The following is a 72,089-nucleotide window of genomic DNA, read 5'->3' as shown; positions in this document are numbered from 1 at the left end:
TCAAGCGGATTAAGGCGTCCCTGTACATACCAGTTGTGGGAGTATGGGTTCGAGTCACTTCTGGGGTGTGAGTTTTCAGTTGTATATAGTCCTGGGGACCATTCAGGCTTGTTTGCATTTGTGTTCCTCACGTGTGCCCCAAAGAATGAGGTGATTTGATAAAATGCTATGCCCAAGATTACCATCCGAGTGCCGGCGGGGAAGTGGTTCATATAGCCTCGGCTATCACTTCCTTATGTCCGGTCGTGATGGTCAAGCGGATTAAGGCGTCCCTGTACATACCAGTTGTGGGAGTATGGGTTCGAGTCACTTCTGGGGTGTGAGTTTTCAGTTGTATATAGTCCTGGGGACCATTCAGGCTTGTTTGCATTTGTGTTCCTCACGTGTGCCCCAAAGAATGAGGTGATTTGATAAAATGCTATGCCCAAGATTACCATCCGAGTGCCGGCGGGGAAGTGGTTCATATAGCCTCGGCTATCACTTCCTTATGTCCGGTCGTGATGGTCAAGCGGATTAAGGCGTCCCTGTACATACCAGTTGTGGGAGTATGGGTTCGAGTCACTTCTGGGGTGTGAGTTTTCAGTTGTATATAGTCCTGGGGACCATTCAGGCTTGTTTGCATTTGTGTTCCTCACGTGTGCCCCAAAGAATGAGGTGATTTGATAAAATGCTATGCCCAAGATTACCATCCGAGTGCCGGCGGGGAAGTGGTTCATATAGCCTCGGCTATCACTTCCTTATGTCCGGTCGTGATGGTCAAGCGGATTAAGGCGTCCCTGTACATACCAGTTGTGGGAGTATGGGTTCGAGTCACTTCTGGGGTGTGAGTTTTCAGTTATATATATATATATATATATGCGAACAAGCCTGAATGGTCCCCAGGACAATATGCAACTGAAAACTCACACCCCAGAAGTGACTCGAACCCATACTCCCAGGAGCAACGCAACTGGTATGTACAAGACGCCTTAATCCACTTGACCATCACGACCGGACAAAATGAGGTGATAGCCGAGGCTATTTGAACCACCCCACCGCCGGCACTCGGATAGTAATGCTATGCCCAAGATTACTATCCGAGTGCCGGCGGTGGGGTGGTTCAAATAGCCTCGGCTATCACCTCATTTTGTCCGGTCGTGATGGTCAAGTGGATTAAGGCGTCTTGTACATACCAGTTGCGTTGCTCCTGGGAGTATGGGTTCGAGTATATATATATATATATATATATATATATATATATATATATATATATATATATATATATATATATATATATATATATATATATGTTGTACCTAGTAGCCAGAACGCACTTCTCAGCCTACTATGCAACGCCCGATTTGCCTAATAAGCCAAGTTTTCATGAATTAATGTTTTTTCGACTACCTAACCTACCTAACCTAACCTAACCTAACTTTTTCGGCTACTTAACCCAACCTAACCTATAAAGATAGGTTAGGTTAGGTTAGGTAGGGTTGGTTAGGTTTGGTCATATATCTACGTTAATTTTAACTCCAATTGAAAAAAATGACCCCATACATAATGAAATGGGTAGCTTTATCATTTCATAAGAAAAAAATTAGAGAAAATATATTAATTCAGGAAAACTTGGCTTATAAGGCAAATCGGGCCTTGCATAGTAGGCTGAGAAGTGCGTTCTGGCTACTAGGTACGACATATATATATATATATATATATATATATATATATATATATATATATATATATATATATATATATATATATAAAGGGGGTGGTAGGAGAAGTGAACACTCTTTCGTATTCAGAGTTAAATGTCAAGTTTTTCCCTGAGTGCCCTGTGTTCCCTTCTCTGAGGCTGTGGGTCCCTATAATTGCACCAGTGGTGGTACCCCCCTATATATATATATATATATATATATATATATATATATATATATATATATATATATATATATATATATATATATATATATATATGACCCAAGCATGCCAGAACAATGCACCAGAAATTTCCTTAAGAAATATTTATAATAAATGAACTTTTGACTCTGAATATTTGAACTGTAAGACTGAACTTTTGAGTTGGTGAGAAGAACATCTGGTATCAGGAGAAGTTGAGAGACCGTCAAAACATGAGATAAGTCTCCAGTGATCACTGGCGGGAAACACGCCCCCAACCCTCTCTGATAGTGGCAGAAATGTCCATAATTCATGTAAGATGCCCATTGTGAAATCTGACATAATGTTGGCTCTATTTCTAAATATATATATATAACAGTGTCTATTGTATATCGGTGGTTTCTTAAGCCAAATACTAGGGTAAGACAAGAAATAACATCATCTTTTAATGCGAAAATACATGTTCCACAAGTTAAGATATACATGTAATGTATAAAATACATTCATTGATACATACAGTAATACAGTGACACTTTTTATTGCGGTCGTGCCTAAAAGGTTGCTCTCTTTAGAGTCCTGGTCGACCCGGAGCTTGGGTGGCCTGGTCGACCCGGAGCTTGGGTGGCCTGGTCGACCCGGAGCTTGGGTGGCCTGGTCGACCCGGAGCTTGGGGGGCCTGGTCGACCCGGAGCTTCAGTGGCCTGGTCGACCGGGAGCTTGGGTGGCCTGGTCGACTCAGAGCTTGAGTGCCCTGGTCGACCGGGAGCTTGGGTGGCCTGGTCGACTCAGAGCTTGAGTGCCCTGGTCGACCGGGAGCTTGGGTTGCCTGGTCGACTCAGAGCTTGAGTGCCCTGGTCGACCGGGAGCTTGGGTAGCCTGGTCGACTCAGAGCTTGAGTGCCCTGGTCGACCGGGAGCTTGGGTGGCCTGGTCGACTCAGAGCTTGAGTACCCTGGTCGACCGGGAGCTTGGGTGGCCTGGTCGACTCAGAGCTTGAGTGCCCTGGTCGACCAGGAGCTTGGGTTGCCTGGTCGACTCAGAGCTTGAGTGCCCTGGTCGACCGGGAGCTTGGGTAGCCTGGTCGACCCGGAGCTTGAGTGCCCTGGTCGACCGGGAGCTTGGGTTACCTGGTCGACTCAGAGCTTGAGTGCCCTGGTCGACCGGGAGCTTGAGTGCCCTGGTCGACTCAGAGCTTGAGTGCCCTGGTCGACCGGGAGCTTGAGTGCCCTGGTCGACCCGGAACAACCTATGACGGTCCCCAACTCTACTTTAGTCACCCTGCAATCGTCTGGTTTTAAGTCTTAAATATACAAACATATATATCTGGCGCTACAGTACTATGTAGAATGAGATGATGTTGGCTGGTATCCATTCGATGTTGCGTGGGGTCGAAGGTGGTTATTTGTGGTGATTTTTCCGTGTTGGTCCTGAAAATACTACGATGTACTTAAATGAAAACTGGCTGTTGATAGTCGAATCAGGGTGGGTAATACGTGTAGTGGTTCGCCCTCTGTCTAATCGTCCTTTTGTCGTTGTATCTGTCGATTATTTAAGTGTTGTTGGACATTATAACTCTGGAATAATGTGAAAATGATGTGTTCCTTTAATAGAACCTCGTTGTTTGTGCATTGTCAAGCTCCTTGAAATTTTTGTTGTCTTGGCTCTATATTTAGATCGTTGGAGCTGAAACTCCTCCAAGACAGCACGAAATGTTACTGCCGACATTCGTGTCTTTCAAGGTGTTTCTCTTAGTGTCGTTAGAGTACTTCATGAGCATCTTAATAGTCTTCCCGCTTGTGTAATAAATTGTGAGTCTTCTCGCTTCTCCTTCTTACCTGTATGGATCAGGATCCTGTTGATACCGTCCTTCAAGTCTCTTTCCTCCGTTTTGTGAGCCACTGGAAAAAAGTTTCTGTCGAAGAATTTAATAGATGTGAAAGTTGTTCATATTAAGTCCATTTCCTCGACATATCTGTTAGAGTATCCATTGTTTACAAGAATCTCCGTTGATCTTCTGAGTGCGTTGTCGATCATCTTCCAATTTTCAACCTCCCGTGAGAGCAGGGTTGATATATTCGTTGAAAACATTTGTGCTGGCCAGGACACGTGCTATTTGCCTTAAGGCACATTCCTATGATAGGATTGCACATTCCTATGATAGGATTGCACATTCCTATGATAGGATTGCACATTCCTATGATAGGATTGCACATTCCTATGATAGGATTGCACATTCCTATGATAGGATTGCACATTCCTATGATAAGATTGCACATTCCTATGAAAGGATTGCACATTCCTATGATAGGATTGCACATTCCTATGATAGGATTGCACATTCCTATGATAGGATTGCACATTCCTATGATAGGATTGCACATTCCTATGATAGGATTGCACATTCCTATGATAGGATTGCACATTCCTATGATAGGATTGCACATTCCTATGATAGGATTGCACATTCCTATGATAGGATTGCACATTCCTATGATAGGATTGCACATTCCTATGATAGGATTGCACATTCCTATGATAGGATTGCACATTCCTATGATAGGATTGCACATTCCTATGCACATCAATTAGCGCAGACTGCAATGTGAAGCCAACCATTCCTTTACGAGACTGTCATGTCTGGAAAAGGAAGCTTCCCATCACTGTTCACAACAGAAGTGAAATTAACTTCAGTTTACTCTCTATAATCTGTGACTGTTTTTACACTTTTGCTTTAATTGCGATAATTTGTTTCTATTTTGTTTGTTCACATGAATTATGTTGTTCATACAATGGTTAAGGAAACGTTTGTGTGTGTTGGCAGAATTTAATTTTTAATGCAGCTACGATAATACCGTGAATCACAACGGTATTAATTTTAATGTTTTAGTGAAGGCAGCATAATTTATTACCCATTGCTTGCTTAGAAAGACTGTACTGTAAATTTCCCTGATATCCTAAATCGACGGTCTCAGCATTTAAGTTTAAAAGAAAATAGTTTTTACTTCAATCTAAGCTTTATCCTACTTTATCCTAAGCTTAAAAATGAGGTACAGGTTCCATTAATTTATATTTAATGCTATTAAGGTGCCATAGCGAGTAAGCTTAAGTATGTATGCAGACGATGAGTCACAATAACGTGGCTGAAGATATGATAACCAAACTACTCATCAGAAGATGAGGAGACGACGACGCTTCTGTCCGTCCTGGACCATTATCCTGTCGTGTTTGGTGGGGGCGAGGTAGTTGTTGTCGTTGTTTTAGATTGAATACCCACAGAAAGCATGTGATCATGACACACATCCCACCCGGAAAGGCCTAAGCCCACCCAGTAAGGTCACAGCCTAGCCAGTAAGGCCACAGCTCTCCCAGTAAGGCCCCAACCCAGCCAGTAAGGTCACATCGATCCCAGTAAGGTCACAGCTCTCCCAGTAAGGTCACAGCCCTCCCAGTAAGGTCACAGACAACCCAGTAAGGCCACCGCCCACCCAGTAAGGCCACAGCCCAGCCAGTAAGGCCACAGCCCACCCACTAAGGCCACAGCCCACCCAGTAAGGCCACAGCCCACCCAGTAAGGCCACAGCCCACCCAGTAAGGCCACAGCCCACCCAGTAAGGCCACAGCCCACCCAGTAAGGCCACAGCCCACTCAGTAAGGCCACAGCCCACCCAGTAAGGCCACAGCCCACCCAGTAAGGCCACAGCCCACTCAGTAAGGTCACAGCCCACCCAGTAAGGTCACAGCCCACCCAGTAAGGTCACAGCCCTCCCAGTAAGGTCACAGCCCTCCCAGTAAGGTCACAGCCCACCCAGTAAGGTCACAGCCCACCCAGTAAGGTCACAGCCCACCCAGTAAGGTCACAGCCCTCCCAGTAAGGTCACGGCCCTCCCAGTAAGGTCACAGCCCTCCCAGTAAGATCACAGCCCACCCAGTAAGGTCACAGCCCTCCCATTAAGGTCACAGCCCTCCCATTAAGGTCACAGCCCACCCAGTAAGGTCACAGCCCTCCCAGTAAGGTCACAGCCCTCTCAATAAGGTCACAGCCCACCCAGTAAGGTCACAGCCCTCCCAGTAAGGCCACAGCCCACCCAGTAAGATTACAGATCACCCAGTAAGGTCACAGCCCTCCCAGTAAGGTCACAGCCCATCCAGTAAGACCCCAGCCCAGCTAGTAAGGTCACATCCAACCCAGTAAGGTCACAGCCTTCCCAGTAAGGTCAAAGCCCACCCAGTAAGGTCACAACTCTGCACGTAAGGTCACAGCTAGCCCAGTAAGGTCACAGCCCTCACAGTAAGGTCACAGCCCTCACAGTAAGGTCTCAGCCCTCACAGTAGGGTCACAGCCCTCACAATAAGGTCACAGCCCATCCAGTAAGGTCACAACCCTCCCACTAATGTCACAGCCAAGCCAGTAAGGTCACAGCCCTCACAGTAAGGTCATAGCCCTCCCACTAAGGTCACAGCTCAGCCAGTAAGGTCACAGCCCTCACAATAAGGTCACAGCCTAGCCAGTAAGGTCTCAGCCCACCCAGTATGGTCACAGCCCACCCGGTAAGATCACAGTTCTCCCAGTAAGGTCACAGCCTGCCCAGTAAGGTCACAGCCCTCCCAGTAAGGTCACAGCTCTCCTAGTAAAGTCACAGCCCTCCCAGTAAGGTTACAGCCCACCCAGTAAGGTCACAGCTCTCACAGTAAGGTCACATCCAGCCCAGTAAGGTCATAGCCATCCTCACTAAGGTCACAGTCTAGCCAGTAAGGTCACAGCCCTCCCAGCCAGGTCACAGCCCACCCACTAAGATCACAGCCCACCCAGTAAGGTCACAGCCCTCCCAGTAGGGTCACAGCCCTCCCAGTAAGGTCACAGCCCTCCCAGTAAGATCACAGCCCACCCACTAAGGTCACAGCCCTCCCAGTAAGGTCACAGCCCACCCAGTAAGGTCACAGCCCACCCAGCAAGGTCACAGCCCTCCCAGTAAGGTCACAGCCCTCCCAGTAAGGTCACAGCCCTCCCAGTAAGATTACCGCCCACCCATTAAGGTCACAGCCCTCCCATTAAGGTCACAGCCCACCCAGTAAGGTCACAGCGCTCCCAGTAAGGTCACAGCCCTCTCAGTAAGGTCACAGCCCTCTCAGTAAGGTCACAGCCCTCCCAGTAAGGTCACAGCGCTCCCAGTAAGGTCACAGCCCTCCCAGTAAGGCCACAGCCCACCCAGTAAGATTACAGATCACCCAGTAAGGTCACAGCCCTCCCAGTAAGGTCACAACCCATCCAGTAAGACCCCAGCCAGCTAGTAAGGTCACATCCAACCCAGTAAGGTCACCGCCCAGCCAGTAAGGTCACAGCCTTCCCAGTAAGGTCAAAGCTCACCCAGTAAGGTCACAACTCTCCACGTAAGGTCACAACTCTCTACGTAAGGTCACAGCTGCCCAGTAAGGTCACTGCCCTCACAGTAAGGTCACAGCCCTCACAGTAAGGTCACAGCCCTCACAGTAAGGTCACAGCCCTCACAATAAGGTCACAGCCCACCCAGTAAGGTCACAACCCTCCCACTAAAGTCACAGCCCAGCCAGTAAGGTCACAGCCAACACAGTAAGGTCACAGCACTCCCACTAAGGTCACAGCTCAGCCAGTAAGGTCACAGCCCTCACAATAAGGTCACAGCCTAGCCAGTAAGGTCACAGCCCACCCGGTTAGATCACAGTTCTCCAAGTAAGGTCACAGCTTGCCCAGTAAGGTCACAGCCCTCCCAGTAAGGTCACAGCTCTCCCAGTAAAGTCACAGCTCTCCCAGTAAGGTCACAGCCCACCCAGTAAGGTCACAGCCCTCCCAGTAAGGTCACAGCTCTCCCAGTAAAGTCACAGCTCTCCCAGTAAGGTCACAGCCCACCCAGTAAGGTCACAACTCTCTCAGTAAGGTCACAGCTCTCCCAGTAAGGTGACAACTCTCTCAGTAAGGTCACAGCTCTCCTAGTAAGGTCACAACTCTATCAGTAAGGTCACAGCTCTCCCAGTAAGGTCACAACCTACCCAATAAGGTCACAACCAACCCAGTAAGGTCACAGCTCACCCAGTAGGGTCACAGCTCTCCCAGTAAGGTCACAACTCTCTCAGTAAGGTCACAGCTCTCCCAGTAAGGTCACAGCTCTCCCAGTAAGATCACACCTCTCAGTAAGGTCACAGCTCTCCCAGTAAGGTCATAGCTCTCCCAGTAAGGTCACAGCTCTCCCAGTAAGGTCACAGCTCTCCCAGTAAGGTCACAGCTCTCCCAGTAAGGTCACAGCTCTCCCAGTAAGGTCACAGCTCTCCCAGTAAGGTCACAGCTCTCCCAGTAAGGTCACAGCTCTCCCAGTAAGGTCACAGCTCTCCCAGTAAGGTCCCAGCCGTCAAGACAATCTCTGTTAAACATATTTCTCACAAAGTCATATTTCTCACACATGTTTCTCACAAAAACACCTCCTTTAAAAATACTTCTTACAAAATACTTTTTTCACTTCGCTCATCTCTCTCGCACAAAGACATTTCTCACGAAACATATTTTTCTCGAAAAATATTCCATAAATACACATTTCTCACAAAAATAGATCACAAATACATATATCTCACTAAAAATATACCATAAATAAATCCCATTTCGCCTCAACAAGATATTTTTCACTAAACGCTACTCTTAAAACTCATCTAAAAAAAAAAACATTTATCATAAAGAAATATTTCTCAGAGAAATATTTCTCACAAAATATATTTCTCACAAGAAAATATGTATCCCACAAAAAATATCCCCCATATATAAAACATATCTCACAGAAAACATATTTAATATAAAAATCTCGTTTCAACTTGAAACATTTGTTTTTCAATCATAAATTGTCAGTCCATGAGACCTATTTCTTTTCTTAATTATCACAGTTTTACTAATAAATCACCCCATTCCATGACAACAATTATGCATGCAATATATTCTCCAACAAATTGTATACGTTCCTTCATTAGTTCCCGACCATGATGACGTTTCCAATTTTAAACCATATTAACTAAGGTTAATGTGTTCAAAGATATCACATTAACATGATCCGTTGAATAGAAATTCATCTGCAGCCATGTGGGCCACTGAAGCCACCAGCCTGGACACTCCTAGGTGCATGCCTTAAACCGCTGAGCCACGACATGCTGTAATGAAACTTGGGAATGAACTGAATCCACTTGGGGGTATTGAGGGATTGAACTAATACTAAATGAGGTTATACGTGACCGGAGAACACTAAGGTGTGGTGTATGGGTTCGAACTCCAACGCTCACTTCAAGTGCTTCAAAAAATCACGTTAATAACTTGATTTATCAAAGAGAAAATCATTTGGAGGTTTCAGAGGAGGATTTGAACCAGCGACCTGGGCGGTAGCAGTGTACGCTCTAGACCACTCAACCTCGTAACTCTATATAAGACATGTAACCTTGCATACAACCATGTACTCCATCCTCCACACCTCGTCCTTCATCCTCCACTCCTCGTCCTCCCTCCTCCACTCCTTGTCTTCCCTCCTCCACTCCTCGTCCTCCCTCTCCTCCACTCCTTGTCCTCCATCCTCCACTCCTCGTCCTTCCTCCTCCACTCCTTGTCCTCCATCCTCCACTCCTCGTCCTCCCTCCTCCACTCCTTGTCCTCCCTCCTCCACTCCTCGTCCTCCCTCTCCTCCACTCCTTGTCCTCCCTCCTCCACTCCTCGTCCTCCCTCCTCCACTCCTCGTCCTCCCTCTCCTCCACTCCCTGTCCTCCCTCCTCCACTCCTCGTCCTCCCTCCTCCACTCCCTCCTCCACTCCTCGTCCTCCCTCCTCCACTGCTCTGCTCGTCTGCGTCTGCCGACATCTTCGTCAGCAGAGGCAGGAGGAGGAGGGGACCACCGTCGCAATGTTTAGTCTGATGAAAGTTGGAATCAATACTTGGCTGTTTCCCAAAGATCTTTGTTCACGTTCCATGGTCTGCTGTGTATGGTCTGCTGTGTATGGTCTGCTGTGTATGGTCTGCTGTGTATGGTCTGCTGTGTATGGTCTGCTGTGTATGGTCTGTTGTGTATGGTCTGCTGTGTATGGTCTGCTGTGTATGGTCTGCTGTGTATGGTCTGCTGTGTATGGTCTGCTGTGTATGGTCTTCCATGTATGGTCTGCTGTGTATGGTCTGCTGTGTATGGTCTGCTGTGTATGGTCTGCTGTGTATGGTCTGCTGTGTATGGTCTGCTGTGTATGGTCTGTTGTGTATGGTCTGCTGTGTATGGTCTGCTGTGCATGGTCTGCTGTGTATGGTCTGCTGTGTATGGTCTACTGTGTATGGTCTTCCATGTATGGTCTTCTGTGTATGGTCTGCTGTGTATGGTCTGCTGTGTATGGTCTACTGTGTATGGTCTTCTATGTATGGTCTGCTGTGTATGGTCTTCTATGTATGGTCTGCTGTGTATGGTCTACTGTGTATGGTCTACTGTGTATGGTCTTCCGTGTATGGTCTGCTGTGTATGGTCTGCTGTGTATGGTCTGCTGTGTATGGTCTGCTGTGTATGGTCTGCTGTGTATGGTCTACTGTGTATGGTCTGCTGTGTATGGTCTACTGTGTATGGTCTGCTGTGTATGGTCTGCTGTGTATGGTCTGCTGTGTATGTTCTACTGTGTATGGTCTTCTATGTATGGTCTGCTGTGTATGGTCTTCTATGTATGGTCTGCTGTGTATGGTCTGCTGTGTATGGTCTGCTGTTTATGGTCTGCGGTGGTTACGGTGGTCTTCTGTACTCACCTAATTATGCTTACGGGGGTTGAGGTCTGGCTCTTTGTACAGATTCCAGAGCCTACTGGGCTCTATCATATCTACACTTGAAGCTGTGTATGGAGTCAGCCTCCACCACATCACTTCCTAATGCATTCCATCTGTTAACTACTCTGACACTGAAAAAAATATTATAATGTCTCTATGGCTCATTTGGGCACTCAATTTCCACCTGTGTCCCCTAGTGCGTGTTAAATAGTCACGTGTTAAATAGTCTGTCTTTATCTACTCTATCAATTCCTTTGGGAATCTTTTAGGTGGTGATCATGTCCCCCCTCCCTGCTCACCTCACATCCTAACCCAGTGTTCTTCCCCCTCATGAGTCGCCCTGCTCCTCCCTAACCAGCGACCCGGTTTACCTCTTAGACAGTCTTGGCTAGGGAAAAAAATCCTATATTTACCCTCACACTTAACCAAAGAAGATCAGCAAGCTGGCAAATGCATTTACTTAATTATGGCAATGAAATTTAAAAAGCTAATGTCAACAGGATCTTCATGTTCACATTTCACTGTAAGCACTAAACTAATTTCCTCTTTTATATCCTAATTCCTGTAATGACTTCACACTTAAAATTAGTTCCTGTACCCTTCATGTGTGGTACAGGTTCCTGTACCCTTCACGTGTGGTACAGGTTGCTGTAGCCTTCATGTGTGGTACAGGTTGCTGTAGCCTTCATGTGTGGTACAGGTTGCTGTAGCCTTCATGTGTGGTACAGGTTGCTGTAGCCTTCATGTGTGGAACAGGTTCCTGTACCCTTCATGTGTGGTACAGGTTGCTGTAGCCTTCATGTGTGGTACAGGTTGCTGTACCCTTCATGTGTGGTACAGGTTGCTGTACCCTTCACGTGTGGTACAGGTTCCTGTACCTGAGCCTGGTAGTGGGCCTGACGGCTGAGTGGACAGCGCTCGGGACTCATAGTCCTGATGTTCCGGGTTGAATCCCCGGTGAAGACGAAATCAAATAGCCAGAGTTTCTTTCAACCTGATGCCTATGTTCACGAAGCAGTAAATAGGTACCTGGGAGTTAGACAGCTGCTACGGGCTGCTTCCTGGAGGATGTGTAACAAAAAGGAGGCCTGGTCGAGGAACGGGCCGCGGGGACGCTAAGCCCCGAAATCATCTCAACATAACCTCAAGATAACCTGTACGACATTTAAAATTGTTTCGATTCCAGGAGTTACACATTTGGTAAAATGGACGTTGAACTTCTTTTAAAAAAGCACATATTAAGTGTGTGTTTCTTCACGTCAGTGGGCGGCCACTTCCCTCTACTCGTCACTAGGAACAATAACAACACACTAACCTAATCAGACACGCCCGAGCCGAAGCCACCCACCAAACCCAACCAACTGATGTAAAGAAAGCGGAGTGTTGCGAGCCAATAGTAGGTTGTTTCTGCTACGTCGGTTACCAGAGCGTAGTATTAGTAGGCAGTATTTGAGAGGACGGGCTGCTGGAACATCAACTTCTTTAGCTCGCTATCACTATAACAACTTTGATCCCAGTGGGCAGAATATCTAATAGCAACGTCACTTCAACGCCGAACCATCGTTGATTCAGCGTTGAATGGACACTGCTCTTTGAAATTGTTGCCACTGGGTAGAGATTAATTAATCAAGTAAGGGAAAGCGCCAATTAGTCATTGCGACTATATAGCATTGGGAAGGGGTCAGGATAAAGGTTGGGGATGGGACGGGGGGAAGGAATGGTGCCCAACCACTTGTGGACGGTCGGGGATTGAACGCCGACCTGCATGAAGCGAAACCGTCGCTCTACGGTCCACCCCAAGTGGTTATAAGATCTTGCCTTATGACGAGAGGAGGGAGGCTGGAGTCCTCGAACACGAGACCATAATAAGTGAGGCAGTAACAAGGTGTTCTGCCCATGAGCCTCGTAGGGGCCTCGTAGCCTGGTGGATAGCGCGCAGGACTCGTAATTCTGTGGCGCGGGTTCGATTCCCGCACGAGGCAGAAACAAATGGGCAAAGTTTCTTTCACCCTGAATGCCCCTGTTACCTAGCAGTAAATAGGTACCTGGGAGTTAAGTCAGCTGTCACCGGCTGCTTCCTGGGGGTGGAGGCCTGGTCGAGGACCGGGCCGCGGGGACACTAAAGCCCCGAAATCATCTCAAGATAACCTCAAGATAAGATAACCAATCCCACGTCAAGTACTTCCCGCTGCTGCTCAATCACTTCCACTAAACACCTCGAAACATTTTCATTAATTGTCTTAAATAGTTATATCTTATAATTATCGGTAATCTATTACAAATATTCTCCAATTCCTGGCTGAAAATTGTATAGCCTTTATGATAAATCATTTCTCTCTTAACTTGCCTCTCTGGAAAAGCTTAGAGCTTGGGGGAGACATGATAGGGGAACACAAGTGAAAGCTTAGAGCTTGGGGAAGACATGATAGGGGAACACAATGAAAGCTTAGAGCTTGTGGGAAGACATGATAGAGGAACACAAGTGAAAGCTTAGAGCTTGGGGAAGACATGATAGAGGAACAATGAAAGCTTAGAGCTTGTGGGAAGACATGATAGAGGAACACAAGTGAAAGCTTAGAGCTTGTGGGAAGACATGATAGAGGAACACAAGTGAAAGCTTAGAGCTCGGGGGAAGACATGATAGAGGAACACAAGTGAAAGCTTAGAGCTTGTGGGAAGACATGATAGGGGAACACAATGAAAGCTTAGAGCTTGTGGGAAGACATGATAGAGGAACACAAGTGAAAGCTTAGAGCTTGTGGGAAGACATGATAGAGGAACACAAGTGAAAGCTTAGAGCTCGGGGGAAGACATGATAGAGGAACACAAGTGAAAGCTTAGAGCTTGGGGGAGACATGATAGGGGAACACAAGTGAAAGCTTAGAGCTTGGGGAAGACATGATAGAGGAACACAAGTGAAAGCTTAGAGCTTGTGGGAGACATGATAGGGGAACACAAGTGAAAGCTTAGAGCTTGGGGGAGACATGATAGGGGAACACAATGAAAGCTTAGAGCTTCGGGGGAGACATGATAGAGGAACACAAGTGAAAGCTTAGAGCTTGGGGGAGACATGATAGGGGAACACAAGTGAAAGCTTAGAGCTTGGGGGAGACATGATAGGGGAACACAAGTGAAAGCTTAGAGCTTCGGGGGAGACATGATAGAGGAACACAAATGAAAGCTTAGAGCTTGGGGGAAGACATGATAGAGGAACACAAGTGAAAGCTTAGAGCTTGGGGGAGACATGATAGGGGAACACAATGAAAGCTTAGAGCTTCGGGGGAGACATGATAGAGGAACACAAGTGAAAGCTTAGAGCTTGGGGGAAGACATGATAGGGGAACACAAGTGAAAGCTTAGAGCTTGGGGGAAGACATGATAGAGGAACACAAGTGAAAGCTTAGAGCTTGGGGGAAGACATGATAGAGGAACACAAGTGAAAGCTTAGAGCTTGTGGGAAGACATGATAGAGGAACACAAGTGAAAGCTTAGAGCTTCGGGGGAAGACATGATAGAGGAACACAAGTGAAAGCTTAGAGCTTGGGGGAAGACATGATAGAGGAACACAAGTGAAAGCTTAGAGCTTCGGGGGAGACATGATAGAGGAACACAATGAAAGCTTAGAGCTTCGGGGGAAGACATGATAGAGGAACACAAGTGAAAGCTTAGAGCTTGGGGGAAGACATGATAGAGGAACACAAGTGAAAGCTTAGAGCTTCGGGGAAGACATGATAGGGGAACACAAGTGAAAGAAAGAATTAGTAAAGATGTAATATAAAGAAAAATTTCATACGATCAAATCAAGATAGAACTCATAGCAATTAATTCACATTGGATGAGTTTATATTTATAAGAGATACAGAGGGTGGTGGGGGGGGGGGGGCAAGAATTAGTTAGGAATTAGTGCGGCCGGCAACTGTAACAAGGTAGTTGAGGAACTGTAACAAGGTAGTTGAGCAACTGTAACAAGGTAGTTGAGCAACTGTAACAAGGTAGTTGAGCAACTGTAACAAGGTAGTTGAGCTACTGTAACAAGGTAGTTGAGCTACTGTAACAAGGTAGTTGAGCAACTGTAACAAGGTAGTTGAGCTACTGTAACAAGGTAGTTGAGCTACTGTAACAAGGTAGTTGAGCTACTGTAACAAGGTAGTTGAGCTACTGTAACAAGGTAGTTGAGCTACTGTAACAAGGTAGTTGAGGAACATAATTAAGGCCTAAATCTTTTTAATATTTCAAAGAACTTTAGAGAAGAACATGAAGGGAAGAAATTGGGTTGAAGTTGATCAGCCGCGCATGTGCGGGTAGATGCCACTCATCTACCATCTGATGACACACAGTGCCATCTACTCTGATGACAGGTGGTAGGAGTGGTAGATGACACTATGAATGGTAGATTACCCTCAGTAAAGTACGTCTTTACTGAGGGTAATCATTTACAATTTACAGAATATTGGCAAATGCTCTTTAATGTTGTTTGAGATTGAATTCTACGGTGAGAACAGATGTAGTAAGTCATGATGGTAGTGGTGGTGGTTAGTGGCGTTAGTAGGGGGGGGGTGGCATGGTTGAGGTGGTGATAGGTGATGGTAGGTGATAGTAGTGGTGGTAAGTAGTAAAGGTAGTTGTTGGTGATAGCGACAGTGGTGGGTTGTGGTAGATGGCTGTATTGCTGGTGATAGTTTAAGATCACTAAACCTTACCACAAGAATTAATTAATAGAATTAATCTATAACCGCAAGAATTACTTATCTGGGAAAGAGCAGGTGGTGACCAACGAAGATAAGTCCCTCAACCCGATGTCTTACCTGAAAATAACAACATTTACAGTGTTATACTCCAGCGAGAACTTGATTGCTTCTACAGTCATATATTAGGACCAAAATTATTTGTTATATTTTGACCTTAAATTTTCCAAGTCTTAATCTGTATTCATATAAAAAATCTCATAGACTAAGAATCACAGATAATATCACGACATTGATCAATATGAACTGAATCCCTCACTTGTTACAGAGGTAAAAATAACTTTCGAAAATAGAATTATTGAATCTGGCAAGCAAAGTTACACAGATTTCCCAATCAAATCAATACAAGCAGCAATTACCTCTCAGTTATCACCGAACATGTTTCTGCATAGTGACAGAAAAATTTATTATTTCACAGTTATTTTGACATTTCTCTCGGTACACAGTACACATTTTAATGGCGTAAACTGTGCAACAAGATAACAATATGATTTGATTCCTAAATTCTTGGCAATAATGATAACCTGCTACTGTTCGCTGTGCTAATGTTGAAGTCTTTCATGCCGTTGACATCTCTTCTTTATGATGGATATGACTGTATCGCAAGTGAGCAGCAGCATTACAATGCAGGTGTTTTGCCTGTTACTTTTACTGAAGGTCCTCGTAGCCTGGTGGATAGCGCGCAGGATTCGTAATTCTGTGGCGCGGGTTCGTTTCCCGCACGAGGCAGAAACAAATGGGCAAAGTTTCTTTCACCCTGAATGCCCCTGTTACCTAGCAGTAAATAGGTACCTGGGAGTTAGTCAGCTGTCGCGGGCTGCTTCCTGGGGGTGGAGGCCTGGTCTAGGACCGGGCTGCGGGGACACTACAAAAAAAAGCCCCGAAATCATCTCAAGATAACCTCAAGAAGGAAGGTCCGGTAAAGGTTCCTCATACTTCGACTCCATAGTTTGCAATGTTGCACCCATGTCTCTATACGTTCAGATAATGCCTGTTGCTTGGTTTCTTATCATCACATATCTTGTCAAATGATATATGACCACTTGCACATTTGTTGATAGTCAAAATACAGCTCTCGATCCACCAAGCCGGTACATCTGCCCATTCGGCCAACAGCGAAATTCCAAGACAGTCTTGAAATGTCTGCACAAGGTTGACATGATAGCCACTCACGATAGCATCTGTTAATCGAGGTCACTATTCTTCAAGTGGGAGCAAATTGGTTTTGGAAATAACTCAACCTCTTCGTAAAAGCACACAAGCCATTGATATGTTCTTTTCCTTAAATAATAGCAAAAAGTAAATTTGATATGTCTCCCGAACACTGATTGAGGGTTAATCTCCTGATTAATGGTTTAACGTTAATTGATCTCTTGAGAAGTGACGCAGCCACACCTCCTTCCATAATGTTACCATGCCACCTCCTCATAAGATAATACATCAGCCAAACAAAGTTCATTATAATGTCTCCTGGTCACAGTGTTTCTTACGTCTGATACGAGTGTTATATTTGTGGCCAGAGACGAGGACAATTTTAGATACGGGAACATGCACTTTGCCACTAGTAACAATTTAAAGAACAAGTAATATGTCCTACCTGTTACATATGGTTGAATGGGCTCGTGAATGGTTCTCAAAAGTACACATTAACCACACTCAGGCTAGTCATCTTCTAACACATGTTAGGTTAGAATAAATTGAGTATTTCTTGTTGTATTATTTTCCCAGTCATTTTGAAATGGGGGTCACTGGTGGCTCTATGTGATTCACTCAGATAACAAAAGACAAGAAATCAGTCAATCAGAGCAAGATAAGCTCGTTCCTCAACGTGCAAGGACTGACAAATGCTAGCCCAAGAACTAACAGTATTCTGTGTAAGCACCGGAGGCAGAATGAGCCAATTTTGCTGTCTGATTTGTGACCTCATTTAACACTTTAACTGCAAGTTTAAATCCGCAGCCGAGAGGATTGGTGCGGGGAGTAATTGAGAGCTGACAGACGCAAGCGGCGCTCTAGCGCTGACTTACCGAGGTCAAGTCGGTAAGTAAGACTTGACTTACAAGTCAAGCCTGGCCTCGGACAAGTCAAGCCTGGCCTCGGGCCGCTCCAAGCACCAGCCTGGTGGACCAAACTCTCACAAGTCAAGCCTGGCCTCGGGCCAGGCTTGGGCAGTAGAAGAACTCCCAGAACCCCATCAACCAGGTATATGTGGGCCTGCGGGCCGCTCCAAGCACCAGCCTGGTGGACCAAACTCTCACAAGTCAAGCCTGGCCTGCGGGCCGCTCCAAGCAACAGCCTGGTGGACCAAACTCTCACAAGTCAAGCCTGGCCTCGGGCCAGGCTTGGGGAGTAGAAGAACTCCCAGAACCCCATCAACCAGGTATATGTGGGCCTGCGGGCCGCTCCAAGCACCAGCCTGGTGGACCAAACTCTCACAAGTCAAGCCTGGCCTGCGGGCCGCTCCAAGCACCAGCCTGGTGGACCAAACTCTCACAAGTCAAGCCTGGCCTCGGGCCGGGCTTGGGCAGTAGAAGAACTCCCAGAACCCCATCAACCAGGTGCGGGAATCAGCGACCACTACCTAGGGTCCTGTGGTAGTTACGAGCGGCCGTAGCTCATTACTCTTGCAAGTATTGATTTATTAAAAGTCACGGAATAAAACAGATTTACAGCCTGGCCAAGATGATGATCTGTCAAGAGTGCTGAAGGAGAAGTCTGTTTCTCAGAGAATTGTAAGATATATATGATAATGGGGAAGACATATTGCATTGTCAAGCGTAAGTTGTGACACCACATATCAAGATTATTGTTCAGTGATAGTATCCAGCCCGTTCTGATTGCGACTATGCGAAGGATGGAATCAGATATTCATTCCTCTGCTCCGCGAGCTCACATAAGAATAACATCGAGTAACTAAGAAGCTTTTCTCCCTTCGTCTAGCAAGAGGAACAAGAACGAACTACTTAACGAATTACTTTTCTTTAGACAAAGTTAATGTGAAGACTTTTGCAAACTGCTGCGGTGAGAGCTGTCAGCATGAAAGAGAATTGACTTAATTAAGAGTTCTGTCAAAGCGAATAGATATTAGTAATATCATGCCAACATACGATTGGGCAAGAGGTGAAATATCAGCCAATCACCAAGCTCAATGATATTATGTGAGTCTTAGCATTTGAGTGACTCTTTGAGATCATTTGGCCTTCATCCACTCTAAGGAGCAGCTTCACTCATCAGAGTTCTGTGTGAGAACACCTGATTTTGTACGTAGTTGACAAAACTGGCTAGAAAACGTTGACTGGAGTATATGGACCCTAATGTGTTGGTTCGAGTATGCTCGGGCCAGTATGCTGGCTCCAGTTTCAGGAGAAACTACCAAAGTTCTCGAGGTATTTCCACCAGGATGAAGTATTCCTGTTGGCAATTTTCATGCAGGGAAAACGTGGCATTGTTTGACTTGCAACTTCGAGACGACTTAAGGGCCAGCCTCTGCTAAGAGTCCAATCCTCAAGACCATGTCTGTCCATATTACTTCTTGGTGTACCAGCAACAACATTGTGACCACCGACAACTGTGTATTCTCGTTATCTTGGGGGGGGGGTGTCTTGAGACGATTTCGGGGCTTAGCGTCCCCGCGGCCCGGTCCTCGACCAGGCCTCCTTTTGTGTTACACATCCTCAGGAAGCAGCCCGTAACAGCGGTCTAACTCCCAGGTGCCTATTTACTGCTAGGTGAACCGGAGCATCAAGATGAAAGAAACTCTACCCATTTGTTTCCGCCTCCGCCGGGGATCGAATCCAGAACCTTAGGACTATGAATCCCGAGCGCTGTCCACTCAGCTGTCAGACTTCTAAGGAGATCTGGCGGGGACAGATGGTCTCATTGCTGAAACATGTGTGTGATTTGAATTGAGGAAAGGTATTGATGCTGTGTATTACATCAATACCATAGTCATGGGTGGAGAAAATTATAAGAGAACTTTGGGAGTCATGGTTAGCTGTGACCTGAGGCCGAGAACCCAATGTATCAAAACACAGAAACATATAATTCCCTGCACCATCATTAGTTTAAGAACAATTAGCAACAGAGACACGAATGCCATTCTTCAGCTATATCTATCACTGGTCAGGCCGCGCTGGCACTACACAAAGAAATCACAATAGCGTGATGCATCAAATGAACAAATCCACAAGGGCTGTGATGAGGATTCGAACCTACGACTCCTTGATTGCCTGTCCCTACCTCCTCATCACAATCGACTTGAGAATGGTCCAGGACGGACCGAAACGTCGTCGTCCCTTCAATTTCTAGTGTGTGGTCTGGTCAACATTCGAACCTACGTCCGAGAGCATCCCAGTCGGCGTCTGGGATGCTATCGGACGTAGGTTCGAATCCTCATCACGGCCCTTGTGGATTTGTTCGCACTAGCATTAACTTGCGCACTTCCTGTACTTGGACTAGAGAATGCACATAACTCAAGAGAAAATTCAGTAAAGGATGACAAGGTGAGCATCAGTCTCAGGGATCTTTCCTTCGAAGACATTGTAACTTCTCGATCTGCACTCACTTGAGACACTCAGGACAGGAGGGGACAGTATTTTGCGTGGGTTAAGGGCATAAACAATGGAGGATCTAAACAGGGTTCATATAACCACTGGAAAGGTCAGAACTCACAACTTGATGTAAACAAACTGGAAAAAGTTTAATTTTTGGAGGAATATACACAAGTACTGGTTTGGAGTATTATGATGTTGTTGATGTTAATAATGTCGGTCGGTTATCCATCCTTCCTTCCGGACAACCCAACCCAAAAACCCAGAAAGTACTTATTTTGACCAGGAGATCACCCTGGGTGCTTCTGGCACTTGGAGAGAGGCTCAGCATCACACGTTTAGGGGATGCGGCTCCAATACTGATCTCGTTGTCACGTGCACACACCCACTCGAGCCGCCGTGACTCCCCACTCTCTCATTATTTGGTATGACCTCCTCAATCCCCTTTCTCTTATTATTATTCTGCTCTACCCTGTCCACATCTGTGGTTCTTTCTCTCTCTCTCTTTTCTATTTTCTAGGAAGCCTCACTAGGACAAGGGCAAACACCGGCAAATTTGAATACATTTACTGGACAAGGCACATGCACAATACATACACACGTATAATAATATGAATCCAACACTCTATACTGTGGTAGTCAGGTTGCACTCCAATACCATCAGGACTCTGTCATCTGCCTATCAAGTGGTAGCCTAACTGCTGTCTCACCACTTGTACCACCAACCTCACCAAGTAGGTCAAGTCTCATAAGACAATATTGCACTATCAGCAAGAGAATATATATATATATAAATACATACAAGGAAAACCAGCCTATGACTGCAATAACATAAATATCAGCATAAATGCAGGCGATGAGTCACAATAACGTGGCTGAAGTATGTTGACCAGACCACACACTAGAAATTGAAGGGACGACGACGTTCCGGTCCGTCCTGGACCATTCTCAAGTCGAAACGTCGTCGTCCCTTCAATTTCTAGTGTGTGGTCTGGTCAACATATCAGCATAAATATTTCTTGATAAACAACAATGATCAATCAATCACCCTAACAGTCCTAGAACACATATGTATGTCTCTGCAGGTAATCCAGCCCACGGTTGTAACTCTATACTTCAGTATAAGTACTCCTTGGCACAAAAATGGTAATCAATCACCCACCTTTCACTGCGTCTTGCACGCTAATGACAACCCAAACACTCTACCAACTCCCTACAAGTAGTCAGTAAGAACTTCCTTTCCACATCTGGAAGTTCACTACCCTGACATCTTCAGGTTTTCCTAGAATCTTCTACCAGGGTCCTCCACAGCTCTCCCGGCTGTTACACCATAGAGTCTTCCTTGAGCAACAATGATGCTTCACCACTGGTATCACAGAAGCATGTGAAACTTCATTCCACTGCTCCTCTTCTCACAGCTTGAGGTCCTGCTCCTCACTTCCACAGAGCTCAGTACCTTCCACAACCTTGGAGTCTCATCAACTACCCGCCAAACACACACCGAAACTACGACGTTGGTACAACGTTCGAACAAGTTTTAACACCACCTAACCAGTTATAACAACCAATATAACAAGTTGTAACAACGTTCTAACACGTCATAAACACGTTAAGCCAAGTTGTAACAACTTTATTACAAGTTGTAACAAGCGGAAAATAGAGACAGTTACGGTTTGTGTTTCCAGGGTTATACTCCCTCTCTGCTGGCTTCCAAGTTCTCATCAACTTCTTCCCCAGACAAACCACAAAAGGTCTCCTGCAGGGCGCTCTCTGACGGGGCGGCAACACTCAGGACGCCTCAGGCTACCCATAGAACTGCTTTAACTGCTTTTTCAGCGTCCTGCCCGAAACGCTTTGCGTAATAGTGGCTTTAGGCATTGTATGTACTAGCTCTATCTATAAATTCATCAATATTTGTATCACATCTTGTATGTATGTACTTTACCTGAATAAACATTTGAATTTGAATTTGAATTTTTGAATTTTAACTGCCCCCTCAACACCTTCTGCAGTTCACGACTCGAGCTGGCACGTCCACAAACGTATTCCACAGTCGAGATGTCTGTCCACTCCCTTCCTCTTGAAGGTATATCAAACAGGGGTTCCTCTTGACCAGGGGCTCAAACGGAGAACACCCCCCCCCCCCCTCTCGAGTTCTTCAGCTCAAGTGCTCAAGCTCCTCTGAAAACGAGCCTCACGCCTCCAGCAAACTCTCCACATATCATAACTAATCATTTACCTATATCCTGATTCACTGCCCATATTCTTAAACTGTCTGTCAAATTTACCCAACTGTTTTACGTATGTATCTCCATGTCTATATTTCTGTGACCTCTTATTTAGGTCAGGTCTTGCAGAATAACTCTCAAGGTAGACTCGTTTCTCAGCTACCTGGGATCATAACAGGAGTTACGGTAGTGTATGTGTGAAATTTGCTGTCATTTGGCATTATCGGAACAAACAAATACGTTAACAGGTTTCAGCAAAAGATTACAATTTATTGGTAGGAAGCGGTTAAATGTAACTCAGCTAGTATGGGCCAAGACGTTCACTAAGGTGTTCCCTGATTCTTATGTAACTATGTTAAGTAACAGCTGTGTGGAGTCACAATAACGTTGCTGAAATATGTTGACCAACCTACACACTAGAAAGTGAAGGGACGACGAGCATTTCGGTCCGTCCTGGATAATTCTTAAGTCGATTGTGGACCATTCTCAGGTCGACAATCGACTTGAGAATGGTCTAGGATGGACTGAAATGTCGTCGTCCCTTCACTTTCTAGTGTGTGGTTTAGTCAATATATGAATTCTTATTTCTTTTTACCCAAAACAACTGAACCCCCCAGAATAACTGAAACAACAGCCTTCACCGATGACCACATTTGGACTAACTTAACCTGTGCTCTGCACAAACCTTTGGAAATATCACTGAGAGTTCAACTTAGCACGTCCCTACATTACTTCTAACCAGCATTAACAAATGACCAATAGAAACAAGGCAAATTTGCTTTAAACTGCATAGTAAAGCTTCACAAGCAACTTTGCTTCCTTCGTTGGTAAAGTAAATTGGGACATTAAACTAAACATTAAACTAAACTTATGCAAAGCCTCAACCTAGGAGAAAAATTTCTGCACAATTTCTGCGGCCGAGCGGACAGCACGCTGGACTTGTGATCCTGTGGTCCTGGGTTCGATCCCGGGCGCCGGCGAGAAACAATGGGCAAAGTTTCTTTCACCCTATGCCCCTGTTACCTAGCAGTAAAATAGGTACCTGGGTGTTAGTCAGCTGTCACGGGCTGCTTCCTGGGGGTGGAGGCCTGGTCGAGGACCGGGCCGCGGGGACACTAAAAAGCCCCGAAATAATCTCAAGATAACCTCAAGAAGATACTCGGTGTCTCATGCTAACTACACCGGCCACAACCAAGACAACCAACAACCCTTGCTTCACTGGAGGGTTATCTTGAGGTTATCTTGAGATGATTTCGGGGCTTTTTAGTGTCTCCGCGGCCCGGTCTTCGACCAGGCCTCCACCCCCTGGAAGCAGCCCGTGACAGCTGACTAACACCCAAGTACCTATTTTACTGCTAGGTAACAGGGGCATAGGGTGAAAGAAACTTTGCCCATTGTTTCTCGCCGGCGCCTGGGATCGAACCCAGGACCACAGGATCACAAGTCCAGCGTGCTGTCCGCTCGGCCGACCGGCTCCCTGGGTTACTCAAATCAATCAATAACAAACATGAATACAAGAAGAAGTACAGTCAAGGGGACATTTACAGAGGTTTGCCTAAGACAGTGCTGCTTTACGGTCATTACCCCGTTAATATATAGGGTGTTGACCAGATTGTGTGAATCGACTTGAGAATGGTCCAGGACGGACCGAAACGTCGTCGTCCCTTCAACTTCTAGTGTGTGGTCTGGTCAACATACTTCAGCCACGTTATTGTGACTCATCGCCTGCATACATATAGGGTCCTTATTAATGGTCCCCAACACTCAGTAAAAGGCCCTCCTTGGTATCTAGTATTATAATCTGTACACTGCCACAACTTATCTTTTCAACATATTGCAAAATGGCCTCCCAGGGGGCTATGGCCTCCCAGGGGGCTATGGCCCCCAGTTTAGGAGCCAGTGGTCTAAGAAATACTCCTCAATGCTTTTTAAGTTAGTAAAAAAAAAACAAGACAAGCTACTATTATTAATAAGACAAGTGAAAATAAATTTAATCAAATAAAGGTTTGATTAAGGAGATCGCTCCTTAATCAACAATTTCAGAGCAATAAAAAATTCCCCATCATTTCAATTTTTTTTTAAAAACACTGTACGAACAATTTTACTCGTGGTCAGTATAACTTCAGACCCAGTAAAACACCGATGCTTTAATTAATGACCAAAACACGCATCAGAAAATGTGGAAACAGCGACATTTCGGTCCATCCTGAACCATTATTAAGTGATGGCATAGAAAGAGAAGGGAAGAAACAATTAAATTTGCTGAACTGGATCCTAGCAGCTCATGAACCAAAATATAAGCACCTCATAAGTTTGATTGTTGATATACATAAGCCTTTTGTCACTGTTAACGACAACAATTTTTTTTTGTTTTTTTTTAGATATATACAAGAGTTGTTACATTCTTGTACAGCCACTAGTACGCGTAGCGTTTCGGGCAAGTCCTTAATCCTATGGTCCCTGGAATACGATCCCCTGCCGCGAAGAATCGTTTTTTCATCCAAGTACACATTTTACTGTTGCGTTAAACAGAGGCTACAGTTAAGGAATTGCGCCCAGTAAATCCTCCCCGGCCAGGATACGAACCCATGACATAGCGCTCGCGGAACGCCAGGCGAAATTACTTCTCAAACATCTCAAACTTCAACACTATGGAGTCAGTGGTCAGGCCATCATTACTTGCAGTCTTACCTCAGTGACAGGCTCCAGAAGGTTTCTGTGAATGATGCTAACTCTCCCACTCTCACACGCCCAGCCACTTGGGCTGGACGGTAGAGCGACGGTCTCGCTTAATGCAGGTCGCCGTTCAATCCTCCGACCGTCCAAGTGGTTGGGTACCATTCCTTCCCTCCGTCCCATCCCAAATTCTTATCCTGACCCCTATACAGTGCTATATAGTCGTAATGGCTTGGCGCTTTCTCCTGATAGTTCCCCCTCCCCTTCCCACTGAGACCATTAACACTGGCGTTCCGCTGGGTAGTATTCCTTGGTCCAGTCTTCTCTCTCATTTACATCAACGATCTTCCTTTTGCTATTCAACACTTAAAGCTAATTCTTTTTCCTGATGACAAAACTTGCATTTTCTCTCATGTTAACCCACTTATTCTAAATGATGCAGTAAATTCTGAATAAAATTAAAAATTCACCAGTGGCTGAATGCTAACACACAAATCCTTAACATTTTATTTATTGTTCGGTAACAAGTCCAGCAATCAAATTAACCTAGGAATTAACAATTCCCAAATAATATGCAGAAGAGATGTTAAATTTCTTGGGGTTACAAGGAAAACTGGCGGAACTTCCAATATTAAGACAATAACACAATGTCAAACAACAGAGACACTGTGCACGCTCAGGCCCTCCACACCTCGCCCCTGCTCTGGTAACTCCACTAATCTCTCACCTTCCCATATCTCACCTAAGGTAGCTCTGCCTGGGGAATGTACAACCCAGAACTACCAATTTTGGTAATAAATCAGCAATTAGAACATAACAACCTCCAGCACCAATTAACATTCATCTTCTTTACTGAAATCCTTGACTATGTTAAGTATCAAGAGTCAGCAAGTCCTCTCAAGTGTGCTCTATACTTATAAAACTCTGCACTGAAATGCTAATCTTGACCTGAAGCGCTTCCTAGAGGGCGGAGCCGGTCGGCCGAGCGGACAGCACACTGGACTTGTGATCCTGTGGTCCTAAGTTCGATCCCAGGCGCCGGCGAGAAACAATATGGCAGAGTTTCTTTCACCCTATGCCCCTGTTACCTAGCAGTAAACAGGTACCTCGGTGTTAGTCAGCTGTCACGGGCTGCTTCCTGGGGGTGGAGGCCTGGTCGAGGACCGGGCTGCGGGGACACTAAAGCCCCGAAATCATCTCAAGATAACTCAAGATAACCTCAAGACTCTGCAAATAAATGGTTCCAAAGACTAGAATAATCTCCCGAATGAGATTAAAAATTATACTTCTTTCATGCAGTTTAAAAGTTAAACAAAGAACTATTGCATTAACTCAACATAATAAATTTTCCTAACCGTATCCTACATATCAGTTTGTGTTTTTCTGTAATTACTGTTAATATCCAGCCACAATCATCCCTGGCATCTCAGCAGCCAGCCACAATCATCCCTGGCATCTCCGTAGCCAGCCACAATCATCCCTGGCATCTCCGTAGCCAGCCACAATCATCCCTGGCATCTCCGTAGCCAGCCACAATCATCCCTGGCATCTCCGTAGCCAGCCACAATCATCCCTGGCATCTCCGTAGCCAGCCACAATCATCCCTGGCATCTCAGCAGCCAGCCACAATCATCCCTGGCATCTCCGTAGCCAGCCACAATCATCCCTGGCATCTCCGTAGCCAGCCACAATCATCCCTGGCATCTCCGAAGCCAGCCACAATCAACACAGGCGTCTCAGCAGCCAGCCACAATCATCACAGGCGTCTCAGCAGCCAGCCACAATCATCACAGGCGTCTCAGCAGCCAGCCACAATCATCACAGGCGTCTCAGGAGCCAGCCACAATCATCACAGTCGTCTCAGCAGCCAGCCACAATCATCACAGGGGTCTCAGCAGCCAGCCACAATCATCACAGGGGTCTCAGCAGCCAGCCACAATCAACACAGGCGTCTCAGGAGCCAGCCACAATCATCACAGGCATCTCAGCAGCCAGCCACAATCATCACAGGCGTCTCAGGAGCCAGCCACAATCAACACAGGCATCTCAGGAGCCAGCCACAATCAACACAGGCATCTCAGCGGCCAGCCACAATCAACACAGGCGTCTCAGGAGCCAGCCACAATCAACACAGGCATCTCAGGAGCCAGCCACAATCAACACAGGGGTCTCAGCAGCCAGCCACAATCAACACAGGCGTCTCAGGAGCCAGCCACAATCAACACAGGCATCTCAGGAGCCAGCCACAATCAACACAGGGGTCTCAGCAGCCAGCCACAATCATCACAGGCGTCTCAGGAGCCAGCCACAATCAACACAGGCGTCTCAGGAACCAGCCACAATCATCACAGGCGTCTCAGGAACCAGCCACAATCATCACAGGCGTCTCAGGAACCAGCCACAATCATCACAGGCGTCTCAGCATCCAGCCACAATCAACACAGGCGTCTCAGGAGCCAGCCACAATCAACACAGGCGTCTCAGGAACCAGCCACAATCAACACAGGCGTCTCAGGAGCCAGCCACAATCAACACAGGCGTCTCAGGAGCCAGCCACAATCAACACAGGCGTCTCAGCAGCCAGCCACAATCAACACAGGCGTCTCAGCAGCCAGCCACAATCATCACAAGCGTCTCAGGAACCAGCCACAATCAACACAGGCGTCTCAGCAGCCAGCCACAATCAACACAGGCGTCTCAGGAGCCGAGAACAAAGAGGTGTGTGGGATGAGATTGGGCTCACTATGAAATAATGAAAAAGTCTTAAGTTCGGTCATTTAGCCAAAATGGTTTGGATACTTTTGGGTTGAGGAGGACTTTTATGTTTATGATATTGTTTATATGTCAAATTTTGGTGTAGTTAAGTTTGCCTGATTGTAATGACACTGAGTAAATTGCCAGCGAGGGAATTATCAAGGGAAAGCGCCAAGCTATTACGACTATATAGTACTGGGAAGGGAGATTAGGAAAAGGATTTAGGATGGGACGGGGGAAGGGAATGGTGCCCTACCACTTGGACGATCGGGGATTGAACGCCGTCCTGCACGAAGCGAGACCCAAATTAATGAAATTGTTTTATTAAAGTGAGCTGATGTGTAGAGAGTTACCTGGCTAATGAATACGACATGACGTTTCTGTGTGAATATATTTTGACTTCAGTTACAGAACATTTTGTGCTGATTTGGCATCCATTTAGATATGAATAAGTGTAATACATAATCGATATTTATTTAAAACATATGTGCCATTGTCTAGATTGTAATTATGTTTTGAGTCTATGCTGAGCACATCCAGTGTTTACATGTATATAATTTGAATCAGACACAAAGAGAAAGCATAAATTTGTAATATGTATTTCCAGTAATTTTTACAATTTTTAAGAGTGAATGTCAAATTATTGTTGTAGTTGTTGACAGTATATTGTTAAAATAATATCAAACGTGGTTGCTAATCCTATTAACAGTTTGTGAGGGTATTGAATTGTAAGTAGATTACTTACTTAACTAATTATATAATAATAATATAGGATGAAACGTTGCGTGAGAAAAAAATGGGTAAATGAATGTACAACAGGTCTCTTGGATCAAGATAACATGAACAAATGAACAAGATGTCTTAGGATAGAATTTCCAATGAAGTCTGGAGTTGCTAAGATTGGTAGAAGATATGGAAGACCTGTTTCATGGGACCTATTTCATGGAATGCGGAGGCGCCATAAATGTTATGATAAAAAATAAATAAACTTTTATACAAAGCGCCAGAGACAGAGGCAAGCTAATAGAGGTTTATTGACAGCAAATAATATATGCAAAAAAGACTGTGAAAAAAATGTGAAAATTATATGAAATATTAAATAAAATATTTTAGAAAACACGAAAATCTTTTTGGAAAGCAGGAAGTGCAACTGGCAGGCAGTGGGAGCATATATGACAATGATATATATATATATATATATATATATATATATATATATATATATATATATATATATATATATATATATATATATATATATATATATACATATATATATATATATATATATATATGTGTGTGTATGTGTGTGTGTGTATGTGTGTGTGTGTATGTGTGTGTGTGTGTGTGTGTGTATGTGTGTGTGTGTATGTGTGTGTGTGTATGTGTGTGTGTGTATGTGTGTGTGTGTATGTGTGTGTGTGTGTGTGTGTGTGTGTGTGTGTACTCACCTAATTGTGCTTGCGGGGGTTGAGCTCTGGCTCTTTGGTCCCGCCTCTCAACCGTCAATCAACTGGTGTACAGATTCCTGAGCCTATTGGGCTCTATCATATCTACATTTGAAACTGTGAATGGAGTCAGCCTCCACCACATCACTTCCTAATGCATTCCATTTGCTAACTACTCTGACACTGAAAAAGTTCTTTCTAACGTCTCTGTGGCTCATTTGGGTACTCAGCTTCCACCTGTGTCCCCTTGTTCGCGTCCCACCAGTGTTGAAAAGTTCGTCCTTGTTTACCCGGTCGATTCCCCTGAGGATTTTGTAGGTTGTGATCATGTCCCCCCTTACTCTTCTGTCTTCCAGTGTCGTGAGGTGCATTTCCCGCAGCCTTTCCTCATAACTCATGCCTCTTAGTTCTGGGACTAGTCTAGTAGCATACCTTTGGACTTTTTCCAGCTTCGTCTTGTGCTTGACAAGGTACGGGCTCCATGCTGGGGCCGCATACTCCAGGATTGGTCTTACATATGTGGTGTACAAGATTCTGAATGATTCCTTACACAGGTTCCTGAACGCCGTTCTGATGTGTGTGTGTGTGTGTGTGTGTGTGTGTGTGTGTGTGTGTGTGTGTGTGTGTGTGTGTGTGTGTGTGTGTGTGTGTGTGTGTGTGTGTATCACGAATTAAATTAATTAATTAAATTAATTAAAGTGATTAAAAATGTGACAGTGTCAGACCACGAATGAAAATTGAAACACGAATTTCCTTAAGTACTTTCGTATATTAATACATCTTCAGAAGGAGACTCCTTCTGAAGATGTATTAATATACGCAAGTACTTAAGGAAATTCCTGTTTCAATTTTCCTCCGTGGTCTGACACTGTCATATATATATATATATATATATATATATATATATATATATATATATATATATATATATATATATATATAAAATATATATATATATATATATATATATATATATATATATATATATATATATATATATATATATATATATATATATATATATAGGGAGTACCACCTCTGGCTGGAAGAAAGGGGACCCATAGCCTCGGAGGAAACCACACATAACGCATTGGAGGGAATGTGGGTCCCCTCCAATACAGTTTCTGTGTGCTTTTCTCCTACCACCCCCTTCCCTTTTTTTTTTCCTTTATTGTATATATATATATATATATATATATATATATATATATATATATATATGTGTCGTACCTAGTAGCCAGAACGCACTTCTCAGCCTACTATGCAAGGCCCGATTTGCCTAATAAGCCAAGTTTTCCTGAATTAATATATTTTCTCTAATTTTTTTCTTATGAAATGATAAAGCTACCCATTTCATTATGTATGAGGTCAATTTTTTTTCATTGGAGTTAAAATTAACGTAGATATATGACCGAACCTAACCAACCCTACCTAACCTAACCTAACCTATCTTTTTAGGTTAGGTTAGGTTAGGTAGCCTAAAAAGTTAGGTTAGGTTAGGTTAGGTAGGTTAGGTAGTCGAAAAAGCATTAATTCATGGAAACTTGGCTTATTAGGCAAATCGGGCCTTGCATAGTAGGTTGAGAAGTGCGTTCTGGCTACTAAGTACGACATATATATATATATATATATATATATATATATATATATATATATATATATATATATATATATATATATATATATATGCGAACAAGCCTGAATGGTCCCCAGGACTATATGCAACTGAAAACTCACACCCCAGAAGTGACTCGAACCCATACTGCCAGGAGCACTCTGCTGGCGTACAGGATCCCTTAACCGCTCGACCAACACGACCGGATAAAAGAGGATGGTAGCCGAGGCTATTTCCATCCCCCCGCCGGCACTCGGTTGGTAATCTTGGGCATGGTAATTTTATCAAATCACCTCATTCTTTGGGGCACACATGAGGAACACAAATGCGAACAAGCCTGAATGGTCCCCAGGACTATATGCAATTGAAAACACACTACTGTATATAGTAGGTATATAAAAACACGCGCCTATTCGAATGCAACGTTGTGACAAAATTTCAAAGCAATCGGTAAAGAGGTTTCAAAAATTTCCCTCACATAAAAAACTCATGAAAATCACAGTTTAAAAAAAAAAAATGCTTGTTTTTCCCGTCATAGACGTGGCATCTATATAGTATGTATATAAAAACCCGCTCGGATGTGAATGGAACGTTGTGTGAAAATTTTAAAGTAATCGGTGAAGAACTTTCGGAGATTAGCGATTTTGAATAAGCGAACATTTACATTATTATTTATATTGATGATTGTTTGGCCTTATTGAATAAATGAATGATTGTTTAGATTTTAAAAAAAATTATTTTAAAGACTTTTTTTGCAAGTTATGATTGTTTGGCCTTAATGAACAAATTATGATTGTTTGTCCTTTATTACAATCGGAAGATAATATTGCTGCTGGGTTGTATAAATAAATTGACTCATAGAAGACGTGGCAGTGGAATTGGCCTCCCCGTAGAAAACGAGATATCATTGCCACATGTCGTCATTAAATTCACTCCCTAATATTGGGAAACATTCTTAATATAGGAATCTTTGGACTGTAAAACATCATAAAAACATTTCTATAGAATCAACTTAATTATCAATACCAAAATCGATTAAATGTAGGCCCTCTAAACATTTCTGACATCTGGATAAGAGAGCCAGGATGCTTGAGGAAGGGAGGGCCACACAGAGAGAGTCAGCCAATGTTAATTTTAACATCTGTCGCTGGGGCAAATCTAGCTCCGATAATTCTCCCTTGGACAGCTGTGTTATGGGAGTAGCGCTTCCGTTATCAACACACAACTACGTCTAATATCAAGGGAGGTATCTTTTCCGATTCCAATAGTATCTAGCTTATTAGAGGCCTTTAATATTTAGATTTAGGATATTTTCCGGTTAGGACATGAGGCAAAGACAAAAACAAAGTAAATATTTCTTGGTCCTTATCTCATAATCAATATACCCATATTTTCTCTGATATAGCTGTCATAATAGGATTACTGCTATTATTTGTGAGTGCCCTCTGACAGGTGTAACAGAAGAGGAACAAGAATTAACAGAAGTAACCAAGCATTAGTACACGAGTTATCTTGAGGTTATCATGAGATGATTTCGGGGCTTTTTAGTGTCCCCACGGCCCGGTCCTCCACCAGGCCTCCACCCCCAGGAAGCAGCCCGTGACAGCTGACTTAACTCCCAGGTACCTATTTATTGCTAGGTAACAGGGGCATTCAGGGTGAAAGAAACTTTGCCCATTTGTTTCTGCCTCGTGCGGGAATCGAACCCGCGCCACAGAATTACGAGTCCTGCGCGCTATTCACCAGGCTACGAGGCCCCCTTTAGGTCAGTCACGCCCACAACATCGACTGGCGAGTTCTTCTGTGTTCATACTGGTTGTCTAGGATATAACAACAATGAGATAAGACCTCCATTTTCAGTTAATAATATCTAGTCTAATATTGTAGTGAATATCTACTAATCAATAATTTATATTGTTGACTACATATAAACATAAACCTACAGAATGTGTAAGGAAGCGATTTATGTGACATTTTAAGAAATACAGTCCACTTTAGCCATGGCAGTTTGCTATCGAAATTAATATAAATTAACGTAAAATATAAATTAACGTAAAATATAAATTACTATTTAAATTAATACAAATTAAATAAATTTGTCTCAAAGGTCAATTTCGCCACATGTTTGGCCTTATTGAATAAATGAATGATTGTTTGATCTTATTTTAAAAACGATGATTGTTTGGTTGCATTGAATAATTGGATGATTGTTGGCCTTATTGAATGCATAACGATTGTTTGGCCTTATTGAATAAATGGATGGTTGTTTGGCCATATTGAAGAAATTATGATAGTTTGGTCTAATTAATCAAACGAATGATTGTTTGACCTTATTGAACATAGATTGATTGTTTAGCCTAATTTAACAAATCATGATTGTTGGGCCTTATTTAACAAATGATGGCTTTATTAAACAGATGATGAATGCTTGGCCTTTTTGAACAAGTGATGATTGGCCTCATTGAACACATGATTGTTTGGCATGATTGAGAAAATGAATGAGAGTCCAGCGTTATTGAACAAGTGGATGATGGTAGATTGATGAAAACATTCAAGTGAACTTCTAGGAAGAAGGAGGAGAGGCCGCCCAGGAAGGAGGTGGTCAGATAAAGTGGGTGAGGAGGTGGGTACTGGGTAGATGCCCACTCCTACCCCTACCCACCTACCATTGGGTAGGTGGGTAGGAGTAGTACTGGGTAGATGCCCACTCCTACCCCTACCCACCTACCATTGCGTAGGTGGGTAGGAGTAAAGTTGGTATTATAGATATGCAATATGTTATGAGGGGCGTTGATGAGGTTGAATGTCAGGAGGGAGTGTATACTTTGTCCTATGGCAGTTCCTGAGTGACAGTTTACACTGTGTCTTAGGGCAGTTCCTGAGTGACAGTTTACACTGTGTCTTAGGGCAGTTCCTGAGTGACAGTTTACACTGTGTCTTAGGGCAGTTCCTGAGTGACAGTTTACACTGTGTCTTAGGGCAGTTCCTGAGTGACAGTTTACACTGTGTCTTAGGGCAGTTCCTGAGTGACAGTTTACACTGTGTCTTAGGGCAGTTCCTGAGTGACAGTTTACACTGTGTCTTAGGGCAGTTCCTGAGTGACAGTTTACACTGTGTGCTATGAAGAGATGTGGTGACTGAGGGGTAACAGCCAATAGTGGCGTTTGTTGATGTGTGTTGCAGCCTCCAAGGGTCTGAATGACAGCACGATGGGAGAAGCGGAGTTTTCCTTTAAGTACCAGAAGGGGGCCTGACGGCTGAGTGGACAGTGCTCGGGATTCATAGTCCTGAGGTTCCGGATTCGATCCCCGGTGGAGGCGGAAACAAATGGGCAGAGTTTCTTTCACCATGATTTCCCCTTTTCACCTAGCAGTAAATAGGTACCTGGGAGTTAGACAGCTGCTACGGGTTTCTTCCTGGGGGAATGTGTAACAAAAAGAAGGCCTGGTCGAGGACCGGGCCGCGGGGACGCTAAATTATCTCAAGATAACCTCAGAAAGATAACATCAATAACTTTATGTTAACAAATCAATGTTTCTATCCAAATTTCTTGAAGAGCAAAACGGGCTTAATGACAATGCACGAATTAATTATTTAACTTCAGCATTAATTTTTTTTTAAGATATATGTGTGATACAATTTGATGTTAAATGTTCGGGGTTTAAGATTCCCGTCAGACAATACAAAGTCGTCTGTCTTGCCGTCTTCACCTTCCTGTCTCCTTTCTGTACATATTAAAATTAATATTTCATATTAAAGATTTTAAAGATGATTTAGTGTTTGGATTTCTATGAATACTCTTTTTTTTACGGATTTTATATATCTTCATGATAATAATTGGTGTCCACATCGAAACATTTAATAAATAATTTAAAACGTCGAACCATTCTTTTGATACGAGATAAAGACACATCCATAGTCTCCGTGGCGCAGTGGTAAGACACTCGCCTGGCGTTTCGCAAGCGCCTTGCCTTGGGTTCGAATCCTGGCCGGGGAGGATTAATCGGGCACCAATCTTTAACTGTAGCCTCTGTTCACCCAGCAGTGAATGGGTACCTGGTTGTTAAACGATTCAGCGGGGTCGTATTCCGGGGGAAAATAGGGTTAAGAACCGGCCCGAAACGCTACGCGTACTAGTGGCTTTACAAGAATGTAAAAACTCTTGTATATATCAATCCGGAAAACAGGATTTCCTTGAAAATTGGAGATCACACCTCTAGAGTCATGTTCAATAACAAGCCAACCCCACACATCCAGAGTCATGTTCAATAACAAGCCAACCCCACACATCCAGAGTCATGTTCAATAACAAGCCAACCCCACACATCCAGAGTCATGTTCAACAACAAGCCAACCCCACACATCCAGAGTCAAGTTCCCGTAAGAGGCCAACCACACACACACCTCCAGTGGCAAGTTCCCGCTGGAGAGAGAGAGAGAGAGAGAGAGAGAGAGAGAGAGAGAGAGAGAGAGAGAGAGAGAGAGAGAGAGAGAGAGAGAGAGAGAGAGAGAGATGGCAGCGAGGTGTTGCAGAAGTGTTTGTTATATCTGAATGGTCTCCATTTACACATTGCCACAAAATATATTCCTAACCACCAAACACCTGTAATATTGGCAACATCTGTTAGAGTAACTCGGGAGCACCCTTGTGCTCCGTCTTCCCAAAACACACACGTGCGCGCACTAAGGGCGCCTGATGGCTGAGTGGCCAGCACTCGGGATTCGTAGTCCTTGAACCGGGGATTCGATCCCTGGCGATGGCGGAAACAAATGGGAAGAGTTTTTTTTTCACCCTGATGCTTATGTTACCTAGCAGTAAATAGGTACCTGGGAGTCAGACAGCTGTTATGGGCTGCTTCTTAGAAGTGAGCGTGTAAAAAAAAAAAAGTTGAGAGACGGGCCGAAAGAGCCAGAGCTCAAGCATAACTAGGTGAATACACACGCGCACACACTCAGGGGAACTGACAGGGTGGACAAAGACCAACTATTTAGCACGGGTGGGACACGAACAAGTGGACACAGGTGGAAACTGAGTACCTAACGGAGCCACAGAGACATTAGAAATGATTTTGTTCAGTGTTACAGTAGTTAACAGATGGAATGCACATCACTCCACCACAGTGATGTGGTGGAGGCTGACTCCATATACACAGTTCAAATGTAGATATGAAAGAGTCCAGTAGGCTCAGGAATCTGTACACCAGTTGATTGACGGTTGAGAGGCGGGACCAAAGAGCCAGAGCTCAACCCCCGCAAGCACAACTAGATGAGAACATGTACACCTAGAGCACCTGGATTTAGAGCTCCGTGTGCCTCTTGTAATTACTACAATGATTAGGAAGCAATATTGAGTAATTGATTAGTCACTACAGTGTTAAGTGAGCTGCTCCTTCAAGAACAACTATATCACTCAAGTGGGACTATAACAAGACCAGCGGTCCTCATTACCTTCGTCTGACCCCAGAGTGAAGTATTGAACCTCCCATCGGAATAGTGGTCAGTTTAATCAATAATCTTATTAACCATTCAACACGTTTAAGTGAAGCCTTCTCCTGTAAGAGATATATTGAGCATCATTGTTGATATCCTAAAGTGATTATTGGTATTCTGAAGTGATGGTAGCGTTCATCACATGCCCAAGAACTGTTCGGGAGAACATGTTCTCCCAGGCCAAGAACTGTACGGGAGAACATGTTCTCCCAGGCCAAGAACTGTTCGGGAGAACATGTTCTCCCAGGCCAAGAACTGTACGGGATAACATGTTCTCCCAGGCCAAGAACTGTTCGGGAGAACATGTTCTCCCTGGCCAAGAACTGTAAGGGAGAACATGTTCTCCCAGGCCAAGAACTGTTCGGGAGAACATGTTCTCCCTGGCCAAGAACTGTTCGGGAGAACATGTTCTCCCAGGCCAAGAACTGTTCGGGAGAACATGTTCTCCCAGGCCAAGAACTGTTCGGGAGAACATGTTCTCCCAGGCCAAGAACTGTTCGGGAGAACATGTTTCCCTGGCCAAGAACTGTTCGGGAGAACATGTTCTCCCTGGCCAAGAACTGTTCGGGAGAACATGTTCTCCCTGGCCAAGAACTGGTCGGGAGAACATGTTCTCCCAGGCCAAGAACTGTTCGGGAGAACATGTTCTCCCTGGCCAAGAACTGGTCGGGAGAACATGTTCTCCCTGGCCAAGAACTGTTCGGGAGAACATGTTCTCCCTGGCCAAGAACTGTTCGGGAGAACATGTTCTCCCAGGCCAAGAACTGTTCGGGAGAACATGTTCTCCCTGGCCAAGAACTGTTCGGGAGAACATGTTCTCCCAGGCCAAGAACTGTTCGGGAGAACATGTTCTCCCTGGCCAAGAACTGTTCGGGAGAACATGTTCTCCCTGGCCAAGAACTGTAAGGGAGAACATGTTCTCCCAGGCCAAGAACTGTTCGGGAGAACATGTTCTCCCTGGCCAAGAACTGTTCGGGAGAACATGTTCTCCCAGGCCAAGAACTGTTCGGGAGAACATGTTCTCCCTGCCCAAGAACTGTAAGGGAGAACATGTTCTCCCAGGCCAAGAACTGTTCGGGAGAACATGTTCTCCCTGGCCAAGAACTGTTCGGGAGAACATGTTCTCCCAGGCCAAGAACTGTTCGGGAGAACATGTTCTCCCAGGCCAAGAACTGGTCGGGAGAACATGTTCTCCCTGGCCAAGAACTGTTCGGGAGAACATGTTCTCCCAGGCCAAGAACTGTTCGGGAGAACATGTTCTCCCTGGCCAAGAACTGTTCGGGAGAACATGTTCTCCCTGGCCAAGAACTGGTCGGGAGAACATGTTCTCCCAGGCCAAGAACTGTTCGGGAGAACATGTTCTCCCTGGCCAAGAACTGTTCGGGAGAACATGTTCTCCCTGGCCAAGAACTGGTCGGGAGAACATGTTCTCCCAGGCCAAGAACTGTTCGGGAGAACATGTTCTCCCTGGCCAAGAACTGGTCGGGAGAACATGTTCTCCCTGGCCAAGAACTGTTCGGGAGAACATGTTCTCCCAGGCCAAGAACTGTTCGGGAGAACATGTTCTCCCTGGCCAAGAACTGTTCGGGAGAACATGTTCTCCCAGGCCAAGAACTGTTCGGGAGAACATGTTCTCCCTGGCCAAGAACTGTTCGGGAGAACATGTTCTCCCTGGCCAAGAACTGTTCGGGAGAACATGTTCTCCCTGGCCAAGAACTGTTCGGAAGTTCAAGACCCAGTAAGATCACTGACATAAGAAGACATATGTGAGGAAGATCATCACAAGGGGCACTTACCTCGGCCAGTTGCACTTAGTGTTCCGCTGCTCTGGCAACTCTCACGACTCAATCCCTGCCTAGCTTCAACAGCCCGTCCTCTTATGGTTCCTCTACGTCAAGAAATTGGCGCATCCCATATCCTAATTTACCAAAGGACCCAGAGCAGAAAACGGGACAGTATGTCAATTTCGCGACCCGCTGCCATTTTCTAGTACGAAAGTTTTTGGCCTTAGGTAGAGTATACGTCAAAATAGGACGCTCTATTCAGAGGACGGGTTGGTATATGACACTATTCCAATGAGAGCTGTTCCCGCTTTTTACCCTTCTTTTCTCCCATTTATTTGTTCCTGCCATCGACATGAACATAGGATCAGAGTGAACCAGATTTTGTGGTTATTAATGAGATTTATTGGTCATGAGGGACTTGGAAAACGCACAAGGCTCGCCCATCCTGGCCACGTGACAACCCTCCAGAACTGAGCTACAGGCCGTTGTCATAGTAACGTTTCAAGACGCCATGTGTGTGGGGGCCAATGCAAGGTAAATTTGAGACAGCTTGAATGCAAGCGCTCTGATTGGGCCAAGCACGTCAGTCGTACGGAAGACACGAGCGAGGCCACGCACTGCCTCCCGTTGCTCCTTCCCTGACAGTCGTATATCGCTTAACTGATGACTTGCCAGTCGGACTGGCCCTAAAGAAGGATTGTGGTGATGTGCAACAGCGAGTTGGAGCCCAAGAGCTGATGTCGATAGGCGGTATTCATCGGTGTGACGGACTTCGGCGCCATCTACGATCCGGGTGCCGTACTATACAAGTTGACCCTCCCAGTAATCATAGCTTCTCATCTTTTAGCCTACCAGGCTGAAAGGTGACGAGATACCAGAGGCAGGCCAGGGAAGGCAGTGAAGCCGGGACAGTGGAAGACAGAGGTCGACCTGGATGGACTAGCCAAGTGGGCTGGTCGAGCGCTGTGGACTTCGATTCTGGAAGGTACTAGCCAGTGGGGCTAGAAGAGCGCTGTGGTTGAGCGCTGTAGACTTCGATTCTGGAAGGTACTAGCCAGTGGGGCTGGTAGAGCGCTGTGGGTGAGCGCTGTAGACTTCGGTTCTGGAAGGTACTAGCCAGTGGGGCTAGAAGAGCGCTGTGGGTGAGCGATGTAGACTTCGATTCTGGAAGGTACTAGCAAGTGGGGCTAGAAGAGCGCTGTGGGTGAGCGATGTAGACTTCGGTTCTGGAAGGTACTAGCCAGTGGGGCTGGTAGAGTGTTGCTGGCTTTGTTGCCAGGGGGTACCAGCGAGTGCGCAAAGAAGACCTCGGCAGAAGCACTTTGTGATAGTCAACCGTGAAGCAGGCTAGCGTAAGGGCCAGCAACGCCAATCCGTTTGACCTCTCATAGCGTTGTATAAATTATATATATGGATTCTTATGGTGATGGGAAATAATAACGGGATATTTTAAGTCACTTTTTAATATTACCTTTTAAACATTACACCACACTTCCACCAAGATTAGGGTCCTCTGAACTTGAGTAGGATCACAGTTTATAAAGAACCCGGTTACGAATTGTTCGTAACAATCGGAGATTTGCTACTGACTGGACAGGCAACTTCGACGGCGCTGGAGGGGGGGGGAGGGGACCTGTTGCATGTGGTCTGAGTTGTCTGTGAAGCGGACGATGGCATTTACAAGCTCGTGTGTGTGCTGAGGAGGATGCAACAATTGATTTACAACCTCCAAGGAAGGACGCAAAGTCTTCAAGTTTGCACCAACACGGTTGCACGAACCCTGTGGAGACGGCAGTTAGAGCCACGACCGTACTCGCCTAGTTGTGTTTGCGGGGGTTGAGCTCTGGCTCTTTGGTCCCGCCTCTCAACTGTCAATCAACTGGTACATCAACCGTGATGTTAAAGTGAAGTCTCCTGGCTTATTGTCCAAGTCCGAGTATCTGCGTGATTGCGACTCGAACGGGTTTGCAAACGCAAATCCTATGAGCCTTACTAGCTGCATGGACTATAAAACTTGAAGGTAAGGGAGGGAGGGATTTATCAGTGGAAAGCGCCAAGCCATTACGATTATATAGCACTTGAAAGGGGTCAGGATAAGGATTTGGGATGGGTCGGGGGAAAGGAATGGTGCCCAATCTCTTGGACGGTCGGGGATTGAACGCCGACCTGCATGAAGCGAGTCCGTAAATCTACCATCCACCCCATGTGGTTGCTATAGCGTCGTTTAATAAACGGTGAATAATTAGCAAAAGGACCAGTGGAACAGTGCCACTAACAGAGTAACAGAAGTGTTAGCCTAGCATGAGTGATATCAAGAGAGTATGGCGTAATTAAAGAAGCCGAATATACACAGAGAAATAGTGATAGAATGGTTATCTTGAGGTTATCTTGAGATGATTTCGGGGCTTTTTAGTGTCCCCGCGGCCCGGTCCTCGACCAGGCCTCCACCCCCAGGAAGCAGCCCATAACAGCTGACTAACACCCAGGTACCTATTTTACTGCTAGGTAACAGGGGAATACTGTTCTCTGTGATATACACAGATAATTCGCATGGTAATGTTGGTGGTCCTAACATTAATGAAAAAGGCACGCACATTAACAGTGATATTAAAGGTTCCACAGGAGCAGTGAAACCTATGGGGATGATGTCGCCGTGTCTGGAGTACAAACACACTCAAGACACACTCAAGAGTGCATCTTCGGTACCAGGAGGAACATAGTGCTAGCATGAAGGTGTCAGGAAAGGTGTGATCACAGGCGTCACCACACTTGACCATTACGTGCAGGCCATACGGTGGAGTGAGGAGTAAGCCCTGGAGGCCATACGGTGGAGTGAGGAGTAAGCCCTAGAGGCCATACGGTGGAGTGAGGAGTAAGCCCTGGAGGCCATACGGTGGAGTTAGGAGTAAGCCCTGGAGGCCATACGGTGGAGTGAGGAGTAAGCCCTGGAGGCCATACGGTGGAGTGAGGAGTAAGCCCTGGAGGCCATACGGTGGAGTGAGGAGTAAGCCCTGGAGGCCATACGGTGGACTGAGGAGTAAGCCCTGGAGGCCATACGGTGGAGTTAGGAGTAAGCCCTGGAGGCCATACGGTGGACTGAGGAGTAAGCCCTGGAGGCCATACGGTGGAGTGAGGAGTAAGCCCTGGAGGCCATACGGTGGAGTGAGGAGTAAGCCCTGGAGGCCATACGGTGGACTGAGGAGTAAGCCCTGGAGGCCATACGGTGGAGTGAGGAGTAAGCCCTGGAGGCCATACGGTGGAGTGAGGAGTAAGCCCTGGAGGCCATACGGTGGAGTGAGGAGTAAGCCCTGGAGGCCATACGGTGGAGTGAGGAGTAAGCCCTGGAGGCCATAAGGATCTCGTCCACGAAGGGCAGTTCAGCTGGAACACACTAAAGCGACAGAGAGGGTTAACGGCTGGATAATATATATTCCTGTAAATTCAGTATTGTATCATTTCAGGTGACGAGGCCTCGCTTGTCCAGAAGGAAAGGAGTGCACCTAGATTATGTTGGGCACGAGGAGCCCGGCCTTATGACATACCACAAGCCTGGGGAAATATATTATTTTCATGATAATGGACTCCTTATTTTATGATAATGGCCTAGATGTCGATTGCTGACCTTCTGACTATTCTTGTGTGGATTTATGCAAGTATTAATGATTAGGTGATTACTTACATCACTGATAAGAAGTGGGAGCTGGTGATATTAATGCACTGAATGGAACAGTAATATTTTCTTATGTAGAGATATTCAAAGTGCCAGGAATTAAATTTTAAGTGAGAATGATAGGCTACGTTGCTTTCATTATTGTTTATGCGTTGTGACATTATTATCTTTATGTGTTTATAATTTATGCAATAGTATTATCAAGAACATTAAATACAACTGCCAAGAAAATACAATATACTAATGTAGGCCATACAGGGATTGGTCAGACTGTGAAACAGGTGTATAGGCGAGACTACCCAATCTCACCTCACAGGCTGCCGCCGTGGCTTCCAGCATCTCACAGGCTGCCGCCGTGGCTTCCAGCATCTCACAGACTGCCGCCGTGGCTTCCAGCATCTCACAGGCTGCCGCCGTGGCTTCCAGCATCTCACAGGCTGCCGCCGTGGCTTCCAGCATCTCACAAGCTGCCGCCGTGGCTTCCAGCATCTCACAGGCTGCCGCCGTGGCTTCCAGCATCTCACAGGCTGCTGCCGTGGCTTCCAGCATCTCACAGGCTGCCGCCGTGGCTTCCAGCATCTCACAGGCTGCCGCCGTGGCTTCCAGCATCTCACAGGCTGCCGCCGTGGCTTCCAGCATCTCACAGGCTGCCGCCGTGGCTTCCAGCATCTCACAGGCTGCCGCCGGGGCTTCCAGCATCTCACAAGCTGCCGCCGTGGCTTCCAGCATCTCACAGGCTGCCGCCGTGGCTTCCAGCATCTCACAGGCTGCCGCCGTGGCTTCCAGCATCTCACAGGCTGCCGCCGTGGCTTCCAGCATCTCACAAGCTGCCGCCGTGGCTTCCAGCATCTCACAGGCTGCCGCCGTGGCTTCCAGCATCTCACAGGCTGCCGCCGTGGCTTCCAGCATCTCACAAGCTGCCGCCGTGGCTTCCAGCATCTCACAGGCTGCCGCCGTGGCTTCCAGCATCTCACAAGCTGCCGCCGTGGCTTCCAGCATCTCACAGGCTGCCGCCGTGGCTTCCAGCATCTCACAGGCTGCCGCCGTGGCTTCCAGCATCTCACAGGCTGCCGCCGTGGCTTCCAGCATCTCACAGGCTGCCGCCGTGGCTTCCAGCATCTCACAGGCTGCCGCCGTGGCTTCCAGCATCTCACAGGCTGCCGCCGTGGCTTCCAGCATCTCACAGGCTGCCGCCGTGGCTTCCAGCATCTCACAAGCTGCCGCCGTGGCTTCCAGCATCTCACAGGCTGCCGCCGTGGCTTCCAGCATCTCACAGGCTGCCGCCGTGGCTTCCAGCATCTCACAAGCTGCCGCCGTGGCTTCCAGCATCTCACAGGCTGCCGCCGTGGCTTCCAGCATCTCACAGGCTGCCGCCGTGGCTTCCAGCATCTCACAGGCTGCCGCCGTGGCTTCCAGCATCTCACAGGCTGCCGCCGTGGCTTCCAGCATCTCACAAGCTGCCGCCGTGGCTTCCAGCATCTCACAGGCTGCCGCCGTGGCTTCCAGCATCTCACAAGCTGCCGCCGTGGCTTCCAGCATCTCACAGGCTGCCGCCGTGGCTTCCAGCATCTCACAGGCTGCCGCCATGGCTTCCAGCATCTCACAGGCTGCCGCCATGGCTTCCAGCATCTCACAGGCTGCCGCCATGGCTTCCAGCATCTCACAGGCTGCCGCTGTGGCTTCCAGCATCTCACAGGCTGCCGCTGTGGCTTCCAGCATCTCACAGGCTGCCGCCGTGGCTTCCAGCATCTCGTATTTCTCTGGGTAATGATTTAATGATGTTTTATGTGGATTTCCTAGCAAGGAAAACTGTATCATTATTTTAAGTAACTGTTTATACAATTTTATGTAGGTAATATTTGCTCTTTTCTAGTACTGCTGGGAAGGGTTGATCCTTGTGCTCCTGGGAAGGGTTTATCCTTGTGCTCCTGGGAAGGGTTGATCCTTGTGCTCCTGGGAAGGGTTGATCCTTGTGCTCCTGGGAAGGGTTGATCCTAATGCTCCTGGGAAGGGTTGATCCTTGTGCTCCTGGGAAGGGTTGATCCTTGTGCTCCTGGGAAGGGTTGATCCTTGTGCTCCTGGGAAGGGTTGATCCTTGTGCTCCTGGGAAGGGTTGATCCTTGTGCTCCTGGGAAGGGTTGATCCTTGTGCTCCTGGGAAGGGTTGATCCTAATGCGCCTGGGAAGGGTTGATCCTTGTGCTCCTGGGAAGGGTTGATCCTTGTGCTCCTGGGAAGGGTTGATCCTTGTGCTCCTGGGAAGGGTTGATCCTTGTGCTCCTGGGAAGGGTTGATCTTTGTGCTCCTGGGAAGGGTTGATCCTTGTGCTCCTGGGAAGGGTTGATCCTTGTGCTCCTGGGAAGGGTTGATCCTTGTGCTCCTGGGAAGGGTTGATCCTTGTGCTCCTGGGAAGGGTTGATCCTTGTGCTCCTGGGAAGGGTTGATCTTTGTGCTCCTGGGAAGGGTTTATCCTTGTGCTCCTGGGAAGGGTTGATCCTTGTGCTCCTGGGAAGGGTTGATCCTTGTGCTATTGGGAAGGGTTTATCCTTGTGCTCCTGGGAAGGGTTGATCCTTGTGCTCCTGGGAAGGGTTGATCCTTGTGCTCCTGGGAAGGGTTGATCCTTGTGCTCCTGGGAAGGGTTGATCCTAGTACTGCTGGGAAGGGTTGATCCTAGTGTTCCTGGGAAGGGTTGATCCTTGTGCTCCTGGGAAGGGTTGATCCTTGTGCTCCTGGGAAGGGTTGATCCTTGTGCTCCTGGGAAGGGTTGATCCTTGTGCTCCTGGGAAGGGTTGATCCTAGTGCTCCTGGGAAGGGTTGATCCAAGTGCTCCTGGGAAGGGTTGATCCTTGTGCTCCTGGGAAGGGTTGATCTGATGGCTCTGACACTTGTCCTAACCTAGCTCAGAGCCCTGAGGCATTTAACAATATAACTCTGTGGACCTGGTGGAGGATGCCATCGACGTGACGGACCGACGTGACGGACCGACGTGACGGACCGACGTGACGGACAGGTAGTGACGGACCGACGTGACGGACAGGTAGTGACGGACCGACGTGACGGACAGGTAGGGACGGACCGACGTGACGGACAGATAGTGACGGAACGACGTGACGGACAGGTAGTGACGGACCGACGTGACGGACAGGTAGTGACGGACCGACGTGACGGACAGGTAGGGACGGACCGACGTGACGGACAGGTAGTGACGGACCGACGTGACGGACAGGTAGTGACGGACCGACGTGACGGACAGATAGTGACGGAACGACGTGACGGACAGGTAGTGACGGACCGACGTGACGGACAGATAGTGACGGACAGATAGTGACGGACCGACGTGACGGACAGGTAGTGACGGACCGACGTGACGGACAGGTAGTGACGGACCGACGTGACGGACAGGTAGTGACGGACCGACGTGACGGACAGATAGTGACGGACAGATAGTGACGGAACGACGTGACGGACAGGTAGTGACGGACCGACGTGACGGACAGATAGTGACGGACCGACGTGACGGACAGGTAGTGACGGACCGACGTGACGGACAGATAGTTACGGAACGACGTGACGGACAGGTAGTGACGGACCGACGTGACGGACAGATAGTGACGGAACGACGTGACGGACAGGTAGTGACGGACCGACGTGACGGACAGATAGTGACGGACCGACGTGACGGAACGACGTGACGGACAGGTAGTGACGGACCGACGTGACGGACAGGTAGTGACGGACCGACGTGACGGACCGACGTGACGGACAGATAGTGACGGACCGACGTGACGGACAGGTAGTGACGGACCGACGTGACGGACAGGTAGTGACGGACCGACGTGACGGACAGATAGTGACGGACCGACGTGACGGACAGATAGTGACGGACCGACGTGACGGACAGGTAGTTGAAAACAAGTTGAATCCTACACACGTGTTGGAAGGCACTCGTAAGGATAACAAGGGCAAGGCTATCTAAACACCTGGAGTGGATCAGATATATAAACAATCACCAACATAGCCTCGTGGAAGGGAAATCACGCCCAACGAACATACTAAAGTTCAATGACAAAGTAACAACAACAAGGCAAGAAAAATTGGATTCAATGGATACAGTGTTTCTGGACGGCCCAAAAAAGCCTTTGACAAAGTTCCACATAAGAGACAACTAAGCAAACATTAGAGACCCGCCAAACACACACCGAAACTACGAGGTTGGTACAACGTTCGAACAAGTTTTAACACCTCCTAACCAGTTATAACAACCAATATAGCAAGTTGTAACAGCGTTCTAATACGTCATAAACACGTTAAGCCAAGATGTAACAACTTTATTACAAGTTGTAACAAGCGGAAAATAGAGACAGTTTCGGTTTGTGTTTCCAGGGGACAGGCAAGAGTAAGTGAATGAGTACAGTCATGGGTATAGAAGTCGGACTTCAGCAGAGTAACAACTGGAGTACCTTTGGGATCAATGCTGGGAACCATACTGTTTCACATATATAATAATCCCCCTCACCACAGCGGCAGAATCCTATGTGTCGAGGGTTGTGGGTGATGCAATCCTATGTGTCGAGGGTTGTGGGTGATGCAAAGCTAATGAGAAGAGTCCAGACACATGAAGATTGTCTGATACTCCAAGATGACTTGGACAAATTGCAGAAGTTATCTGAGAAATGGCTATTAGAGTTTAACATCAGCAAACATAAGGTGATGGAAATGAGAAACGCTGCCATAACCAGGAGGACATCAGAAGGTCATCAGTATGAGAGTAGTATATGAGTGTGATGATTGTGAGGGTGTTGGAGGAGAGGAACACACTAGAGGGAGAAGAGTGAAGAGGCACTCACACTGTATATATTATAACTCAATGTTCATGGAACACCTCCAAGTTCATGGGTGTGTACTACCCACCTGTACACCAGGGGAGTACCTCAACGTTCATGGGTGTGTACTACCCGCCTGTACACCAGGGGAGTACCTCAACGTTCATGAGTGTGTACTACCCGCCTGTACACCAGGGGAGTACCTCAACGTTCATGAGTGTGTACTACCCGCCTGTACACCAGGGGAGTACCTCCACGTTCATGAGTGTGTACTACCCGCCTGTACACCAGGGGAGTACCTCAACGTTCATGAGTGTGTACTACCCGCCTGTACACCAGGGAAGTACCTCAACGTTCATGAGTGTGTACTACCCGCCTGTACACCAGGGGAGTACCAGCAAACAAATCGGTTTGTGTGTGTATTCACCTTGTTGTGCTTGCGGGGGTTGAGCTCTGGCTCTTTGGTCTCGGCTCTCAACCGTCAATCAACTGGTTTACAGGTTCCTGAGTCTACTGGGCTCTATCATATCTACATTTGAAACTGTGTATGGAGTTAGCCTCCACCACATCACTTCCTAATGCATTCCGTTTGTTAACTACTCTGACACTGAAAAAGTTCTTTCAAACGTCCCTGTGGCAAACTGGGGTACTAAGTTTCCACCTGTGTCTCCTTGTTCGCGTACCACACGAGCTAAACAGTTTATCTTTATCCACCCTGTCAATTTCTCTGAGAATTTTATAGGTGGTGATCATGTCTTCCCTTAGTTCCAGTAATATTTCCTCGTAGCGCATACCCCTCAGCTCGGGGACTAGCCTGAAAGACATACCTCTGGACCTTTTCTAACTTCGTTTTGTTTTGTCTAGACTTGTGCTCCAGGCTGAAGCATGTTACGAACCAGATATTTGCCTGATTCTCACTAATTTAAATGTGTGTATAATTACATATGCATCCCAACCTCAGTTTGTCATATGTGAATAAAATTACCATATGTTTTTTAATGCCTAATTACTATATGATATTTTATGCATCGTCATACAATTATGAGAGCGTATTGTATTTTCTTAATGTATTATTATATGAGAGGCAGTCAAGTAATCACGTCCCTAACGGGGACCTCACACGTCCCTAACAGGGACCTCACACGTCCCTAACAGAGACCTCACACGTCCCTAACAGGGACCTAACACGTCCCTAACAGGGACCTCACACGTCCCTAACAGGGACCTCACACGTCCCTAACAGGGACCTCACACGTCCCTAACAGGGACCTCACACGTCCCTAACAGGGACCTCACACGTCCCTAACAGGGACCTCACACGTCCCTAACAGGGACCTCACACGCCCCTAACAGGGACCTCACACGTCCCTACGTGTGAGTGAGGAGCAAGTCTGAGGGGCAATTGGTGCAACCTGTTGTGCATTGTTGAGGATTATATTATGTTTCTTAGCTAACCTTATATTATTATAATATTATTCTAGAGTGAGTAGAATGTTATTTAATCGATGCATTATACCTGTTTGGGAGTGGTTATTTCCGTATGTAGTGTGTTAGTTAAGAGTTTTGTGTCAGAGGTGTTTGGTAACTCTGTGAGTGAGGCGTCTGTGGCGTGTCTGTGAGGACGGGGGGGAAGGAAACGGCCTGTTGGACCAAGCTCGCACAAGTCAAGCCTGGCCCCGGGCCGGGCTTGGGGAGAACTCTGAGAACCCCATCCAGGTATGGTCAAGATGAAGTAGTGTCTCGCCAGCCTCTAGTGAGATATAGATTGTCTGTTATAATCCAGATGGAGTTGGAATAGGGCTTACCAAACTAATTTCCGTTCGCGCTACACAGAAATAGTGTCTTGAGGAAGGTGTGGGTGTTGTGCGGGTGTGGAAGGTGTGGGTGTTGTGCGGGTGTGGAAGGTGTGGGTGTTGTGTGCGGGTGTGGAAGGTGTGGGTGTTGTGCAGGTGTGTGGAAGGTGTGGGTGTTGTGCGGGTGTGGAAGGTGTGGGTGTTGTGCAGGTGTGTGGAAGGTGTGGGTGTTGTGTGTGTGGAAGGTGTGGGTGTTGTGCAGGTGTGTGGAAGGTGTGGGTGTTGTGCAGGTGTGTGGAATGTGTGGGTGTTGTGCGGGTGTGGAAGGTGTGGGTGTTGTGCGGGTGTGTGGAAGGTGTGGGTGTTGTGTGTGTGTGGAAGGTGTGGGTGTTGTGCAGGTGTGTGGAAGGTGTGGGTGTTGTGTGTGTGTGGAAGGTGTGGGTGTTGTGCAGGTGTGTGGAAGGTGTGGGTGTTGTGTGTGTGGAAGGTGTGGGTGTTGTGTGTGTGTGGAAGGTGTGGGTGTTGTGTGTGTGTGTGGAAGGTGTGGGTGTTGTGTGTGTGTGGAAGGTGTGGGTGTTGTGTGTGTGTGAAAGGTGTGGGTGTTGTGCAGGTGTGTGGAAGGTGTGGGTGTTGTGCGGGTGTGGAAGGTGTGGGTGTTGTGTGGGTGTGGAAGGTGTGGGTGTTGTGCAGGTGTGTGGAAGGTGTGGGTGTTGTGTGTGTGGAAGGTGTGGGTGTTGTGCAGGTGTGTGGAATGTGTGGGTGTTGTGCGGGTGTGGAAGGTGTGGGTGTTGTGTGTGTGTGGAAGGTGTGGGTGTTGTGTGTGTGTGAAAGGTGTGGGTGTTGTGCAGGTGTGTGGAAGGTGTGGGTGTTGTGCGGGTGTGGAAGGTGTGGGTGTTGTGTGGGTGTGGAAGGTGTGGGTGTTGTGCAGGTGTGTGGAAGGTGTGGGTGTTGTGCAGGTGTGTGGAAGGTGTGGGTGTTGTGTGTGTGTGTGGAAGGTGTGGGTGTTGTGCAGGTGTGTGGAAGGTGTGGGTGTTGTGCGGGTGTGGCCGCCCGCCCTGCCACCATGACGGGGCTCACCATATACTGTGTTCCTGATAACTTTATTACCCCTAAGTATTTGCCATATTTTGGGCCGTGTTCAGTGCACCTCGCTCTTAGCTCACTCCGTTCTGTTATGGGTCAAGTTTTCAGACAACCTATATATAGTTTGGCGTACTATTAGGCGAGACCACAGCTCGTCCTCCTCAGCATTCCCAACGTCACTAACCTGTCCTACTAAAGTGCCCGAACCTAACCAAACAGCGGACCCACAAACAGAAAACGGGACATTACATCAATTGAGAGAACCGCTACCATTTTTAGTATATCAGTTTTTTTGCCTCAGGAGCTCATTAACTGTTTAATAATTGTAAACAAAGCCACCAAAGATTGAGAAAAGATGTACAAGTTCGTAAGTGCCTGCGTAACTGCTTCGTGAATCCAGGTCTACCCAAATGTTTTGACCTGAGTGATGCTGGGAGAGTCACTGTACACATCTCTCCTGGGTACACTCAGCTGGCGTCTATACTCATGGTGGTGTATGTCTTGGTCTTCACGTCAAGATCATGTTTCACTTTGAAGTCTACATGAAGCTCCTTCCTCTTATCAAACTTGCTCTACTTGTTCACTTATCAAACTTGCTCTACTTGCTCACTTATCAAACTTGCCCTACTTGCTCACTTATCAAACTTGCTCTACTTGCTCACTTATCCACTTGCTCTACTTGCTCACTTATCAAACTTCCTCTACTTGCTCACTTATCAAACTTGCTCTACTTGCTCACTTATCCACTTGCTCACTTATCCACTTGCTCTACTTGCTCACTTATCAAACTTGTTCTACTTGCTCACTTATCAAACTTGCTCTACTTGCTCACTTATCCACTTGCTCACTTATCCACTTGCTCTACTTGCTCACTTATCAAGCTTGCTCTACTTGCAACCTTATCCACTTGCTCACTTATCCACTTCCTCTACTTGCTCACTTATCAAACTTGCTCTACTTCCTCACTTATCAAGCTTGCTCTACTTGCTCACTTATCCACTTGCTCACTTATCCTCTTGCTCACTTATCCACTTGCTCACTTATCCACTTGCTCACTTATCCACTTGCTCACTTATCCACTTGCTCACTTATTCACTTGCTCATTTAACCACTTGCTTACTTATCCACTTGCTCACTTAACCACTTGCTCACTTATCCACTTGCTTACTTATCCACTTGCTCACTTAACCACTTGCTCACTTAACCACTTGCTCACTTATCCACTTGCTTACTTATCCACTTGCTCACTTAACCACTTGCTCACTTATCCACTTGCTTACTTATCCACTTGCTCACTTAACCACTTGCTCACTTATCCACTTGCTTACTTATCCACTTGCTCACTTAACCACTTGCTCACTTATCCACTTGCTCACTTATCCACTTACTTATCCACTTTTTCACGTATCAAAAAGGAGCAAACAGTGGTATAAAATATTATTTTTTTATCTGCCTGCGGTAGTCTCCGTGTTTTAATACTAGCATGAGTGTGGCATTGATGAGTGTGGCATTGATGAGTGTGGCATTGATGAGTGTGGCATTGATGAGTGTGGCATTGATGAGTGTGGCATTGATGAGTGTGGCATTGATGAGTGTGGCATTGATGAGTGTGGCATTGATGAGTGTGGCATTGATGAGTGTGGCATTGATGAGTGTGGCATTGATGGGTGTGGCATTGATGGGTGTGGCATTGATGAGTGTGGCATTGATGAGTGTGGCATTGATGAGTGTGGCATTGATGAGTGTGGCATTGATGAGTGTGGCATTGATGAGTATGGCATTGATGAGTGTGGCATTGATGAGTGTGGCATTGATGAGTGTGGCATTGATGAGTATGGCATTGATGAGTGTGGCATTGATGAGTGTGGCATTGATGAGTGTGGCATTGATGAGTGTGGCATTGATGAGTGTGGCATTGATGAGTATGGCATTGATGAGTGTGGCATTGATGAGTGTGGCATTGATGAGTGTGGCATTGATGAGTATGGCATTGATGAGTGTGGCATTGATGAGTGTGGCATTGATGAGTGTGGCATTGATGAGTGTGGCATTGATGAGTGTGGCATTGATGAGTATGGCATTGATGAGTGTGGCATTGATGGGTGTGGCATTGATGAGTGTGGCATTGATGAGTATGGCATTGATGAGTGTGGCATTGATGAGTGTGGCATTGATGAGTGTGGCATTGATGAGTATGGCATTGATGAGTGTGGCATTGATGAGTGTGGCATTGATGAGTGTGGCATTGATGAGTGTGGCATTGATGAGTGTGGCATTGATGAGTATGGCATTGATGAGTGTGGCATTGATGAGTGTGGCATTGATGAGTATGGCATTGATGAGTGTGGCATTGATGAGTGTGGCATTGATGAGTGTGGCATTGATGAGTGTGGCATTGATGGTTGTGGCATTGATGAGTATGGCATTGATGAGTATGGCATTGATGAGTGTGGCATTGATGAGTGTGGCATTGATGAGTGTGGCATTGATGAGTGTGGCATTGATGGGTGTGGCATTGATGAGTGTGGCAGTGATGAGTGTGGCATTGATGAGTGTGGCATTGATGAGTATGGCATTGATGAGTGTGGCATTGATGGGTGTGGCATTGATGAGTGTGGCATTGATGAGTGTGGCATTGATGAGTGTGGCAGTGATGAGTGTGGCATTGATGAGTGTGGCATTGATGAGTATGGCATTGATGAGTGTGGCATTGATGAGTATGGCATTGATGAGTGTGGCATTGATGAGTGTGGCATTGATGAGTGTGGCATTGATGGGTGTGGCATTGATGAGTGTGGCAGTGATGAGTGTGGCATTGATGAGTGTGGCATTGATGGGTGTGGCATTGATGAGTATGGCATTGATGAGTGTGGCATTGATGAGTATGGCATTGATGAGTGTGGCATTGATGGGTGTGGCATTGATGAGTATGGCATTGATGAGTGTGGCATTGATGGGTGTGGCATTGATGAGTGTGGCATTGATGAGTATGGCATTGATGAGTGTGGCAGTGATGAGTGTGGCAGTGATGAGTGTGGCATTGATGAGTGTGGCATTGATGAGTGTGGCATTGATGAGTGTGGCATTGATGAGTGTGGCATTGATGAGTGTGGCAGTGATGAGTGTGGAAACCACTTATCATACTCCATCACAGAGCTCTGACGCCTCGTACGGCTCCTTCAAAACCAACACTCCTGGGAGAGTGTCTCTGCCACTTCCTTGAAGTTAATGTTATCATTGTGGCTTGTTCTACACGGTTATAAAGGGTAGAAAGTTTATGGAGTGTTGTTGTTGTTGTTGTTCAATATTCCCTACTTTGAAAAAAAATTCCAAGTAGCACGGGCTATGGTGAGCCCGTGATTATGGAGTGTTAGACACTTTCCGACCATCGATAAAAAGTAGAATTTACTGCACTTTGGGGATCTTGATCAGGTGTGAACTTAACTAGTTGTTCTTGTAACTTCTTGTTGAACAACTAGTTGTTCTTGTAACTTCTTGTTGAACAAGTAGTTATTCTTGGAAGTTCTTGTTGAACAACTAGTTGTTCTTGGAAGTTCTTGTTGAACTACTAGTTGTTCATGGAAGTTCTTGTTGAACAACTAGTTGTTCATGGAAGTTCTTGTTGAACTACTAGTTGTTCATGGAAGTTCTTGTTGAACAACTAGTTGTTCATGGAAGTTCTTGTTGAACTACTAGTTGTTCATGGAAGTTCTTGTTGAACAACTAGTTGTTCTTTTAACTCACTTCTGTGTGCCTGCGTTTATGTGTGTGCGTGTGAACGCATATGTAAATTAGTCTACATGTGTGTGTGTGTGTGTGTACTCGCCTAGTTGTGCTTGCGGGGGTTGAGCTTTGGCTCTTTGGTCCTGCCTCTCAACCGTCAATTAACTGGTGTACAGATTCCAGAGCCTACTGGGCTCTATCATATCAACATTTGAAGCTGTGTATGGAGTCAGCCTCCACCACATCACTGCCTAATACATTCCATTTGTTAACTACTCTGACACTGAACAAATTCTTTCTATTGTCTATGTGGCTGATTTGGTACTAAGTTTCCACCTGTGTCCCCTTTTTCGTGTTCCACCCGTGCTAAAGAGTTTGTTTTTGTCCACCCAATCAATTCCTCTGAGAATTTTGTACGTCGTTATCATGTCTCCCCTTACTCCTCTGCCTTCCAGGGACGTAAGGTTTACCTCTCGTAGCCCATACCTGTATGTGTGTGTGTGTGTGTGTGTGTGTGTTTGTGTGTGTGTGTGTGTGTGTGTGTGTGTGTGTGTGTGTGTGTGTGTGTGTGTGTGTGTGTGTGTGTGTGTCCGTTGGTATTTACATACGCAAGCTATGTATAAATTATCATAAAATGGTATACATGAGTTTAAGTATATTTAAGCGTAAATTCAAGTAAATAATAAAATGGTAACCTTGTTACTGTGTAGTCGTCCAGCACCTCTGTGGTCACGTAATTGCCAACATAGGCCGAGGAGCACAGAGTCTCATGGTCACCTGCAAGGGCCGTGTCACACGACTACGCTCTTGATAACTTTCCGTTACTTTACTGCTATTTGTGAATGTTGGTCGGAAGCCAGATCAGATTCCTACCAGCAGTTATACTTTATTGACGCGCGTTCCTTTCTCCTGCCCGTTCCTTGCTTGACCGGATCCCAATACACCAAAGATCTCAGGCGGAGTTGGTAGTGGATATCCGACGCTGCCACAGACTCGCCCCCGCGGCATGGGGGATGAGTCCCTCTGAGTCCTATCCCGTGTTAGCACTGAGTCCCTCTGAGTCTTATCCCGTGTTAGGACTGAGTCCCAATGAGTCCTATCCCGTGTTAGGACTGAGTCCTAATGAGTCCTATCCCGTGTTAGGACTGAGTCCCAATGAGTCCTATCCCGTGTTAGGGCTGAGTTCCTCTGAGTCCTATTCCGTGTTAAGGCTGAATCCCAATGAGTCCTATCCCCATTAAGGCAGATCCAACTTTGTTATTGAACTCGTTTTGTTCGTAACAACTCTGCACATGGAGTCATGGAGATTCTCAGGTTGGTACAGCCCCTCCTGCTGGAACAGTAGAGTCCTCCTGCTGGAACAGTAGAGACCTCCTGCTGGAACAGTAGAGACCTCCTGCTGGAACAGTAGAGTCCTCCTGCTGGAACAGTAGAGACCTCCTGCTGGAACAGTAGAGACCTCCTGCTGGAACAGTAGAGACCTCCTGCTTGAACAGTAGAGTCCTCCTGCTGGAACAGTAGAGACCTCCTGCTGGAACAGTAGAGTCCTCCTGCTGGAACAGTAGAGACCTCCTGCTGGAACAGTAGAGTCCTCCTGCTGGAACAGTAGAGACCTCCTGCTGGAACAGTAGAGTCCTCCTGCTGGAACAGTAGAGTCCTCCTGCTGGAACAGTAGAGACCTCCTGCTGGAACAGTAGAGACCTCCTGCTGGAACAGTAGAGACCTCCTGCTGGAACAGTAGAGTCCTCCTGCTGGAACAGTAGAGTCCTCCTGCTGGAACAGTAGAGTCCTCCTGCTGGAACAGAACAGTCCTCCTGCTGGAACAGTAGAGTCCTCCTGCTGGAACAGTAGAGTCCTCCTGCTGGAACAGTAGAGACCTCCTGCTGGAACAGTAGAGTCCTCCTGCTGGAACAGTAGAGACCTCCTGCTGGAACAGTAGAGTCCTCCTGCTGGATCAGTAGAGACCTCCTGCTGGAACAGTAGAGTCCTCCTGCTGGAACAGTAGAGTCCTCCTGCTGGAACAGAACAGTCCTCCTGCTGGAACAGTAGAGACCTCCTGCTGGAACAGTAGAGTCCTCCTGCTGGAACAGTAGAGACCTCCTGCTGGAACAGTAGAGTCCTCCTGCTGGAACAGTAGAGACCTCCTGCTGGAACAGTAGAGTCCTCCTGCTGGAACAGTAGAGACCTCCTGCTGGAACAGTAGAGTCCTCCTGCTGGAACAGTTGAGTCCTCCTGCTGGAACAGTAGAGACCTCCTGCTGGAACAGTAGAGACCTCCTGCTGGAACAGTAGAGTCCTCCTGCTGGAACAGTAGAGTCCTCCTGCTGGAACAGTAGAGACCTCCTGCTGGAACAGTAGAGTCCTCCTGCTGGAACAGTAGAGTCCTCCTGCTGGAACAGTAGAGTCCTCCTGCTGGAACAGTACAGTCCTCCTGCTGGAACAGTAGAGTCCTCCTGCTGGAACAGAACAGTCCTCCTGCTGGAACAGTAGAGTCCTCCTGCTGGAACAGTAGAGTCCTCCTGCTGGAACAGAACAGTCCTCCTGCTGGAACAGTAGAGTCCTCCTGCTGGAACAGTAGAGTCCTCCTGCTGGAACAGTTGAGTCCTCCTGCTGGAACAGAACAGTCCTCCTGCTGGAACAGTAGAGACCTCCTGCTGGAACAGTAGAGTCCTCCTGCTGGAACAGTAGAGACCTCCTGCTGGAACAGTAGAGTCCTCCTGCTGGAACAGTAGAGACCTCCTGCTGGAACAGTAGAGACCTCCTGCTGGAACAGTAGAGACCTCCTGCTGGAACAGAACAGTCCTCCTGCTGGAACAGTAGAGACCTCCTCCTGGAACAGTAGAGACCTCCTGCTGGAACAGTAGAGACCTCCTGCTGGAACAGTAGAGTCCTCCTGCTGGAACAGAACAGTCCTCCTGCTGGAACAGAACAATCCTCCTGCTGGAACAGAACAGTCCTCCTGCTGGAACAGTAGAGTCCTCCTGCTGGAACAGTAGAGTCCTCCTGCTGGAACAGTAGAGTCCTCCTGCTGGAACAGAACAGTCCTCCTGCTGGAACAGTAGAGTCCTCCTGCTGGAACAGTAGAGTCCTCCTGCTGGAACAGTAGAGTCCTCCTGCTGGAACAGAACAGTCCTCCTGCTGGAACAGTAGAGTCCTCCTGCTGGAACAGAACAGTCCTCCTGCTGGAACAGAACAGTCCTCCTGCTGGAACAGTAGAGACCTCCTGCTGGAACAGTAGAGACCTCCTGCTGGAACAGTAGAGACCTCCTGCTGGAACAGTAGAGACCTCCTGCTGGAACAGTAGAGTCCTCCTGCTGGAACAGAACAGTCCTCCTGCTGGAACAGAACAGTCCTCCTGCTGGAACAGTAGAGTCGTCCTGCTGGAACAGAACAGTCCTCCTGCTGGAAAAGAACAGTCCTCCTGCTGGAACAGTAGAGTCCTCCTGCTGGAACAGTAGAGTCCTCCTGCTGGAACAGTAGAGTCCTCCTGCTGGAACAGTAGAGTCCTCCTGCTGGAAAAGTAGAGTCCTCCTGCTGGAACAGTAGAGTCCTCCTGCTGGAACAGAACAGTCCTCCTGCTGGAACAGAACAGTCCTCCTGCTGGAACAGTAGAGTCCTCCTGCTGGAACAGTAGAGTCCTCCTGCTGGAACAGAACAGTCCTCCTGCTGGAACAGTAGAGTCCTCCTGCTGGAACAGTAGAGTCCTCCTGCTGGAACAGAACAGTCCTCCTGCTGGAACAGTAGAGTCCTCCTGCTGGAACAGAACAGTCCTCCTGCTGGAACAGAACAGTCCTCCTGCTGGAACAGAACAGTCCTCCTTCCAGGTGATTAACGATGCATAAGCAACAGGGCTCCATTAAGGAACATATAATCTCTTCCCACAACCAGACCATCACCAGAGAAATCTTAGCAAACAACACAGAAATCATCGATATATACAGCGATAGCAGGCGGCTTGACATCTGCGAGGCACTACGCATCAAGAAGTCAACACCAGCAATCAACAGCCAATTAATGCACAACTATATTCTACCCACTTCAAGACTCCGCTCCAATATAGAAGCATCCAGAAATATGGGCCAATAGGCCCTTTGCAGTTACTTCCATTCTTACCTTTAATTTACCCAATTAATACCCATTGTTTCGTGTTCTGTCCTGTGTTGAAAGTTTTGTTCACCTCATCCAAAACTGTTGTAACATATCACCTCACTCAAAATGCGGGTATATAATAAAATGAAAGCTGTTTAAATCATAACATAGTAAGAACTCTGTTTTGTGTTTGCAGGTTATAGTTGTGTGTGTGTAAACTAAAAGTCTTTGAAAATGTAATAAGTTATTACGAAACGCGTTCAAGTGTCGTGTCAGACGAGAAATAAAAATAAATTTTGGAGAATTGATTTTTGAATTACCATCAACAGTGAAAAGAAACATAAGAAATATTGAGAAAATTCGTGTTAGAATTATTAATCTTACTTTTTCGATCATATTTAATAATATATGTCTACAGGAAAGACTGCTACCAAAATATATATATATATATATATATATATATATATATATATATATATATATATATATATATATATATATATATACAGTGATGTGGAGAAATAGGGTGATAGGCGCATGAAGGAAGAGGATAACATTTAGGAAGAGTGGTGAAGGAGCTATAAGGAAGGTGGGTATGGGTAGAAGGGTCCTGGCAGGCCGCCTTTAAGACAGCTCTTGTTTATTATGGCAGAGCTTTCCCGGCCTGGCTCTGTAACGGCTGAGGAAAAGGCCAAGTGACAAATAAACTTCATACAAATACACACACGCGCATGCCCGAGCGCGAGCACGCACACACACACATACACATACATTCAAGAGAAGTTGCATTCATGTGTGCGAGCCCAGCCTGCAACTGCTCCCATAAAGCAGTCTGGGGGGAAGGGGTATACACACACACACACACACACACACACACACACACACACACACACACACACACACACACACGAGCTGAGAGGTATGAGCTACGAGGAGAGACTACAAGAATTAAACCTCACTTCGCTGGAAGACAGAAGAGTTAGGGGGGACATGATCACCACATTCAAGATTCTGAAGGGAATTGATAGGGTAGATAAAGACAATCTATTTAACACAAGGGGCACACGCACAAGGGGACACAGGTGGAAACTGAGTGCCCAAATGAGCCACAGGGATATTAGAAAGAACTTTTTTAGTGTCAGAGTGGTTGACAAATGGAATGCATTAGGAAGTGATGTGGTGGAGGCTGACTCCATACACAGTTTCAAGTGTAGATATGATAGAGCCCAATAGGCTCAGGAATCTGTACACCTGTTGATTGACGGTTGAGAGGCGGGACCAAAGAGCCAGAGCTCAACCCCCGCAAACACAACTAGGTGACTACAACTAGGTGAGTACACACACACACACACACACACACACACACACACACACACACACACACACACACACACACACACACACACACACACACACATACACACGCACACACACACACACCGACTCCATACACAGTTTCAAATGTAGATATGATAGAGCCCAGTAGGCTCAGGAATCTGTACACCAGTTGATTGACAGATGTGAGGCGGGACCAAAGAGCCAAAGCTCAACCCCCGCAAGCACAAATAAGTGAGTACAAATAGGTGAGTACACACACACACACACACACACACACACACACACACACACACACACACACTTCCCACCCCGGAAGGGTTAATGAACTCGAGGAGGGGCACTGAAAACAAAAAACTGGCATTCCGAAAGGGAAACTATGAGGAGTTAAGAAAATTCCTAACAGATATAACATGGGAAACAGAGCTCAGGGGAAAGACGGCCTAAGACATGATGGACTTCATCACGCACAAATGCAAGGACGCAGCGAACAAGTTTGTCTCAGTCCAAAAGGAAACCAATGAAATGAAGATGAGGAACCCATGGGTTAATCAGAGATGTAGGCTAGCTAAGCAGCAAAGTAATAGGGCATGGAGAAACTATAGGAATAACAGGACACTTGAGAGCAGAGAAAGATACCAGAATGCCAGGAATGAATATGTCAGGATGAGAAGAGAGGCAGAAAGACAATATGAAAATTACATCGCAAGCAAGGCAAAGACTCAACCCAAATTGCTGCATAGTCACATCAGGAGAAAAACAACAGTATAGGAACAGGTAATGAATATAAGGATAGAGGCAGAACGATTCACTACAAACGACAAGGAAGTGTGTGAGGAACTGAATAAGAAATTCCAGGAGGTCTTCACCTTAGAGCAAGGAGAGATTCCGGAGATAAGAGAGGGAATAGTTACCCAGGAACCACTAGAAGAGTTTGAGATTACCAGTGGGGAAGTAAAGAAGTGTTTACTAGAGTTGGATGTGACAAAGGCTATAGGCCCAGATGGAATCTCCCCTTGGATACTAAGGTTTGGAGCAGAAGCACTGTACCTGCCACTCTCCGTAGTGTAAAACAAATCACTGGAAACAGGGGAACTGCCAGAAATTTGGAAGGCAGCTAATGTAGTTCCATTATACAAGAAAGGGGATAGGCAGGATGCACTGAACTACAGGCTAGTGTCCCTAACCTGCATACCATGCAAGCTGATGAGAAGATTGTGCGAAGAAAGCTAGTGGAACATCTGGAGCGAAAGAACTTTGTAACGAAGCATCAACATGGGTTCAGGGATGGCAAGTCCTGCCTCACAGGGCTAAATGAATTCTATGACCAGGCAACAAAAATCAGGCAAGAAAGAGAGGGGTGAGCAGACTGCATATTTTTGGATTGTCAAAAAGCCTTTGATACAGTACCACACAAGAGACTAGTGAAAAAGTTGGAGATGCAGGCTGGAGTGAAAGGGAAGGTACTCCGTTGGATACGGGAGTACCTAAGTAACAGAAGACAACGAGTCAGTGTGAGGGGGTAAGGTCTCCGATTGGCGAGACGTTACAAGTGGAGTCCCGCAGGGGTCAGTCCTTGGACCAATACTGTTTCTGATATATGTTAATGATCTCCCAGAGGGTATAGATTTGTTTCTCTCAATGTTTACTGATGATGCAAAAATTATGAGGAGGATTGAAACAGAGGATGATGGTAGGAGGCTACAGGACGGCCTAGACAGACTGAATGAATGGTCCAACAAATGGCTGTTAAAGTTAAACCCGAATAAATGCAAAGTAATGAAACTAGGCGGTGGAAATAGGAGGCCAGACAAAAGATACAGAATAGGAGATGAAGTACTTAATGAAACGGAAAGAGAGAAAGATCTAGGAATTGATATCACACCAAACCTGTCTCCTGAAGCCCACATAAAAAGAATTACGTCTGCGGCATATGCAAGGCTGGCTAACATCAGAACAGCCTTCAGGAACCTGTGTAAGGAATCGCTTAGAATCTTGTACACCACATACGTAAGACCAATCCTGGAGTATGCGGCCCCAGCATGGAGCCAGTACCTTGTCAAGCACAAGACGAAGCTGGAAAAAGTTTAGAGGTATGGCACTAGACTGGTCCCAGAAATAAGAGGCATGAGTTACGAGGAAAGACTGTGGGAAATGCACCTTACGACACTGGAAGACAGAAGAGTGAGGGGAGACATGATCACTACCTACAAAATCCTCACGGGAATTGACAGGGTAGGCAAGGATAAACTATTCAACACTGGCGGTACGCGAACAAGGGGACACAGGTGGAAACTGAGTACCCAAATGAGCCACAGGGACGTTAGAAAGAACTTTTTCAGTGTCAGAGTAGTTAACGGATGGAATGCATTAGGCAGTGATGTGGTGGAGGCTGACTCCATACAGTTTCAAATGTAGATATGATAAAGCCCAGCAGGCTCAGGAATCTGTACACCAGTTGATTGACAGTTCAGAGGCGGGACCAAAGAGCCAAAGCTCAACCCCCGCAAGCACAACTAGGTGGGTATACACATTGGACTGGATAGCCAAAATGCCGTTGATACAGTGCCACACAGTAGATTGCTATACAAACTTGAGAGGCAGGCGGGAGTTAGCGGAAAAGTCCTAACATAGGTAAGGAAGTATACCTAACAGGAGGGAGCCAGAGAGTAACAGGAAGAGGCGAGAAGCCGGACTGGAGAACAGTAACGAGTGGAGTTCCTCAAATATAAAGTACATTTCAATATATAAGTTTACAGGAGGTGAGTCTTAAAGATCGATGTTTGCAGGCGAAGTTAAATTAACATGAGTTGTGACAGATGAGGAGTGTAGGATCCTCCATGAGGGCCTTAACACGTTGAAGAAATGGTCAGAGAAATGGCTACTGGAGTTCAACACGAGCAACTGTAGTTATGGAAATAGGACTAGGTGACAGGAGACCAGAGGACCAGAGGAACAGTTCACAATGAAGAGGAACTACCTTCCTGTGACTATTCGAGGAAAAGAGGACGTAACACAAAATCTAACTCCTGAGGCGCATAAAACTATTAACAGAAAAATGACCATCTTGAGGTTATCTTGAGATGATTTCGGGGCTTTAGTGTCCCCGCGGCCCGGTCCTCGACCAGGCCTCCACCCCCAGGAAGCAGCCCGTGACAGCTGACTAACACCCAGGTACCTATTTACTGCTAGGTAACAGGGGCATTCAGGGTGAAAGAAACTTTGCCCATTTGTGTCTGCCTCGTGCGGGAATCGAACCCGCGCCACAGAATTACGTGCTATCCTGCGTGCTATCCACCAGGCTACGAGGCCCCTACGAGACCATGGAAGGAAGCTTGAAACTCAGATGAGTCTTAGAAATATTATAAAGATTTAATTTAGCGTAAAAGTAGTGGGTAAATGGAATGAATTAAAAAAGAGTAGAAGAAAGTTTTCGGAAAAAACTTCATTCATAATTTTAAAAATAGATATGAAAGGGAAAGAGGACAGGAGTCATTGCTTTAACCAACCGACGGCTAGAAAGGCGGGATCCAATAACCAATGATCGATTCTACAGGCCCATATAGGTGAGTACACTCGCAACCAAATGGACAACGCTCTGGGGTCGTACTCCTAAGGTCCCGGGTTCGACTCCCGGCGGAGGAAAAACAAATTTACAGTTTCTTTCACCTAATGCGCCTGTCCACCTAGCAGTAAATATGTGGCTGGGAGATAGACAGTTTCTACGAGCGGCATTCTGGGTGTGTGAGAGAAATATGAAATAGGTATGTTCGAAATAAGCATAGGGGGTCCTCGCGGCTGAGTGGATAGCGCTCGGAGGTCGTAGTTCTAAGGGCCCGAATACTGATTCCCGGCCGAGGCTGAAACATATGGACAGAGTTTCTTTCACCCTTTATTAGGATGTACATTAGACAACCGACGGTTAAAAAAGCGGGGTCCAAGAGCTATGAGCTCGATCCTGCAGGCACAAATAGAAATTTCACACGCACACGAACTGGCGGAGTCAGGAAGTGTAGCCACATAATGGAGGAACAGAGATCATTCTCTATGGACGGAAGGCAATGAGGACCTGTGAGGAACATGAGGAACTGTGAGGACCTGTGAGGAACCTTGAGGAACCGTGAGGACCTGTGAGGACCTGTGAGGAACTGTGAGGACCTGTGAGGAACAGCTGGGACAGACGGGACGAGTTTGGATAATGACAGGAGACAGAAACAGGAAGGACGAGACGGTGAAATAGAGGCTGTGAGCTGAGGTTTACTATAATGATGAAATTAGGAAGAAGAAGAACAAGATTGGAAAGTAGAAGTTGAAGATGTGGAGAGAGAGAGAGAGAGAGAGAGAGAGAGAGAGAGAGAGAGAGAGAGAGAGAGAGAGAGAGAGAGAGAGAGAGAGAGAGAGAGAGAGAGAGAGAGAGGTATATGCGAAGCAGACGAGGGAAGGAGAGGTAGGAATAGCCAGAGAAGCGCGAACACAACCGGTGAAGGGGTCGGCAGGATGTGGCATAGAGATGGAGACATCACATCAACAAAACTGGATAAGTAGATTCAATTCTTTCTTCAGAAAGTAAGAATATAGGAGACATTATAAGAAGGAAAGGGGGAACTATCAGGAGAAAGTCAATTCCTTACGACTGTATTGCACTTGGAAGGGATCAGGATAAGGTCTTGGGATGGGACGGGGGAAAGGAATGGTGCCCAACCACTTGGACGGTCGGGGATTGAACACCGACTTGTATGAAGGGAGACCGTCGCTTTACCGTCTAGCCACTCAGTCAATATTTTACCAGTTAAAAAAGAAATGTCTTAGCAATCGAAAAAGGGAGGTTCATCTGCTTAGTTGTGTATATTAATATTTCATTTTATATAAATACAGAGCACAGAGTACATTCTTTCCAAGTTTGGAGTTCCTCCCCTGACCGAACTTCCTCCCCAATTTCTCTCCCGGTTAAAATTCCTCACCTTAGATCTGAAATTCCTCCCTTGGGAGTCAATTGCCTGCAATTTGAGAATCACTGCTCGAGATCCAATCCTTCCTCACAGTCCTTTTCTACCTCACATTCCCTCTACATCTCTCATGCAATCAAACTTCTCGTACAACTCATCATCTCATTGCAAGCAATACTAAATCTATCTCTCTATAGCAACCTATACAAATACAAGCGTACATGAATGCTCTTAGAATTTTGGAAAAAGTGTTCAAGTGGGCCTCGTAGCCTGGTGGATAGCGCGCAGGACTCGTAATTCTGTGGCGCGGGTTCGATTCCCGCACGAGGCAGAAACAAATGGGCAAAAGTTTCTTTCACCCTGAATGCCCCTGTTACCTAGCAGTAAAAAGGTATCTGGGAGTTAGTCAGCTGTCACGGGCTGCTTCCTGGGGGTGGAGGCCTGGTCGAGGACCGGGCCGCGGTGACACTAAAGCCCCGAAATCATCTCAAGATAACCTCAAGATAAGAAGAAGAGTTTGAAGGTATATTACACCAATGCTAATAGACTTAAAACAAAGCAGAGCAAATATAAGAAATGCTTAATAAAAAGAACCAGATATAATTGCAATAGTGGAAACAAAAATGAATGAAACAGTCCCGGAAGCAATACTTCCAATGGAATACCAAGTAATAAGGAAAGAAATGAAACAAAACACAGATGCAGAGTCTCACTCTTAGTGACACGAAAGTCAAACTTTTGAGGAACTAGATATCGAAACACACACGTATACAAATATGTCATCATGTCATTACAGGGACCCTGAGAAGAGATAGAAAAGTATACTAATCCTGAAAGTTAAGAACCCCAAAGCAAACAAAAGGAAACCCATAAAGGAATATGATGACAACAAAGGATGATTAGATGAACTGCAGAGAGCAGCAACGGCAACACAGAGAATGGGAGCTGAAGCATTAGGTCAAGGAGAACCTAAATCATGGACACATCTTCTGGGAATCAAGAAATCCACAAGATATTGAAGGAATGGAGGGAGCACTTCTCTTTCTCTTGTGAACTTCATGAACTCAACATGTATTTAACGACGCAAGAGAACAGGGAGACGCCACACCAAGTATATTGAACCACCCAGAATAAGGAAGCCATTAACAACTTGGAATATGAAATACCAATACGAGCCAGGGATCTCTGTCTTGGGGCCGGGTTGATCAAGAGGTTACACATCGACTTATAACACCTGAACATATTAACTTATTCGAGGCGACTTTGAATGTAGTAAGAAATCGACACTGTTTTGGGGAGCATAAAGTAGACCTGTCAGGTGTCACGCAGAGTTCCCTTTGCTCCTTTTCCTTTCTCAGCACAACTGTTAACGTCAAAAGCAGGTTAAAGAGGGATCAACATCTGGGTCCTGGAAGTTGGCACCCTGGTAGGAACATAGGAATATCTGCTCGTGGATCTACAGTTAATGAAATCTGAGGAAGAGAAGTTAGGACTCATACTAAATCCTTCAACTTGTGAATTAGTTTCGTGTATCCAAACACTCAAAGATGCAGTAAGATTCGTCTTACCAGGAGCTCCGGTGATCGCCCTCCTCCTCACACAGTGTTCCTAGACGCACCTTTGTGCTCGATGTCATTGTTTTGATACTCGAGGAAAATGAACATGATCTGAAGACGACGAGAAGAAAGTATAAGGACTTTGGATGTCTACGATGATGACGCTTCCTCACGGGGTATGAGGCAGTGCCCAGGTTTACCTGTATCTTGAAGTGCTCTCCCTCGCTCGACTCTCGAAAATAGTCAAAAACTCCTTTAAAGCAAAATCCATGAAAGTGCACAAAGAAATCACATTAACGGGATGTATCAACGAGAAAATTAGTAAGAGCCATGTAGAGGATTCGAACCTTCACACTGGTTCTCCCAAACACACGCTTTAGACCATTTAACCACGACATGCTCAAAAGCAATGCCACCTGAAATTCAACTAAATCCTCTTGGGTTCCTGAGGCTTCCACTCAAGCCAAGTCAGGGTTGAACACATTGCCCACATGCACTCTGGCTGTGGTGTAGCAGTTCACCTCAAGCGCTTCTCTTCACATGAACAAAAAAATTGCATTAACGTGGCTATCGATGAAGTTATTAAGCCTTTCCTTTGAAGATAATCATTGAGCTCGAGCAACACTCCCAGTCATCCTCGGTGGTATAGATATACGCAAGTCAACACACTCACAGTTACGCCTGCACTGCTCTCCCCGACAAGTGCTAATAGTAATTTAGTGCAAGAGATCAATCCTACCAAAGTAATTAAGAGACTCCACTGGGATTCATGACGCCAAAGTCACAAAGTCAACTTCTGTAAATGACTGTAAATAGGCCAAGTGTGATAACCCAATAGAGGAGAACATTGCCTCAGCAGTGCTGAACCTATTGCTCTTCAAGCTCCTCATGTTGGGGACTTGCTATTAGCTGTCCCTCATTCCTCCTTGAGTATCCACCTGGACCATTGAATCATAAGTACTGGTGTTGCCCTTCGCATTGCTGCCCTTATATACATTAAACAAAAGTGTATACACACTGATTATACATCTGTGTACCAATATGGCAACCATGGTTTAATATGTCTTAAGTCATAAAGAAAGATTGCTAGACATGAAGAATTTAATGACATTATGAATAGAAAATTGGGAAAGTGTTCTGTACAAAAGAAATCCAAAATGTGTAGTCATTAGCGTCCAGATTTAGTTACTCATGCGACCTTAAGTGAATTGTAAACAGGTTATCTTGAGATGATTTCGGGGCTTTAGTGTCCCCGCGGCCCGGTCCTCGACCAAGCCTCCACCCCCAGGAAGCAGCCCGTGACAGCTGACTAACACCCAGGTACCTATTTACTGCTAGGTAACAGGGACATTCAGGGTGAAAGAAACTTTGCCCATTTGTTTCTGCCTCGTGCGGGAATCGAACCCGCGCCACAGAATCACGAGTCCTGCGCGCTATCCACCAGGATACGAGGCCCCAAGGTTGTACAGGGCTACACGTGCACATCTACACTGGCTGATACCTATCTACAATATACCCACAAAAATTAATAGTACCTGGACTTAAGCTATTATTTCAGGTTATTGCCAATATGCTCAGAAATACTAAGAACTTTGGGTAAATGTGTACAGAAGGAGATAGGTAAGGAACTCATTAGGCAACCCAGAGACCCAAGAACTGTCAGTAATCTTCATGACGTCGCCTTGCAGAGGGGACAGACCTGCCGGATCTTGGGCACGAACCCCACCTAAGCAGAGCTGTAAGAGGTTTTTGAGGAGGGAAGAGAGGAAAGGGAACGGAACTATCAGGGGAAAGCGCCAAACCATTGCGACTCTATAGCACTGGGAAGGGGTCAGGATAAGAATTTGGGATGGGACGGGGGAAAGGAATGGCGTCCAACAACTTGGACGGTCGGGGATTGAACGCCCACCTACATAAAGCGAGACCGGAAGGGAAGGGAAGGAAACTATCGGGAGAAAGCGCCAAGTCATTTCGACTATATAGAACTGGTAAAGGGTCAGGATAAGGATTTGGGATGGGACGGGGATAAGGAATGGTGCCCAACCACTTGTGGACGGTCGGGGATTGAACGCCGACCTGCATGAAGCGAGACCGTCGCTCTACCGTCCAGCTCAATTTCTTGGACATCTTTCTGAGGAGATTGTTATGTATTTATAGCATAGTATACATTCTGAAGATTGAATGCATATATTCCGTAAGCTGTAAGACAATGTAATAACGTAAATAAATAAATAAGTAAAACATGATATATAACGACAAACAGGAGTAGTGGTTATCTTCTTCTTGAAGTTATCTTGAGATGATTTCGGGGCTTTTTTTTTTTTAGTGTCCCCGCGGCCCGGTCCTCGACCAGGCCTCCACCCCCAGGAAGCAGCCCGTGACAGCTGACTAACACCCAGGTACCTATTTTACTGCTAGGTAACAGGGGCATAGGGTGAAAGAAACTTTGCCCATTGTTTCTCGCCGGCGCCTGGGATCGAACCAAGGACCACAGGATCACAAGTCCAGTGTGCTGTCCGCTCGGCCGACCGGCTCCCCACCGTGGGATATAATCATTAAACCAATCATCAGGGAGAATCTGCAAAGTTTCTCTCAATGCCTTTTCTTCCCTTCTAACAAAACTATGGATCCCCCAAAGGTGCACCAGAGCGCGTACCCGTATAATTTTTATCATAAATAATCTCGATAGTCGTCATATATTCCAGTCATTTCATCCCCATCGTATTTCTGAAAACTCAGGCTGATGCTGTCAGGCGTCGGAAGATATTCTTGTTGGTGATATATGAGTGTGCTGGCGAGCAGGCAGGAGTAACTTGGAGGTGGAAGAGACCGCTGAAGCCTGACTCTGGAAGAGTCAGAATCATTCGCCATGCTCTTCCACAGAATACCAATTGACTCTGACTTCCCAGAGCATAGGAAACTCCCCAAATTCCCCAAAGTATAGGAAACTCCTCAGAGAATTATAACCTCCCCTTATTATTCCCCTAATTATCCCCTTATCCCCTAATTATGGGGCCTCGTAGCCTGGTGGATAGCGCGCAGGACTCGTAATTCTATGGCGCTGGTTCGATTCCCGCACGAGGCAGAAACAAATGGGCAAAGTTTCTTTCACCCTGAATGCCCCTGTTACCTAGCAGTAAATAGGTACCTGGGAGTTAGTCAGCTGTCACGGGCTGCTTCCTGGGGGGTGGAGGCCTGGTCGAGGACCGGGCCGCGGGGACATTAAAGCCCCGAAACATCTCAAGATAACCTCAAGATAACCTCCCCAGAGTTTAAAAACTTCCCAAGAGCCTAACAACCTCCCCAGAACATAGAAGAAACCCTTCAAGTCGTCCAATAAAAACCACAGTTTTACCGTGGAATCGTGACCATTAAACTGTTTTCTTGAAATTCAGGTAATGGAAAACCAAAGGCAATTTGATTCAACGAAAATAGGTAGTAACAATTTACCCATTAATTCCGGTAACATCCTTACTGATCCAACCAGCTACATAACTTATTGATTCCGGACCAGCCGTCCATCCTGTCCCTTCTCTATATTTAACCGGAAAGTTGCACCAGTGATATTTGAACAATATTTATCAAAAAATACTGCCCAACTTGCCCAAAACGCTATGCGTGCTAGTGGCTGTGGCTGTTCAAGAATATATAAACTCTTATATAAATATATTATATATATCTATATCTATATATATATATATATATATATATATATATATATATATATATATATATATATATATATATATATATATATACATATACATATAGATTTTTTTTTATAGATGTCTCATTGAATATGACAGCATATTCTGTATTAACTATCTTCTGGTTTAGGGCTTCTATCCCTCTAACTAGTATTCTAGCATCAGGGTTTAGATGGAAGAGGAGTTTTCCAAAAGTTATGTTCGTTTTTCAAAGTGGAGAAAAAGGGTAAATACCTATAGAGTGTATTATACTTATTATACAATTGCACAACGTTTCGAACCTACATGTATATATTGACATGTCATTTACATGTATATACATGTATATACTCTGTATACATACTGGACAGAGTATACAGAGACGAGAGCACCCCCAAATTAGACATACCCGAGCCACACTTGAAGAGCCTTCTTGAGGCATTTACAAAGGAAGCTCCTTTCATCAGTCTACCAGGAGACATGTATCTACAAATAGACGGAGTAGCAATGGGCTCCCCCTTAGGAGTGTTATTCGCTAATTTTTACATGGGAACCATCGAAGACAGAGTCTTCAGTAGTAGACAAAAACCAACTGTATACTGCCGTTATGTAGATGACATATTCGTCATAGTAAAAGACTCAGATGAACTAAATGATCTAAAAAGCCATCAAGAGAGAGAGTCAGTACTCCGATTTACAATTGAAAATAGTGAAAATAACAGTCTGCCATTCTTGTATGTACTAATAACAAAAACAGGGGTTCTTTTTTAAGCACCAGCGTATATACTAAGCCTACCAACATAGGATTATGATTGAACGGTAGAAGTGAGTGCCCCCAAAAATACAAAGCCAGTGTTCTCAATGCTTGTGCTCGTCGAGCGCTTACACACTTCTCCGAATGAAGCAACGTGAGTAGAGAATTTGAAAGAATAACACAGGTATTGGTGAACAACGGATATAGCAACGCGGAAATAAACATTGCTATAAGAAGACACTTGGACCGATGGTACAATCCTGAACCTAGAACAGACACCACAACTCCTCCAATAAAATTATATTACAAATCAACCATGCTCAGTGAACATAAAAAAGAAGAAAGAATAATGAAAGAAATAATCCGTAAAGGAGTTAAAAGCACTATTCCTAACCAAAACATAGACCTGATCATATTCTATAAAACCAAGACGACTACCGAACTCCTTATTAAAAACAGCTCGAAGCCGACGGAGAACCCTTTACAGCAGTCAAGCGTTGTATACATGTACCCTTGCCCCCACGAAGGATGTAACCTTCAATCTAAGTACATAGGTATGACGTCGACCAAGCTGACGAGGCGTTTGACATGCCATCTTCAATCTGGTGCCCCCAGGAATCACATGAGACAAGCCCATGACATCACCCTAACAAGAGAATTGTTGAATAAAAACACTTGTATAATAGACATATCCCAAGACGTAAGAAGATTACAAATTCTTGAAGCAATCCACTTAAAAGTAGAACAACCGACCATAAACACTCAAATTACGGAACTATTCACTCTACCCACCATGAGAGTAAGGACAAGACCAGAACATAACGATGCCAACACAGAAGACACTGCCCAACATAATAGGCCTATTACATCTGATTAATCATTGTATGTGCCCCTATTTCCCCCTATTTATCCCCTTGCCTTTTTCATTTTCTCTATTTGTTTTTTCATCTGACCCCGTTCTGGTATAAATCTAGGGCGATTTGTAATTTCTTATCACTTAAGAATGAACCATGAAGGTTCGAAACGTTGTGCAATTGTATAATAAGTGTAATACACTCAATAGTTATTTACTTTTTGTTTTTGTTTTTTCTTAACTTCGAAAAACGAACATGACTTTTGGAGAACTCATCTTCCATCTAAACCCTGATGCAAGAATACTAGTTAGGAGGATAGAAGCCCTAAACCAGAAGATAGTTAACACAGAATATGCTGTAATATTCAATGAGACTGTATATATATATATATATATATATATATATATATATATATATATATATATATATATATATATATATATATATCTTTAGACAACACCCACCAGTGGGCCTCGAACCCAGAAAGCACAACTACCTTCCAGTAGCTGCCATAACTAGTACGCCTTAACCCACTACACCATCAGACCCTACAAAAGAAGTAGAGACTTCGAGATATATATACACCTCAAATATCTCCACCTTCCGAGGGCACTAAAGTCTAGTGGTCTAGTGCCCTCGGAAGGTGGAGATATTTGAGGTGTATATATATCTCGAAGTCTCTACTTCTTTTGTAGGGTCTGATGGTGTAGTGGGTTAAGGCGTACTAGTTATGGCAGCTACTGGAAGGTAGTTGTGCTTTCTGGGTTCGAGGCCCACTGGTGGGTGTTGTCCAAAGATTGTTAATCTTCAATTGTCGTTTATGCAAGTATAGGCATATATATATATATATATATATATATATATATATATATATATATATATATATATATATATATATATATATATATATATATATGCACAAAAATAAAAAAAAGAACTTCACAAAGTCTAGTGGAATCGTTTGCAATAAAAGTAGAGAAAAATAACATAGTAATTATTATCATATGAAATAATACAAGGAGGAGAAGGAGGAGGAGACTAACTGAAGAAGGAGAAGACTGTGGACACCAAATAGAGGAGGAGGAAGTATTGAAGTTCACTAGGAGCCGGAGAAGGCAGTGGAGACCAACTGGAGAAGTAAACATTGGCGACCTCACAATTATATATAAATATACGAGAGCACAAACTGTCAAACCTCATCACACCAAGCAACATATATTATGAAAGGGCAAGGCTCAGGAGAGATTCGTGTCGTGTCTAAAACACGACAGACAAAAACCCAAAGTTCATGACTTAAAAACTGACGCTCTCTCCTCAAAACCAAAGAGGCAGGTCCCAAGTGTTACATTTCTCTCCCAACAACTCCAAAGGGCAGGCAAAGAATAATTGGAGGTCACGCGCCCCACAAACGAGGAGAACTCAGACAAAATTAGTGTGGTAGAGACCAGACGACCTCACACACCACACCATCCTGGGACACAACAGAGACCAGACGACCTCACACACACCACACTATCCTGGGACACAACAGAGACCAGACGACCTCTCACACACCACACTATCCTGGGACACAACAGAGACCAGACGACCTCTCACACACCACACCATCCTGGGACACAACAGAGACCAGACGACCTCTCACACACCACACTATCCTGGGACACAACAGAGACCAGACGACCTCACACACCACACCATCCTGGGACACAACAGAGACCAGACGACCTCCCACACACCACACCATCCTGGGACACAACAGAGACCAGACGACCTCTCACACACCACACCCTCCTGGGACACAACAGAGACCAGACGACC

General features: G+C 45.9%; 1 protein-coding gene across 1 annotated transcript; it reads right to left on the bottom strand.

Annotated features, from left to right (window-relative positions):
• Nucleotides 1-40,807: 40,807 nt before the first annotated feature.
• LOC138365615 (uncharacterized) lies at nucleotides 40,808-46,115 on the bottom strand. The gene is made up of 3 exons (XM_069326093.1): nucleotides 46,091-46,115; nucleotides 41,941-43,427; nucleotides 40,808-41,302 (listed from the first exon to the last, which is right to left on the bottom strand). Exons 1-3 carry the CDS (start codon nucleotides 46,113-46,115, stop codon nucleotides 40,808-40,810), a joined length of 2,007 nt encoding a protein of 668 aa, XP_069182194.1.
• Nucleotides 46,116-72,089: the final 25,974 nt, after the last annotated feature.

This window comes from Procambarus clarkii, chromosome 17 (assembly GCF_040958095.1).
Source record: "Procambarus clarkii isolate CNS0578487 chromosome 17, FALCON_Pclarkii_2.0, whole genome shotgun sequence".
Classification (NCBI taxonomy): Eukaryota; Metazoa; Arthropoda; class Malacostraca; order Decapoda; family Cambaridae; genus Procambarus; species Procambarus clarkii.
The sequence above is the reverse complement of the archived record's forward strand: the minus strand, read 5'-3'. Positions and strand labels throughout refer to the sequence as shown.

Coding starts and splice junctions, on each gene's coding strand:
- LOC138365615 (XM_069326093.1), bottom strand. CDS start 46,115: ATGGTTCCCAGCATTGATCCCAAAG. Junction 43,428..46,090: donor TCCCAGCATTGATCCCAAAG/GTACTCCAGTTG, acceptor TTTCCTTGCTAG/GAAATCCACATAAAACATCA. Junction 41,303..41,940: donor CCACGGCGGCAGCCTGTGAG/GTGAGATTGGGT, acceptor TATGGCCTCCAG/GGCTTACTCCTCACTCCACC.